At 46.9% G+C, this 71646-nt stretch overlaps 3 protein-coding genes, 1 long non-coding RNA gene and 1 pseudogene across 7 annotated transcripts; 4 read left to right on the forward strand and 1 right to left on the reverse strand.

Moving 5' to 3' along the window:
* The first annotated feature begins 13920 nt into the window (after positions 1–13920).
* On the forward strand, positions 13921–15641 carry LOC123100531 (purple acid phosphatase 2). The gene is made up of 2 exons (XM_044522447.1): positions 13921–14498; positions 14607–15641. The coding sequence occupies exons 1-2, from the start codon at positions 14021–14023 to the stop codon at positions 15494–15496; spliced, it is 1368 nt and encodes a 455-aa protein (XP_044378382.1). The 5' UTR covers positions 13921–14020; the 3' UTR covers positions 15497–15641.
* Positions 15642–20148: 4507 nt separating this feature from the next.
* On the forward strand, positions 20149–21252 carry LOC123097134 (uncharacterized). Its single transcript, XM_044518888.1, has 5 exons — positions 20149–20154; positions 20238–20371; positions 20608–20683; positions 20759–21063; positions 21145–21252. The coding sequence occupies exons 1-5, from the start codon at positions 20149–20151 to the stop codon at positions 21176–21178; spliced, it is 555 nt and encodes a 184-aa protein (XP_044374823.1). The 3' UTR covers positions 21179–21252.
* A 413-nt stretch (positions 21253–21665) lies between these two features.
* On the forward strand, positions 21666–22143 carry LOC123100532 (uncharacterized). The gene is made up of 3 exons (XR_006448420.1): positions 21666–21837; positions 21921–21996; positions 22073–22143. It is a non-coding gene; the product is annotated as an uncharacterized lncRNA (long non-coding RNA).
* A 6157-nt stretch (positions 22144–28300) lies between these two features.
* On the forward strand, positions 28301–32169 carry LOC123100533 (DNA-dependent metalloprotease WSS1). 4 transcript variants are annotated; one of them, XR_006448422.1, is made up of 6 exons: positions 28301–28842; positions 28944–29139; positions 29858–30032; positions 30754–30899; positions 31189–31301; positions 31786–32169. XR_006448422.1 is itself a non-coding variant. In XM_044522448.1 (3 exons), exons 1-3 carry the CDS (start codon positions 28520–28522, stop codon positions 29930–29932), a joined length of 594 nt encoding a protein of 197 aa, XP_044378383.1. In that variant the 5' UTR covers positions 28301–28519; the 3' UTR covers positions 29933–30716. The 4 variants fall into 4 exon arrangements, 1 of the variants encoding a protein (XP_044378383.1); XR_006448423.1 differs by having other exon boundaries at positions 31852–32169; XR_006448421.1 differs by having other exon boundaries at positions 31189–32169.
* Positions 32170–39738: 7569 nt separating this feature from the next.
* Positions 39739–41801, reverse strand: LOC123097135 (probable L-gulonolactone oxidase 4; annotated as a pseudogene).
* Positions 41802–71646: the final 29845 nt, after the last annotated feature.

The following is a 71646-nucleotide window of genomic DNA, read 5'->3' on the forward strand; positions in this document are numbered from 1 at the left end:
TGAGCCCGCCTACCGTCTTCTTCCTCTCCAACGGCAAAGGACGGATATCCACCTTTGTTATGTTTCATGCTGCCCATCACGCCCTAGGTTTGCCATCCTAGACTCCTGTTCAATACTTCATAATGTTAGTACTCAGATTGCATCTTTAACTTTTACTCCAACTACATTAGCACTTATTCCGCAAAGTTACAAAATCTAATGAGTTATGCCACCTGTTCTGTTCGCACGGTTAAGTTCATATATTGGAGACCCTGTTCCGTAAAGAATATTGCCCTGTTCTGTAAAGGATATTGCTAAAGTCCTATAGTATGTCATATCATTTTTGTAATGCAAAAAGACTGTTGAAACTGTCAAAAAAATCTAGGAAATTCTGAAATTGCAGTATAAGATTAGGTAACCTCAGACCATGTTCAAACATGCCTTGCGACAGGAATAGTGATAGAAGGAAATACTTTCATTTAAGCTCACCTCCAGAATCCTTTATATTCCAGATTGTTTTAACGCGACATAATACAGAATCCTGTAGTCTTTTTCGCACCACGTGGAGACAGACATCTTTCTCTCCACTCCTTCCCCTCCACCTTCATTCTTGTCGCCATGCCTGAGCCCTCTTTTTAAAAAATTGAACTTCTACAAAATCTTGCACTTTATAAACTGAAATAGACAAACTTCAGCCGTCAACATATAATAGCACAATCATTTTAAAACCATATGCGCAGAACATGTCTATGAAAATGAACAAGTGAGTCCAAAAAGCCTGTTAAATGAGTCACCAGAGGTCATATCATTTTTGTAATTCAATTCATATCATTTTTTAATGCAAAAAGACCGCAGGTTCATTTTAGTAAGAAGAACATGTGTTGAAACTGTCAAAAAAAATCTAGGAAATTCTGAAATTGCAGTATAAGATTAGGTAACCTCAGACCATGTTTACTTTTACATCATGGGAACAAACATGCCTCGCGACAGGAATAGTGATAGAAGGAAATACTTTCATTTAAGCTCACCTCCAGAATCCTTTATATTCCAGATTGTTTTAACGCGACATAATACAGAATCCTGTATAGTCTTTTTCGCGCCACGTGGAGACAGACATCTTTCTCTCCACTCCTTCCCCTCCACCTTCATTCTTGTCGCCATGTCTGAGCCCTCTTTTAAAAAAATTGAACTTCTACAAAATCTTGCACTTTATAAACTGAAATATACAAACTTCAGCCGTCAACATATAATAGCACAATCATTTTAAAACCATATGCGAAGAACATGTCTATGAAAATGAACAAGTGAGTCCAAAAAGCCTGTTAAATGAGTCACCAGAGGTCATATCATTTTTGTAATTCAATTCATATCATTTTTTAATGCAAAAAGACTGCAGGTTTATTTAAGCTTCTATAGGACAGAAAGATGTCACAGGACAAAGAGCATCTCTATGATAAAGGAAAAAAAGGTATGTGTATGCCAATCACATGTCTGCACATAAGGTATTCAATAAGCTTCACAACTTAACTTACATTAATCTTATCAGTTGTCGAATATGAGAGGACACCCAGATCACAACTCACCAATACACACCGACCACCATCTGGTTTTTTCATACGCGAACAAACAGGCACTACTAACTATAGTGTTTCGTCTTCCGATGATGATGACAATGTGCCCATGCAACTGCCTATGATGATTCCTATAGCCGGCAATCTCAAGGCCTTTCAGCCAGTGCCGCATGTGGAAACATCAATCGGTATCGCCCTTACACACGACTTTTTTTCAGTTTGCATTTATACATTTGTTAAAACAAAATGGTTCTTCAGGAAATCATTCTCGTGAAGGCACTTACTATGATCACCATGCATCACTTCGAGGAACAGAGAGAAGCATTGATCATAATATTGGTTCAGACATAGCACTTGGACTCGACACTGAAGACACTGTCCCCGAGCACATTGCTTCAAATGATATCATTAAATCAGATAGAAAACAGAAAAGGCGAGACCAATATATGGCACGGCGAAATAGATTAACACCTGAACAGAGGGAGGAAATCAATGCACGTCGCAGAGAAGCTAGGAAAAAAACAGAGGAGGAGAGGAGTGCCCGTCAAAGAGAAGCCAAGCAACGAATGACACCAGAGGAGAAGCAACAGAGTAACACCCTTAGAAGGGTGGCCTACCAAAATATGTCAGTCCATGACAACCAAGAGACAAACACCCGCCGAAGAACACGTCTGCAAAACAAATCACCTAAGGAGAAGCAGAACATGCTAGCTCAGCGCAAGAAGAGACTCGCGGCTAGGCGCAACACCCCTTGCGCTGAATCCATCGCAATGCCGCGCCCTGATGCAGGTACCTTAGCTACACCCAACCTGATGTCGAGCACTCATGCGTTGGCATTCAGAGAATCCAAAGCTTCAGCTCCCGCCCCTACCCCCCGGTTTGCGAGTAAGGCTGGGAACAACTTCGAATCAGACGGTAATCCTTCCATCTTTACTCTACTTGTTCTGTCCATGTGCATTGAACCAGTATTTAACGGCTCCACAACGGTGCAGGCGAGTACCTTAGTCATGCCCTGGATGATAATGATGCCCCCAGCGAACTCATAAATCCCTCGCAGCAAACCAATGATCACCAAATAGACGACCAGCAGAATCAAGCCCGGGAGCAGAGCACAGCGTAGGGCTCGGGAGCGAGCTCACAAACAAAGTATTACAACAAAGAACATTCAAGGGAGTGCCTTAAAACGAAGAGCGTGCGGGAAAAGCATACCAGAAGGTGAGAAGTCAGCTTTGCTAGATCGTCGTAATGCAAGCTTTCAAAAAAAGCGGAGGCCTCCAGGCCCAGATGCAAGTACCTTAGATGTGAACAGAGCAGCAACAAGCTCAGAAGCACCGCCCACAGGAGTTGCTTCACCGGCTTCCTCCCCTTCATCAAGCATGCCATCGTACACCATCGGAACCAATGGTAACCCTCTCATGTTTACTCCCCTCCTGGTGTGCACTCACAATAAAAACCATTACTTACCGGCTCAACAATGTTACAGCTGACATGGAGGCCTTCCTTAGCGGCATCATGGACGAGAATGCACTCTCCGGTGACCTCATGGATGATGAGTACTACTATTTGCCGGTGAAGGTACTCCGAGGCGCCTTTCGCTGCTCATCCCTCTATATTATTGGTTTATGATGTGCATCCCATCGTGACTTGTTATATCTCCACAATGCTTGCAGCATCCGACACTGATAGCACGGACCTCGATGAGCCCGTAGAATCCTCCAACACGGGATCTATCGACCTAGATCCTTTCGACTATGTCTACTCGAACATCCCAGACAGCACACACATCCTGAAGCACGCGGCAAACTGCGAGCATTGCAAGGCCAAGAAGTTCCAGTACGAGACTGACGGCTTCTGCTGTCGGAACGGGGAGATTGAGCTAGCTGAACCCGAGCCTATCCCAGAGCTGATGAGGTTATGGTCTAGCGCGGATGCAGACTCTCGGCATTTCCGGGAGAGCATTCGGTTCTTCAACGGGCACTTTGCCTTCACTACCCTTGGCGTCAGCCTAGACAACAACTACACAAACATGAAGTCCGGGGTGTACACGTTTCGGGCACATGGCACTATGTACCACAGGGTGCACTCGTTCGGTCCAAGATCTCGCCCTGAACATCTGCAGTTGTACTTCTACGATGACGATCCCAGCTTAAGCCATCGCAAGGAGGCCACCAAGCAATTGGACCAGCACGTTGTCAGCAAGTTAGTGGACGTCCTCAGGGAAAACCCCTACTCCCAACAGTTTAGGAGTTTGGGTGCCCACAAGGAAAACCTCGAGGAGTACCGGATAGACCTCAACATTGACCAGAAGCTAGACCAACGAAGATATAATAGACCCGTGTCATCCGAGGTGGCTGCGATTTGGGTCGAGGGAAGCGATCTAGCAAACAGGTTCAACCGCAGCATTACACTCTATGGGGACAACAACGAGAAGTATAGTATACATGCCACAGATGGCTGTTATGACCCGCTCTCGTATCCCCTCTTTTTTCCAAGGGGGGAGCTTGGTTGGCATCCAAATATCCCTAAGCACAATGTCCCTTGGGAGGTTGCACAACAACCAAGAGGAAACCGTGATAACGATTCAGGTGCGCCTGGTTGGTATGCTTATATGCCAGAAAAAGTTCTCTATCCTTCCATATGGTACCTAACCTTCTTCTTTCACGTCTTTCCACAGAGGGGAACAGCCGGTTGTGTGTCTCTGTCAGGGACTACTACTGTTACCGGCTACAGACGCGCCCTGCGATATTCAACCCCATACTACACGGAGCACGCCTGTTTCAGCAGTGGGGTGTCGACATGTTCATCAAGATTGAGGGATGTAGGCTGAAGTGGATCAGGGACCACCAGAGAGAGATACGTGCCGATCTATACCAAGGCCTTGTGGATAGCATCGCGGTTGGGGAGATGCGAGCGAGCGCTGTTGGGAAGAGGATCGTGCTGCCAGGGACGCATCAAGGAAGCAACCGAGACATGAAGCGGAGGCAGATGGACGCCATGGCACTGGCACAGACATATGGGAAGCCTGACATCTTTTTGACTATGACATGCAATCCTAGCTGGGAGGAGATACTGAATGAGCTGCTTCCTGGCCAGACACCCCAGGACCGACCAGATCTTGTCGCACGCGTGTTCAGGGCCAAGCTGGAGACCATGAAAGAGATGTTGTTCAAAAAGCACATCCTTGGTGTTGTGGTAGCGCATGTGTATGTCGTCGAGTTCCAGAAGAGGGGCCTCCCCCATGCACACTTCCTGCTGATCATGAATTCAAATTATAAACTCATGGTGCCAGAGCAGTATGACCGCGTCATATCTGCAGAGCTCCCGGACAGGCATAAGTATCCAGAGCTCTATGCCATGGTCGTGAAGCATATGATGCATGGCCCATGTGGCAATCTTAATCCCAAAAATGTGTGCATGCAAGACTTGAAGTGCAAGAGCAAGTACCCACGACCGTTCAACCAGAACACCTTACAGGGGAAGGATTCATACCCGGTTTATCGACGGCGGGACGATGGTCGTCAGGCTAAGGTCCATCATCAAATGCTGGATAACAGATGGGTCGTGCCTTACAACCCTTATCTGTTGCGGATGTTCAACTGCCAGTTAAATGTCGAGGTGTGCTCCAACATCAAGGCCGTCAAGTACCTTTACAAATATGTATACAAGGGTCACGATCAAGCTTCATTCAGCATTGACCAGCCTGACAGCAACGGGGTTGTAGACGAGATTAAAAGGTACGTTGATGCGAGATGGGTTACTCCACCGGAGGCGATGTGGAGGATATTCGGCTTCAACCTTTCTGAGAGTTTCCCGTCGGTCCTACAGTTGCCGCTTCATCTCCCTAATATGAATAGTGTCACGTTCAAAGCAGGAGAGGACCTGACCGATGTCGTCGCCCGTGATACTACATCTAAGTCAATGCTGACAGAGTATTTCCTCGCTAATCAGCAGCACGTGTGGGCTCGGGATATCCTGTACAAGGACTTTCCGGGAAGTTTCACATGGCAGAGACAGAAATACTGGAAGCGGAGAGAAAAGCAGCACCAAGTAGGTCGAATCGTGTCAGCCCATCCAGCCGAGGGGGAGCGGTACTTTCTGCGAGTGCTGCTTAACCACGTACCAGGCAAGACATCCTTCGAGGACCTGCGGACCGTGGACGGAGTGCTATGTGCTAGCTTCCGTGAGGCTGCCGAGAGATTGGGCCTCATTGAGGCCGACAACACACTTGACGAGTGTCTTACAGAGTCAACACAGTTTGCAATGCCAGCCTCACTCAGGAGGCTCTTTGCAACTATCTTGGTATTCTGCGAGCCAGGTGACGTGCGCGGTCTATGGGATAGGCACCTAGACGCGATGTCTGATGGCTACCGTCGAACTCACGCGTGCTCAAAGGCAGTGGAGCAGATGGTGTTGCTTGACATCAGGGGCATGCTACAGTCCATGGGCAAAGACATAGCATTGTTCCCTCTTCCGGGCATCGACGAGACCTATGACACTACTGGAGGTGAGGCCAGAGAAGTCACCGAGGAGTCCGCCATCAAGGTTGACGCGAACGACGCTGATTTGGCGTCCTCGCTAAACCCTGAGCAGAGGCTTGCATATGATGAGATACTGGCAGCAGTTGATGCTGGTGATGGTGGTGTATTCTTTGTCGATGGCCCGGGAGGCACCGGGAAGACCTTCCTATACAGGTCACTTCTCGCAAAGGTTCAAGGCGAGGGCAAGATCGCGCTAGCTACAGCGACGTCAGGCGTCGCGGCTTCCATCATGCCTGGAGGAAGGACAGCCCACTCGAGGTTCAAGATCCCACTCAACATTGAAGATAGGGGGTCGTGCAGCTTCACGAAGCAAAGTGGGACGGCCAAGCTCCTGCACATGTCTTCACTCATCCTATGGGACGAGGCCACCATGACGAAGCGGCAAGCGGTTGAGGCACTAGACAATAGCATGCGGGACATCATGGGACGACGGGACCGACCATTCGGGGGAAAGACAGTCGTGTTCGGTGGGGACTTCAGGCAGGTGCTTCCGGTCGTCAGGAAGGGGTCACGGGGTCAGATAATCGATGCGACCCTGCGGAGTTCGTACCTTTGGAACGGCATGCGCCAGCTAAGGCTCGTCACCAACATGAGGGCGCATAACGACCCGTGGTTCGCAGATTACTTGCTACGGGTAGGTAACGGGACCGAGGAAACTGACGAGGAAGGCAACATAAGGCTCCCCGAAGATATTTGTGTGCCGCCAACAGGAGACGGCACTGACCTAGAGAAGCTAATCGACCATGTATTTCCTGCTCTGGACGACAACATGGCTGATCCAAATTACATGACATCTCGAGCGATCCTCTCCACCAAGAACGACAACGTTGATAAGATAAATACGCGCATGATAGAGTGCTTCCAGGGCGAAGAGAAGATCTACCACAGTTTTGATAGTGCAGAGGATGATCCACACGGCTACTATGCCCCCGAATTCCTTAATAACCTGACTCCCAACGGGCTGCCTCCGTATGCACTCAAACTAAAGATAAATTGCCCTGTTATACTGTTGAGAAACATTGATCCAGCTAATGGGTTGTGTAACGGCACAAGGCTTGTGGTCCGGGGTTTTCAGAGGAACGCCATTGATGCAGAAATCGTGCTAGGACAACATGCTGGTAGGAGGGTGTTCCTTCCTCGGATACCTCTCTGCCCATCCGATGCCGATATATTCCCTTTCAAGTTCAAGAGGAAGCAGTTCCCTATTAGGCTCAGCTTTGCCATGACAATCAACAAGGCGCAAGGGCAGACCATCCCAATTGTGGGGGTGTACCTACCGGACCCGGTTTTCTCTCACTGTCAGCTCTACGTCGCATTGTCTAGAGCCACAACGAAGAGGAACATTAAGATTCTCGCCATCAAGGACAATGGCAAGGGTAAGGGCAAGGGTAAGGAAGAAAGCAAGAATTCAAAGAAGCGAAAAAGATCTGAGCCCTTATTAACGACCATGAAGAACATAGTGTACAAGGAAGTCCTTAGCACATGAAGTCACCGGATCAAATTATAGCAAGTCAAGGTGTATGTTCATTTCTGCATTACAACCACATAACTATTGTAGATTTTAATGCACACTAACCTGAGTTTGTTGCTGTGTAGTACTCAGGCATAGTCAGTCTTCAGAAACCATGAGTATTCCTTTCGCGACATCTACCCGTCCTGTACCTGTTTAAGCTGGAAATAACAAGAGACAGCGTGAAATTTCAAACAGATGCAGGAGGAAGATGTTTGGATAGTGACTTGCTAAAGAAGAACAAAAATACTAAGGTGTCGTATTTCTTTCTAATGCATATGTTCTTTAATATGGTCAAAACCTGTGGCATCTAATTTCATATATAGCAATATAAAAACTGGCTTGAATTTCAATTGCATAGAATCTCTTGTTAGAAATACATGGACAAGGAACTATGTATCTGATAATTAATGAAGAACCCAAGCTGAGTGAAGCCATCAGTGATCTCCTCATATCTCTACTATCTCAACTATTAAAGGATGAGTTTTTCTAGGCGACAGATACTTCGATATGAAGAAAAGGAACATAATATGTTGATCTGCTTTTTTCTATACCTCTGTGATAAGATTTAGCACGCAGCTGTCCTTAATTTCTAACACGTTCTTAAACATCAATTTCAGGCCTCAAAATTCAATGAAGAAGGTGATTCCAAAGTACCATGTACAGGAGTAGAAACATCAACCTTAAGCTATTTGCCAAAAGATGCAGACCAAGCTTTGCATTCGATTTTTACAAATGGTACATTAGTATGACTGTCACCATTGTAGAGTACTGACTTTTATGTCAGGTTACCTTGCATAAATCTGTATGATTCTGACATTGTGTTTGGCTTTGTTGAAATGCATTGTGGGTCTGTACAATTCGAAATTTGGTCAGGATTGGCAGATCGAATCTCCAGGAAGAGGAAGCTAGCCTCCTTGACCACAGTTCTTTGCCTGTTCTACTAAAACCAAGTTTTACTAATTCTGTCCCTAAAAAAACTATAATTTTGGGTACGCTAACAAATTTCATGTGGTTAGCCCTTTAAACGAGTTTATGGGAAACGGAATTGGCAGAAAGTCCGTATCCAATCCAAACAACCCCAAGAAAGGTTTAATCCTCATCTCACTAAATAAACAACCTTATCCTAACCGTATACCGATACTACACATCTAGCTAGCCTTATATATAGGAGAGATTCAATCAACCTTCAGTTTTTTGCTTCACCGGCGGTGCCAATCCAACAGACCTACCAATGCAGAACACGGAGGGAGAGAGGGGAGTCGACCGTGACAAGGTAAGATTCGTGAGCACCTTCATCCTGATGCACAGGGAGGGGAGCAGAGCTCGGTGGCGAAGAGAAGCCGTCGACGTCGTGGTGCACCACGGAATCCACTCCTGCTCGTACTCCGCCCATCCGGGCGAGCACGGCTTGCTGCAGGGTCTCCTCGGGCTGCACGGCGCGCGCCGGTCGCCGGGCGTTGCCAGCAGAAGATTCCGACCGGCGTGTCGGGGCAGGGGGCGCTGCGCGGTGGATGCCGCTGCCCAGACTGCGCGCGCGTCCGCGAGAGCCCTGCCCGGCGGATCTCGCCGGACACCAGGGAGTGATGGGAGTGGGTGTGGGATGCTCGCGAGGGCGCAACCAGGCCGTAAGAATGGTTCGGAGGCGGGGGGATGGGAGGTTGGGCCAGGGATTGGTTCCTCGCCTCGCACCGTCGCACGCCGCGCGGATGCGCCCCATGACGCGCCGGCGGCTGCACAGGGGAGCTGGGTAGGTGGTAGCTGAAGGGAAAAGGGCTAAGAGCATCTCCAGCCGCGCCCCAGCAAGGCCCCTCAGGCCATTTTTCGGCGCCGGCGCCAAAAAATTGGCCCAGTCGCGTCCCCAGGCGCCCTTTTTTCGCCGGCTCGGGCAGAAATTGGCGCCGGCGGACCCAACCCAAACCCGGCGCGCTGGGGGGCGCTCGGGGGCGCCGGGCGAATCGTTTTTGGCGTGAAAGCGCCGCGGGCCAGCCGCGTTAGCGACACCGCCCGCCTCGTCTTCTCCCAACGCCTCGGTTTCCCGCGGGGAATCAATGGCAAGGCTGCCGCCGGTCAGCTTTGCCATTGATTCCTCACGGGCGACGCGTTCACGGGGCGGCGCGCCGATGCCTCCCCTCCCTCGGACGCATACACACGGACGCGGCGCGGCTATTTATGGCCTCGCTCGCCTGTGATGAGTGCCACCTCTCCACCTCTCCCGAGCGCCGCCGCCGAGCTCTTCTCCCCCAGCCCTCCCTCTCCCGAGCGCCGCCGCCGATCTCTTCTCCCCCAGCCACTCCATCTGCCGAGCGCCGCCGCCGATCTCTTCTCCCCAGCCACTCCATCTCCCTGATGGCCGAGCGTTTCCCCGGAGATGAGGCGGCGGCCAACGGCTTCGGCCGCCGTTCGCTCCGCGAACAGGAGTCCTGGCTCCTGTTCCAGGCGAACATCCCGGCGCCGCCGGACATGCGCGCCAGGCCGACGGGCTGGAGGCTCAGCAATGGGGGAGTGCCCATTCCCCCGTTGCCCGACGCCGTGGCCAAACCATCCTACTTCGCCGACGAGGTCGAGATCGTGCGCGCCTCCCTCACCGACGCCGAGCTCTCCCTCCCCCAGTACGCCGCCGACAACCACGCGGCTTGGGCGGCGTACTTCGAGCGCCGCCAGCAGCAGCGGCTGGCGTCCACCAACGGGGCGTCGGTGGTCGGCGGCGTGAAGAACAGCGAGGGGCGCCACCTGTGGTGGGGCACCCCGGCCGCACACTTGAGGGCGTGCTGACGCACCTCGAGGGCGGCAACAACCCGCCGTTGGCGTACCCCCCGGCGAGGGCGGCCGCCCCGGCGCACCGCCGACGCGACGGGCAATGGGCGCCAAGGAGGATCGGCGCGTCCTCCTCCTCTTCCTCCTCCCGCTCCTCCTCCCACTCCTCCGGCACTCCGACGCTGCTTGGCGTCAAGGCCGAGCCCGCGGCGGAGACGCCGCTCGGTCGGCGCACTCGCAGCGCCGGCATCGTCATCAACGAGGGCGGCCGGCGGCCTCCTCGTCGGCTCCTCCTCCGCGCTTCGTCAAGCCAAAGACGGAGCCAGGGCTCGCGCCGGTGAAGACGGGGCCGGGGCTGGCGCCGGTGAAAACGGAGCACGGCGAGGTCGAGCTCGACGACGACGTGGCCCTTGAATGGGCACGCCAGGACTCCATCAAGATGGCGACGGAGCGCCAGCGCGCCGCCCTGCGGTGCTTCGAGCAGCGCCGCCGAGGCCGCGATGAAGGAGGAGTCGTCATCATCGACGACAGCGACGACGCGCCGCTGCCTCCACCAGCCGAAGCGTGCCCAGATGCAAGGTGTGCCGCACCATCAAGGGAGCTCCAACCTGTTTGAGTACGGGGATCACTGGGTATGTGGTTCGAGCCCTTAACGATTCATGCAATTTTCATTCTTATTGCTAGCTTTAATTACTAATTTACCCTGTTCCTCTCTTTCAGGCGCGACACAACAAGAAGGAGGTGCTGCCGCTGTACGACCTCTATGCCATGGCCAATAGTGCCCCGTACAAGAAGGCTAAGGCATTCTCGAAGGATGACCTCGATCATCCAGAGAGCTTCACCAACATCTCCTCCCACGACAAGCTTGTGAGGTACAGAGATAGGGGGAAGAAGATGAAAGGTGAGGAGTTCAACCTGAGCCAGAGTCCTTTTGATCCTGAGCTCGTGATGCTATCTGGTGATCAGAGGAGACATGGCTCAATAGCTATTGGGGATGGACTCATACGTTGTCCTAGAAGTCTCCCGGAGACCAAGAAGCGCCAGACGAAGTCTCTTCCCGAGATGAGGCCTCGACCACGGCCAATGGAGCTCGCTATCGAGGCTAGGGCCAAGGAGCTTGTTGCGGAGGCAAGCAGGAAGGCGGAGGAGAAGGTGAGGGAGATGGAGGAGAGGACGGCTATTCTGTTGGAGGCGGAGAGGAACCGGAACGACGCGGGTCACCGGGCCCTATACGAGCTCCTCGTGGTAAGTTTCTCCCGCATACTAGCCAAATCATGCACGTGATGTTCGTTTCATTACTAACTAATATGACTGACTCATGAAAACAAAATGTGCAGTCCGTGTGCGATAAAACCGGCCAGACCCCTCCGCCGATGCCCCAGATTGCTACAGCGGACACGGTGAGTTTCATTTGAATGGTCAATAGTTACTAGTATTCACATTTCAGTTGCATCATGCTAACTAAACATTGCAAATGATCTTTCGTGCAGCACGCCTCCCACAAAGGATCGACCGATCCTTCCCCGTCTCGCGGTGGCGCAACCCCGACCGGTCCTTCACCTCCCAGATTATGGTAAGTTTTCCCAAGTGTTTTGCTTAACAAATGCTTTGTTAGCTAGAAAATGGCATAACAACCTAGGATAGCTTAATAATGATCTATAGCTAGCTTAGCTAGTTCATTTATGACATAATTAGCTCACTTAGGTAAAAAAATGGCATAACAACCTAGGATAGCTCAATAATGATCTATAATTAGCTTAGCTACTTCATTTATGACATAATTAGCGCACTTAGGTCAAAAATGGCATAACAACCTAGGGTAGCTCAATAATGATCTATAATTAGCTTAGCTACTTTATTTTTGACATGAATAGCGCACTTAGGTAAAAAATGGCATAACAACCTAGGATAGCTCAATAATGATCTATAATTAGCTTAGCTACTTCATTTTTGACATAAATAACGCACTTAGGTAAAAAAGGCATAATAACCCTGGTTTAGCTTCAAACTATCATATAATTAGTTTATTGTCCTACCTTAGCTAAAAAATGGCATTTTTACCTACCTTAGTTAGAAGAAGAAGAAGAAGAAGAAGAAAAAAGATTCTTTTTCTTCTTCCTTCTTCTTCTTTTTCTTCTAGCTAGTCTTCTTCTTCTTCTAACTTCCATCTTTCCTAATTTGCAGATTTGCTTGAGATGAGGAAGCAGCTAGCATTGATGGAAACTTGTTGCAAACTTTTACTTGTGCTTGTGCTTCCTTTTTAATTATGGAAACTTGTTGCAAACTTGTTGGAAACTTGTATATATATGTTCATGTTGTTGGAAACGTGTATATGTTGTTGGAAACGTATTGTTGGTATGATTGTTGAAATTATGTTGAAATGTGTATATATATATGTGTGTGTGTGTGAAATTTTGTCAAATTGAATGAATTTAGGAAACAAGAGCTATACAGGCACTTTGCCGTCTGCTTTGCCGCCTGCCAATAGACGGCAAAGTGGCCACGTGGCAGCTACCTGTGCAACCTGGGGTGTAGGGGGGCTGGCCTATTTCGCAGATTTGCCGTCAGCTAGCGGACCACAAAGGCCTTTACAAAGCAGGCCGTTAACCATTTAACGGACCTGAACTGCCACGTGTGCCGTCCAGACTCTTTACCGTCGGTCAGCGGACGGCAAAGACCTTTGCTGCTTTGCCATCCGCCAGCGGACGGCAAAGAGGCCTTTGTTGTAGCCTATTCAGCCGGACCTTTTGTCGTCTGCTGGCTGACGGCAACGGTCTTTGCCTCCGCCATCCATGCCTTTGCTGTCAACCATGCCTGACGGCAAAGTGCCTGATTCCTGTAGTGCATCTCCCAACGGATAGATCCAGTAACCAAACGCTCCCCAGCCTCCGTCGGAGTGAGTAGCGACCACATATGATTAAAGCAGTGCCCCTAAAGATAACCTGCAAAATGTGGATATTTGTCTTCATGTTAAAAACCAAATCATTCCTGCAATTTCATATAGCCCATAATAAAGCACATACTCCTACACGGATATGTTTCGCTGTCTCTGCCTCTACTCCTTGTGAGTTGGATGATTTGAAACGAGAAACGTCCATGTAAAAATAAAATAAAAATGAGACCAACCCAAGGGCTAACCCTCGTTGGCATTTTTTATAGGAGAAACTCCGCGAACACCATGCGTCCGAGTCAGGACTCGAACTCGAGTGGGCTGGCAGCAACCTCAGCTGCCTAGCCAACGGGTCGACGCCCCATCCTCTGAATATAATTTTAGAAGAGTAATTATTCATGGTTGTAAGGTGTCGTTGTAACAAAAACTCCTTTCCCTCCTTAATTAATCAATAGATGAGACAAAGTTTATGCCTACGTTAAAAAAAAAGATGTTTATTAAAACGTAACAATTTTTCTTTCAAACACAGCAGTATTTCTAACGTGGCGAGCAGATAAGATTTTTTATATGCAGTTATTTTTAAGCTCTTTTTTTTATATGCGGTTGACAAGCTGAAACAAACAAACTGGATTCCACAATAAATCTCAATTAACAACACATATTTGCCGCTCGGGGGAGATCAGGGAGAGCATATTCTACAGGTGCGAATCAGCACGCCTATATATACATTAGGCGTTCGATCGATCCAGCGGTCGATTAGTAGAACGAACCCAACATGGAGCGTGTGCTCGCGGTGCTCTTCCTCCTGGCGGCGCACGCCGCCTCCGCGGCCGCCGGTGTGACGAGCCCGTACCGGCGGAGCCTGCAGATGCTCCCCGTCATGCCGCTCGACGCCGACGTGTTCCGGCAGCCGCCTGGCCACAATGCGCCGGAGCAGGTGCACATCACGCAGGGCGATCTGACCGGCCGCGCCATGACGGTATCCTGGGTCACCCCGGAGCACCCGGGCAGCAACGTCGTCCGCTACGGCCTCGCCGCCGACAACCTCAACCTCACGGCCGAGGGCACCGTCCAGCGCTACACCTGGGGCGGGACCTACCAGTCCCCCTACATCCACCACGCCACGCTCACCGGTCTCGACCACGCCACCGTCTACCACTACGCCGTCGGCTACGGCTACACCGTGAGGTCCTTCTCCTTCAAAACCCCGGCAAAGCCCGGCCCCGACGCGCCCATCAAGTTCGGCCTCATCGGTACGTATCATCATCAAGTTATGGTTCTTTCTTTCTTGGTGCAGTGCAACTAGTAGATCGATTAATGTTTGTGAGTGGTACGTACGTACGTGCAACGCATGCATGCAGGTGACCTCGGCCAGACGTTCCACTCAAACGACACGGTGGCCCACTACGAGGCCAACGGCGGCGACGCCGTGCTCTTCATCGGCGACCTGTGCTACGCCGACAACCACCCGGGCCACGACAACCGCCGTTGGGACACGTGGGCGCGCTTCGTGGAGCGCAGCGTCGCGTACCAGCCCTGGATCTGGACCGCCGGCAACCACGAGATCGACTACGCGCCGGAGATCGGCGAGACGGTGCCGTTCAAGCCGTTCACGCACCGCTACCCCACCCCTTTCCGCGCGTCCAACAGCACCGGGCACCTCTGGTACTCGGTGAAGATGGCGTCGGCGCACGTCATCATGCTCTCCTCCTACTCTGCCTACGGCAAGTACACGCCGCAGTGGACGTGGCTGCAGGACGAGCTCCGCCGCGTCGACCGCAAGACGACCCCCTGGCTCATCGTCTGCGTGCACTCGCCCTGGTACAACACCAACGACTACCACTACATGGAGGGCGAGACGATGCGCGTCCAGTTCGAGCGCTGGCTCGTCGACGCCAAGGCCGACCTCGTCCTCGCCGGCCACGTCCACTCCTACGAGCGCACCCACCGCGTCTCCAACGTCGCCTACGACATCGCCAACGGCAAGGCCACGCCGCAGTTCAACGCCTCCGCGCCCGTCTACGTCAACATCGGCGACGGCGGCAACACCGAGGGGCTCGCCAACAGCTTCCGCTCGCCGCAGCCGGACTACTCCGCCTTCAGGGAGGCCAGCTACGGCCACGCCACGCTGGACATCAAGAACAGGACCCACGCCTACTACGAGTGGCACCGCAACCAGGACGGCGTCAAGGTCGTCGCCGACAAGGCCTGGTTCACAAACAGATACTACATGCCAACCCACACCAACTAGATTTTAGATACCTACCTTAATTGGTCGATTATTAGTAGTGTAGCTGTTGAGAAATTAATTAGCAACAAACGTGTATTCGTCCCTTAGGTTTTTTTATTACTATATGTTACATTAGTTAGGAGAAATTAAAGAGAGGTTCTCAAGATGGTAAGGTATACGTGGATGATCAATTTTGCATACTTAGTATTTTGGTTTTCAATAATCTGTTGACCAAAGCTACCTTGAGTAACCGTAGTGGATGATCAATCTGTTGACCAAAGCTACCTTGAGTAACCGTAATGTATGCATGCATCTATTTCACCGGAAGATCTTCACCAAACACGACCGATAGCTTGGGTAAAGATCATCGGATGGCAAGTTTCAGTTTGTTTTAGGTTTTTTTTTTCTTTTCAGATGACAACTTTAGTTGTAAAAATATTAGGACCGGAGTGCTTCGTGTACACTTGGGATTAGAAAAGTGTCTCTCTGGAACACACCTAAACAGGGATTTGCCGGCGGGCCCTTGGGTGGTGATTGGCGACTTGAACCTACTAAAAGAGCAACAATGCCATCAACCAGCATACTCGCTTCTGTGCAAAGCTGAACGCCCTCGAGCTAAAGGAGATGTACTTGAATGGAATGAGATATACATAGTCGACCGAGCCTGAGCGGCCGACGTTGGAAAAATAGATCATGTGTCCTGCACAAATTCTTGGGAGGAGGCGCACCCCTCTTCCTTCCGGCGGTGCTTGGATCGGCGGTCTCCGACCATTGTCCATTGCTTCTCAACCTAACCTGGATTTGAGCAAAACGAGCGGAGATTCAGATTTGAAGCCTTTTGGACAAAGGCGGATGGCTTCTTTCCCATAGTGGAAGAGGCGTGGAGCTCGGTCCCTCTAAGGGGAACCTGTTCGTGGTTTTGGATCAAAAACTAAGGGATACTGACCGGTGGATAGGAAACGTAAAACTAGAAATTTTGATAGCTCTCAAGGTGATTTCATGTCTGGATAGTGCTATGGACAAAAGTCCATTATCTCGCAAGGAGTTCCAGCTAAGCTGTTGAGATGCAAGCTGCTTGGGTTGTGCTCTCTCGAGCGTTGTGTTGCAAGGCAGAGGTCGCGACTGCTATACCTACGGGATGGGGACGCCAATACAAAGTTTTTAGGCAGCATGCACGGCGCCGATAGAGAAAAAAAAGTGATCACGGCATTGAGGCACAAGGATGAGATTCTCACAGGGCACGAAGAAATTGCTACTAAGCTTTGTGCGGCCAGGCACCGGAGCGTGTTTACACTATGGACTTGGGAGTCTTGGACATCCCCGTCATTGACCTATCTCACCTTGAGATGCCTTTATCGGTGGATGAAGTGGAGAAAGTGATCAAGGCCATGCCGAAAGATAAGGCACAAGGACCGAATGGCTTTACTGGACATTTTGATTCTTCTTGCTAGTACACAATCAAGCCGGATTTCTTGAGAGCCTTGGAGGCGTTCTATCTCGGGGACATAAGTGGGCTGCTGGCAATTGACAAGGCGATAGTTTCACTGCTGCCCAAAATTGATGTTGCATATTTGAAGGATTTTCGACCGGTGAGTTTGGTATATACATGGTGCGATTAGGATCTTCAATGAGATACTATTTGAGAGACTTGGACCAGATCTTCCTAAGCTTATGGGAGTGCACCAAAGAGCATTCGTTATTGGAAGGTCAGTGCATCGCCCGCCATCTACATGCACTATCACTACTAGAAAAAGGGCCTAATGTGAAGCACATTAGTCCCGGTTTGCAACTGAACCGGCACTAATGTGACCGTTAGTGCCGGTTCCAACGGCTAGGCGGTCGGCGCTCATTAGTACCGGTTCGTGGCGAACCTTTAGTACCGGTTCATGCCACCAACCGGTACTAACGAGGCAGTGGTTGGCTGTTGTCAGGCTGTGGCCCGACCACCCCCTTTAGTACCGTCTCGTGGCATGAACCGGTACTAAAGAGGTTGTGGCAGGCTGTTTTTAGTCCCACCTCGCTCCCCTAACAGGGTTTTTACCACCTTAGTGAGAGCGGTGAGGAGGGAACCGGCTCCTCTACCGTGCCCGCTTGGCACGGCAGGGTGCCGTGCCTTCTTACGACCCTAGCAAAGCAATGGTCTAGCCCAGGAAACTACTAAAAGCCCATATCAGCAGCCCAGCAGCTCACCTGATGCCCGTTGATTAACAACATGGTTCTCAATTTTTTTTACTGATTAACAATATTAGTCTTCTATAAAAAAAATTAACAGCATTAGTCCACGGCTGCATGTTCTCATGGCGTTCTTTATTTGTCAAAATTTCGGTCGATTTAAATTTGGTTAAGTATATAAGTCGACTGTTGTCTGCATGTTGTTTCTCAACTTTTTTGTCTTTTCTGGATTTATAGTTTCTAATACATGAATATATTTGCTAAATTTTCAAAATATGTAAATGTAGGAAATGGTACTGTTGCCCGCTCGAAGCAAAATACAAATATATTTTTAAAAAAAATTGCTCTCCGTAATGGTAAGTTAGTTTTTCTATGGGGGAAATCGTTTCTTTTTGGGTTTGGGAAATAGTTAATTAGGTGACATGTGCAGGCGTGTGATGCATCAGATTTTTTTAGTTTTTTTTGAGAAATCTCGCCAGTCTTTTTATTCAAGCAAAATGTTCATGGGCCGGTACAATGTTCAGGTCATGAGGCATGCCTAACCAGACATGTCGACCTACTGAAAGACCGCTAGCAAACTGCGAGATCATGGGCCTCGAAGTTAAAATTCATACGTTCGAAAACAAAATTACAAGAAAGAAAGAGGCTCTTCCGAGCTGTTATTTCATGTAGCATCGCTGCATGTGGCCCTCTGCTTCCTCTGCTGATATCCTGCACCACGGCTTGACAGTCATTTGCAATGTGCACCCGCTGAATGTTCAGGTCTTCAGCCAACGCCATCGCCTCCCGGCATGCATATGCTTCAAGGATTGTAGGGTCAGACATACCTCGAAAAACGACGGCCAAAGAACCCAGGTATTCTCCAGCATGGTCACGACATATCGCAGCGGCCATAGATTTTTTTTAGTTGAACGTGATGCATCCGGTGAACAGTTGGGCTGGTTAGATAAACTTTCACCAAGGAGTCTGGCCTTTCTGGCCCATATCAATGTGTAAGGTGCGGGGTAAGAAGGCACGGCACCCTGCCGTGCCCAGCAGGCACGGTAGAGGAGCCGGTTCCGGTGAGGAGAGAGTGAGACTGAGAGTCACAGCTGCACTTCCTTGGTTCCTAAATACGAAGTATATATATATTTTTTAGAGATTTTAATAAAAGACTACATACAGATATATAAGACATACTTTAGAGTGTAGAATCACTCATTTCGCTTCGTATGTAGTCGATGTTTGAACCGAGGTATTTAAGAACGGAAGGAGTAGAACCAAGGTATTTAGACAGTCTGTCACTGCTATCAAATTTCTTAGATGTCTGTCTTTTTAATCTTTTATTTTGCATGTTGCATATGAATTATTATACTATTCCTGAAAAAAATATGGCAGAACTATATTTAATTCATATATTTCTATATATATTTCACTTTGCAGAATGTGCCACTGACAGATATGGATATTGTTAACCATGAAAAAGAACCTATCAACAAGATCGATGTGCAGATAGAAATAATAGCAAATTCGCGTCATAACAAACCAAGAAGAGCAAATACAAATATTACACCACAAGGTATTTACTTTCACAGTGATTATCAACCTTGTCATTTCATTGGCCTTTTTTATATGTAACTAATTTGGCTTCATGTTGTCCCATGACAGATTATATTTGCACAGCGAACGATATTTCCATTATTAAATCAATCATGTCCTTACATGAAAAAACGAAGTTGGTGCACATCAATGATGCATTATTAACGAACGCTGAGATGAGATGCCTTACGCATGATGATGTGTTTTTGCATGATGATGTAAGTCAAACCACACAAACTCTCGTAATTAAACATCAGTGTCTCAAAATTTAAATGTATTACTCCCTCCATTCCACAATGTAGTGCTTCCTCTATCTCCGTGCTTCAACTTTGACCGTAAATTTAACTACCAAGACCGATTGCGGCGGGAGCAAAAATTATATCAGTGAATTCGTATTCGAAAGAAGTTTTTAATTATGTAATTTTTTCACCCGCCGCAGTCGGTCTCGTTCGTTAAATTTATGGTCAAAGTTCGACCTCGAGAAGCGCGGGCGCACTATATTTTGGAATGGATGGAGTATATCTTTGAAATTATAGGTAATAAATGCATACATATACTGCATAAGTGCCCGGGAGCATCTGCAAAATAGAGCGGATGGAAAGGTACACATAGCAAGCACGTTTGTGTCTTCCCTGTTTAAGAAAGATAAGATAGACCCGGCAACACATCGCCACATTGTAAAACGAGTGAATACTTTTCTGGAGCATGACATGGTCAGTCTTAACTCACTACACTTATAATATAATGAAGCACATCTTTTTACCTGAAAGTGGTTACGTGTTATATAATATTTATTACTTCAGGTATTCCTTCCAATTAACATCAGAAAATGCCACTGGTATCTATCAGTAATCAATGCGAAGAAACGAGAGATACAGGTACTGGACTCGCTTGGAGTTGGAATGGGCCGCAGTGACCTCACTATGACGGTAAATGTCTGCTTATTGTGTTTTCCTCTATACATTACATTCTCTTTGCTCTAATATGTAGTGACAATTTTTCCATTTAATAGTTACAAGGACTTGACAAGCATCTAAAAATCGCATGTGATATGCCGGAGTTTAAGAGAGGTGATAGGTGGCAGGACCTCGATATTATGAATTGGACAGTCATAGACAAGTTCCAAGAGCCAATCCAAACAGATAGGTATGATGAACACATCTCATAATCTGAACTGAATTATAGAGAAATTTATGATAGAATAGTAAGTCTTGTGAAAACATTATTGATGCAAAAATATGGTCTTATTTGTTAGCCGAAACATTGAGGTAATAGATATACATTGGACAATAAATGGAGACATGTACAATGAACATTATTACTTGTTTAAATACTTTATTTATATTGAGATGAAAGCCTAAAGAAATATTTTGATATTGTAGCGCGTCATGTGGATTGTTTATGTTAAATTGTATGGAGTATTGGACTGGAGATATTTTGTCTGATAATTTCACTCAGGTATCTCTTTTTTCTTAATAGCAGATTTCATCTCAATGGCGCTTTTTAACAAAAATTTTTAATTACTATATGTAGGAGGACATGAAAGAATTTCGACGAAAATTAGCTGTCATATTGTTGGAGACAGAACTTAATAAGTTAAAAGGAAGTCCAATATATTATCGGACTGACAATGAAGAAAATGTATCTGACAATGAAGAAAATGTATCTGATTCTGATGTTGAGTTTCTGGAGGACCGAAAGCGTAAGCGGCAAGATTCACATGATGGAGCCGAAGACAAAAGCCCCCTTCGGAACCCCATCATGGCCGCGGACCCGCAAGATTTAGTTGATGAACTATGCAACCACATCATGTCAATTAATGATGCTACTTCCTTGGAGTAAGGAGCATGTCTAAGAAGTATAAAGTTTCAATATACACTATTACAATGTTACAATTATTAACTGTTATCTACAGGAAGGAGTGGGTGCGAAGTTCTAAACCCCATCCGATAGGATTAAGTCTTAGAAGGATCCAAGGTATACTCCGCAGGGACCAGCCGTTGGACATTGATTGTTTCAACATGGCTATACGTATACTTGCAAGTGACGAGGCCTTACTGACAAGAGATCCTCCCGTGCGCTTTATGGATCTACAATTTTGTGTAAGTTACTGCACATCACAAATTATTATTATCATTGTCACCATCATGTTCCTTAACCATTTTTACCCAGACGGCCGTGATTGAAGCTGCCCTCGCTTCCGCACGAAATTTAGATTCGCGGGTACAGCCAGATATTCAGGCGCTAGCATCATTGCTTCGTAGCTCGACTGAGATAGACCACACCATCTCATCATGCAATTGGGTAAGTTTGGTCTATTTTATATGGTAGTCGTGATTAACATTTATTCTAAATGAGTGTTACTTGTAGATATTGCTTCCTCATGCATTCCTCGGCCACTTCATCTTGTTCGCAATCGACAAACATGCCTGTCAAGTATCTATTTTGGACCCACTTATTCCGTCCTTATCTTCAGAGAGATATGCATTAAAATTTCAGAGGGTTGCATTCTACCTGAATGATGCACTCGAATTAGCACAACCGGGTTGGAAGTCTGATACATTTTTCTGGCCACGTAAATCACCAATTGATGTTCCGACGAGCGTAGACCGGTAAGTTACTCTGAAAATCAATATGCACATTTTATATTTATTGTCATAACCTCCCAAGATAATGATAGTGTATTCATCTACAGGGATGAATCTGGTTATTTTGTTTTCAATTTTATGCTCTCATGGCATGGTAACAAATTTGTTCGTCCAATTTGCACGGTGGGTATTCTATATTACACGTTCATAAAAAGTTTGAAGCGAAATTGCATGCTAACATCATACATTGCACATGCAGGATGGTTATCAGTTGAGAAAGAATTTGTTGATACACTTGCTCGAGTATCATGCGAATGAAGCTGAAGACAACATCCCGTATGATGTACGAGAAATTCTCAAGTGCCTCAAGTAGGAAGTTAATAAGAGATAATAAACTGGACTTGATCTCTACGCATCGGTAGTCAGACTATAGTTTCTTTTTATCAGAATTTATTTGTTCATCTCCATGGATTTGTTTTCCGTATTTGCCATATGTTGTGGCTATTTATTTATAAGCTTTTGCGATGCAATATGTATTGGAGGGGGAAAAAGTTAAGCTTCGTCTGAAATAGATGCACTCATTATCTTATTTTCAATTTTATGCTCTCTGGGATGGTAACAAATATATGCAAAGGCATGTAAATTTTTTTCCCTCTGTTATAAAATCTCGGTCGGTATCTACCGACACAATATTTACTCTTTGAAAAAAAAAGTCTTGGGCAATATGCACTTAGCCTACGAATCGCCCGCAAAATGCAAAGGAAAAACGAAACAGCTTCACGCACGATACTTGTGCCCGACCTGTGCACGACAAGCATATCCAGTGACTACTGCTGTTCTCAGTCGTGTAAGCATGTGCGGCTGGATTCCATCGTCGTCTAGTTATCGTGTAATTTTTGTCGTGTGTATAGCACCTCTCAAGGAAAAAAAGACTCGGCCTGCGAACCGATTAAAAAAAGTGGAACTGTTTCCTCCCCCGGACGAGAGACCAAGCCCGTCCGCCGCCGCATGGCGATACGCGTCCCGGTCCGCCGCGGCACCTCTTTCCCCGCCCACCCCCTCTAACCCCCCCCCCCCCCCCCCCCCCCCCCCCCGAGCTCGTCGATGGTGGAGCTATGGCAGTTATCTCCCCACCCCGCATGATAAAAAGGTGCAAACCTCCCTTGTCTTGAGTTCTCCCTCATTCTCTCTTCCTTTTTACTCATCGGGCCACCGCTGCCGTCTTCACCTCGCGCCGGCATCAGCAGCGGCAGTGAAGCGGACGACGGCTTCGTGCCTGCCCTCGGTGCGTGGTGAAGGGGCGGTGGCGGTCGACGTGATTCGGCTGGGTGCGCACGACACCGCGTGTGGCGCTGCTCCAACTCGCGGTGCGTGGACCAGGCCAGACTCGCCGCATTCCGGTCACGACGCGCATCCAGCTCTGCTGCAACTGTCGCTTTTTATCATCCGCGGTCACCTGCGACATTCCACATACAGGTCAGGTCTGAACAGAGAAGTTACCTGCCACACAACAAGGTAACATACATTCCCGCCAATCAGTTTCTTTGGATGTAATGGAAACAAATAATGCATGAGAGAGATATGGAGCTCAGCTCTTTCCTTTAGCAATCTATGCTTCTCCCAGTAAATCCTTGCATCTTAGAGGCTTGAACCAACGTTGCTTCATTTCTTGATAGCAGTTTTCTTTTAAATATTGTACTACCTGAATGCCCGTGGTTTAGTCGTTATATTCATACTATGCATACATAAATTCAGCCATTAAAAAAATTAATCTGAGAGCCAGCATGTGCATACCTTAACAATTATTCATTGATTCTTCCCGCTAAGCTTTATTAGCTGCAAGTGAAATGGTGGGAGAGCACTCGTCGCCATGGCCGAATCTAGCGACAAAAGAACAATTTTCACTTCTCAAAGAGCAATTTTCACTTCTCAAAGATGTTCTTTTACTTTGGCAGCTGCAGGCCACATATATATTAGTAGTCCTGTTGTACAACTTTGATGAATTTTCCTTTTCCAAGTTATTGTTGGTCCAGTTATTGGCCTCTCTAAAAACATTTGTTTTCACATGTCCTTTGCTCCCAGGAAATCTGGTTCAAGCTCTACTGTTGTTTTATAGAAGGAAGTTGGAGGCGACATTCGAAAATCCAGCAGGTTCTTCTTCTGGGTATGAAAAAAAATGACTATAGATTTCGTGGTCTGCCATTGCTTTTCTATTTCTTTGTGTTCTTATTGTATCGGATGGCATGATTGACATCTATTTCAAAAAGTCCATATACTTCAGCAATTGACAGATTTTGCTATCATACAAGTCAATAACAATAGGCATCGATTGCAAACTTTAGAGGTACTATGCATGTGTGTTAGAATTTTATTGATTTGTATCTATCCTTATTGCCACTCTGTTGCTTCCAAATTTAAATGTGACATATTTTGTTAAACTGTATTAGATGGCGCCAATTAATCTTAGACGTCAGCGGACATTTGCAAACTTCACAAAAAACCAGTTGAGCCTAGGTAAGTTTAACATGCTTTCTCATATTTGAAAGAAAAGGAAAACCCTGTTAGCTAATTTAAGCTATTTGTTATAGATTCATAGACTTCGACGACATCGAATATTCTGATACATTCAGAACTTGTAGCATCTGCGTGAGGGTAGATGTCAAATTCCCGGTTAATCCGAGTGGTGATAAGCTTCACTTCATTCTTATGGAAAAAACTCTAAGTCTCAAGCATGTTAGATTGCTAAAATAGACATTTGTTTTATCATCATCTAACATTTCCTAAAACAATTCTAAGGGTGCCAAAATCGAGGCTATAGTTGCCGGAAAAGATTTAGTGAATAGATTCAATATTACATTGCACATGGGTCGTAAGTACATCATTCATGGTGTTACTATGCGGCCTAACTTTGAAGAACTGGAGTGTAGATACATTCAACACACATATGAGTGTTCCTTCAGCGCAAGGACATTTGTTGAGTCTCTCTCACTTCAATTTCCAACATATCCCAAGCATTTGATGCCGTTCCAAGAAGTTCAGAGGTGTCCAAGAAACACTTTCGTAGGTATGCATTCAAGCATATAATACTTACTAACATAGAGATAATCTTGGTATATAATTTTGACTAATGATAATTGACACAGACATAATTGGCATAGTCGTTCATTATGATGGACATGAACGCATTGGGGATACCCAGGTGCTGAAATATATAGAGAGGTCACCTTCATGGATATGTGGTATGTGTAGTTGGTACATAATAGTTCCAACTCTTTTATACCGAATAATCGAAATTAGTTCAAAAAGTCCTTGACATGGTTACCATTTAAAAAAATTCCACATTGTAGGGGCAAACTTATAGTTGTTGGGATTTGGGGTGGCAACTTGATTCAGAACTCATATAGGTGGTCAACAACTGAAGGCAATAAATCTATTGTCCTTGCCACTATGCTTCGTAAGGATTGCAAATACGGTAATTGAAGCATCTATACCAATACATGTATTGCATATTCTAAGGAAGTGTATTGTTATGTCAACCTAAATATTTTTTTATCTTGGCAATAGGAAATCTGGAAACTTCAAATTACACCACCCTTGCATTCAACCCGGATCATACTGCAGCACGTGCACTTGATGGTGAGTAGTTATGACTTAATATCAACTAAAAATCAATTACTTATGATTGTTATTAACATATGTAGACAAATTTTAAATATTATTAAATGCAACATTTATAATATATATTTTTGCAGATATTCGCCAGAAAATAATAGGTGGGTTGATTGATATGAAGTTTGTTCAGCAATTTATTGAGTGGAGGTGGGCTTTCCTAGCACGCGAGTTGTCTACAAAGGATCCCCGAGACAGGATGTATACAAAGAAAGCTCGGCGCATGTAGTAGAGATAGTAGACATTGGTTATGCCTATTACGCATGATTGTGTGTTTCAATTTGTGAGTGTAGTTATCACGTACTTGGTTTGTATGTACTATGTAGGTGACTGTTTCGTCATATTTGTTTGTGTCTATGGTGTTTTAAGGGATGTGCTAATTTCACGGATGATTTAGTTATTATCTACATTTAAATACAAGTTTGTCCATGTTCATAGATTTTGAATTACCTATGACATTGTTTTTTTGTCAAAATATATTCTATAAAAAGCACTCATTTAAAATATCCAAGTCCATGCTATCACTTTGTCGAGTAATCTTTTCACATCATATACTTCATATTTTGTGTGTCTATGGCAACGCACGGGCATTCAACTAGTGACGTATACATGGTGGATCTGCCCAAAAAGAATAACGGCGATGACAAGGAAAGCCCAGCGAAGGAGGACCCTCCTAAGGCACAACCAAAGCACCGGCGTCAGCGGCGCCGCTCTAAATCGCGCCGCAGCAGAGATAGCAACACCGGCACAGGAAATGACAACACTCCGGATGGTGCTGAAGACACAGAGGAACTCGATGAACAAGCTGTCGGACGAGACAATCGGGAAGATGGGCAAGTCAGCCCCGACGAACAGACATGGAAGAAGACTCGTAGGACGGTAGTTACCATCCGCTCTCCGAGGAGGAGGCGAGCCTCGGCAACGAAGACTTCATCGTGCCTGAGGAACCTCTCGAGCAGGAGCGCTTCAAGCTTCAGCTAATAGCCACTGCGAGGAGCTTGAAAAAGAAGCAACAACAGCTTCAAGCTGATCAAGACCTGCTCAATGACAGATGGACCGATGTCCTGGGAGCCGAGGAATACGGCCTTAAACGCCCAGCCAAGAGTTACCCGAAACGCAGACTGCTACCTCAGTTCGACGAGGAGGCGCCGAAGCCCATACCTCCCTCGCGCAACGCGGTCGGGACAGCGCGGCGGACCGACCACCACGCAGTCGGGATAAAGCGGCAACTCATGCCGAACAGCAGCCTGCCCTACCGCCATGAAGAAGCAGAGACAAAGCAGCTCGGGGTTATACATACGACCTTCGGCAGGACCTGGACAGTAGAGCAGGACACACAAGATCGATCTACAGATCGCGAAGACGTGCCTTGACACGCGAAGACAGCTATCCATTCGGACGTGACAAACCTAGTCACGCCCGGGCCAAAAAACACAGACGGACTCCATCGGAGCTGCGTCGCGATGCGGCCCGATATAAAGGTGCCGCACACCCTCTTTGCTTCACTGACGAAGTAATGGATCATGAATTCCCAGAAGGATTCAAACCCGTAAACATCAAATCATACGATGGAACAACCGATCCTGCGGTATGGATCGAGGATTTCATTCTCCACATCCACATGGCCCGCGGGGATGATCTTCACGCCATCAAATACCTCCCACTAAAACTCAAAGGGCCAGCTCGGCACTGGCTAAACAGTCTGCCTGAAAATTCCATTGGCAGCTGGGAGGACTTGGAAGAAGCTTTCCTTGACAACTTTCAAGGTACTTATGTCCGGCCACTAGATGCCGATGACTTAAGTCACATAGTCCAGCAACCTGGAGAGTCAGCCAGGAAATTCTGGACTAGGTTCCTAACTAAAAAGAACCGGATCGTCGACTGTCCGGATGCCGAAGCCCTAGCGGCCTTTAAACATAGCATATGTGACGAATGGCTCGCCCGCCACCTCAGCCAGGAAAAGCCAAAATCCATGACAGCCCTCACGGCACTCATGACCCGCTTTTGCGCGGGTGAGGATAGTTGGCTTGCTCGCAGCAAAAACACAGCCAGCGAGGCAGGCCCCTCCGAGGTCAAAAACAACAACGGCAAGCTCCGACGCAACAGAAACAAATGCCGAAGCAACGGCGATAATACTGATGACACTACGGTTAACGCCGGATTTAGCGGCTCCAAGTCCAGTCAGCGAAAGAAGCCGTACGAAAGAAACAACCAGGGACCATCCAGCCTGGACCGCATACTTGACCGCCCGTGCCAGATACATGGCACCCCAGACAAGCCAGCCAACCATACCAACAGAGATTGCTGGGTTTTTAAACATGTCGGCAAGTTAAACGCCGAACATAAGGAAAAGGGATCACAAAGCGAGGACGATGACGAGGAGCCCCGGCAACTGAACACAGGGGGACAGAAGAAGTCTCCCCCCCAGGTCAAATCGGTGAATATGATATATGCTACACACATCCCCAAGAGGGAGCGCAAACGCGCGCTCAGGGACGTCTATCGATAGAGCCCACTACTAGGGAAAACCTTATACACAGAAGTTTATCAGCAGCGCGGTCTAAAAACGGGCGCTACTGCTAATTAGTAGCAGCGTGGGGTATAAAACCCGCGCTGATAGTAGTAGCGAGGGGTATAAACCCGCGCTACTACTAAATGATCTTCATCATACCCTAGAACATGCCATAGTAGTAGCAAGGGGTTACTACTAAGTAGGTAGCTATAGTGCAGTAAGACCCCCACGCTGTTACTAACCGTGTCCACTACTGCACCATCCACCCCGGCCCGATCCACTCCCACCCCACCACTCTCTCTCTCTCATCCTAAAAAAACTCTCTCACGAACTCCGCACGATCTCCTCGGTCCACCCCACCCCGGCTCCTCTCCCCACGATCTCCTCGCCGCCGCCCCCACCCACGCCGGCTGGTTCCGGCGAGCACCGGCCGCGCACAACACCCCACCTCCTCCTCCTCCCCCTCCCTTCCCCTTCCTCATCTGCCCGCCCCTTCTCTCTCCTCCTTCCTCCCGGCGGCCGGCGATGGGCGCGGACGAGGAGGAGCACCAGTCCCCCGCGCGGAAGCGCGAGCGCGAGGAGGGAAAACACTATAACTGGAGGCCCCCCTCGTCTCCCGCCCGCCTCGCCGCCAACCCCCAAATCGATTTCAAATTGCGCGCCGCCCGGTCGGCGTCCCTGGCGGCAGCGATGGAGGTGGGCGACCTGCACAAGGTGTGGGAGATCCGGGCGCTCAAGCGGAAGCCCGAGGAGCCGGCGGCCCGCGCGCTCCTCAACCGCGTCGCCAAGCAGGTCCAGCCCATCATGCGCCGCCGCAAGTGGCGCGTCAAGGTCCTCTCCGAGTTCTCGTAAGCAGACCCTAACCCTAGCCTCTGTATCCCTCGTTCCCCCCATCGGCTTCTCCGTCTGACCGATACCGTGCGCCGGGGCGATTTCATTGTGGGAACAGGCCCAAGAACCCGAGGCTGCTGGGGCTCAACGTCAACCGGGGCGTCGAGGTGAAGCTGCGGCTCCGGCGCGACGGCCGGGACCTCGACTTCATCCCCTACGAGGAGGTGCTCGACACCATGCTCCACGAGCTCGCGCACAACGCGCGCGGGCCCCACGACGCGCAGTTCTACAAGCTCTGGGACGAGCTCCGCAAGGTCCGTATCTTCATGTTTCTGCTCTTGTATCGGTGCTTGAAATGTCTACGATTCCACCTGTATAGCGGCTCACTAATGTCAGTGTATGTATATATCCGGTTGCTTGGAATATGTTGCTTGTGTGCACTAGGCTATAAGAATGCAGATGTTGTGCATATTCCCTTGCAACCTAGCCCGTTTACTGAAAGCTTGGTTCAATTGATTTTGGGGTTAACGACATTTAACCTGAAATTTTCGTTGGTTCCTGTCGTCATTAACAATGTGCAGACGGAACTGATCTTATAACTTATGGCTTAGAATTCTTTTGCGGTAGAATCAGAAACATGATTTAAGGTGGTTACGTAAAACATTGGACCAATGGCTTTAGTTATCAATTTTTTTGCTTCTCCTTGAACTGATAAAAATGTATTATGAATTTCATATTATAGCTGGCAATGTTAGAAGAAAGAACATAAAGGTTAACATGTTGTAGAAGAATTCATAGGTGACATGTCCAAGTATTTCCCATTGCAATGAAGTAATGGCTTAGAAGTCATATAACTTGCTTATTAACCGATCCAGTAAAATTCTGTTGATTGTGCATAATTTTACTTATTAGCCGCAGGATGTGTTTATACTTCTAGATAGACAGGTATACATTTTTTTCACTGTTGTTCCACAATTTTTGTTATACTTCTAGATAGATGGCACCATTGATCTTTCATTTTCTTTTCAACAGTTTAACAGTACAACGGATGGGGCTGTTAAATATGAGATTCCAATTGTGGCAGTGCATTGCAAAATAACTATTTGAGGTATATATGGCATGCCATCTATGACTATGATGCATGCAGTTCCTCCCAGAGTGTTCCTCTCCAGCTACCAGGCCTTTCGATGGATGTTACTCTGCGCAGGTAAGTCTGATAGTTAACATACTCTTATTTCATTAAACAAAATTCAGGTCTATTCCTTTATGTATATATGAGGAATTGATAGTGCAGATTAGAAGCTTACAAATTGTCCTCTCATGCTTTGGCTATCATACTTAGAGCTCCAGTAGTTCAGAATATTAACAATATTTGCATATTGAATATTTATCATAGCATTCGTGTTTCTCAAGCTTTTGCCGCTAATTTGTTTCCTCTAAAACTTTAGAGTTCCATATCAGAATATTGAAATTGGGATGTCCTATTTTATCACTGTTTTCCACTTCGCAAACAAGTTAATCTCTTAAAGTAGAATCACAAGTTCGTGAAATATGGCACATAAGTCCACATGTAATTAGGAATGATTAGTTCTTATGGGCAGGGCGATAGGGATTTCACGAGTCTTATTAGATTCTTTGTTACCATGTGTTGTCCAAGTTAATTGAGTATTGGCAGCATGGTCTAACCTCTTTGAGGTTGCTGAGTTTAGCCCTCTGGTACAACAAGGACAAGGAATTTATAAATGTTCAGGTTACATATTTTTAAGCATCCAGCCTGTGTCGGTAGTGAATTCAGTATGCTTAATAATAATAACTTGCCATGTCAAAGACATAATATTTGATAAGTTTTGGTTTAACCTACAAGTAATTGCCAACGGAAATCTGTTGCTTCTTATGCGCTAAACCTACTGTGACTTTCTACAATGCAGGTTAACCAATTAATTGAACCACAAGGATAGAGATCTACACTCTATTCAACAATTTTCTCGAGAAGTTTGATTTGTATTCGATATTTCATGGACTTAAATAATCTCTATCTGTAAACACATTGGTTTCTTTCATCCAGTGAACCCAGGTAATAAGTGAAGATGAATATTACATGTGTATATTACTTTTTCCTCTGTCGTTAGATTATGTTCAGAATATTTCTGATATTTTTTTGGAATGCTAGGACCATCACATATAAAAAAGAACTTTAAATCACAAAAATGTTGATTTCTTTTATTAAAGATCTCGAGGGTGAGACAATTTTCAGCAGATTCAGAGGAATAGCTTAAGTACCATACAGAGGATGACACAAATGGTAATGAACACATCATGGATCTTGCATTAATTTTCTTATTCTAGCAGTACAATTTGTGCAGGGAAGTCATTCATTTGTGATGCCATGGAAGTATTGTTTGAAGTTTCCTTGCTGTCAAGACTTTTTTTTCAACATCTATGAGGTGGCAAGCAAGGTAACTGCAGTTCATATCAGGTATAATGTGAATGTAGGTCCATCATCTCATCATCCTTTACGCCCTTTCTTTCCCTAATATTTTACAGCAAACCAACAGATCAGCTAACCACAAGCTTAGTACGTGGTATACTGCATAAATATCTAGCTTGGTAGAAAGCATGGTCAGTAGAGTGTTTTCTAACCATGCACTAGCAGTGCCCACTCCATGCTACTGTTATGTACACAGACGAGAAGTTTGTTTGAGAAAGAGTATGCTTGCTGCCTTTCATCTAATATCATATGTTTCTGTTTCCTATGTGAAACTGATGGTTCACGTCTCTAACTTCTACTGCTTTATAGCTTTGCACAAAAGTTTTTGTAACCATGATGCTGATATACCTATGATTGTTACTTCATGTGCTACTACATTAGTAGGGAGATTTTTATAAAGGTACCAGAATTTATCTTCTTCCACATTAAGTCAATATTTAGTAATGGAGTTCTATTTTTGTTTGCAAACCAGTTCATTCGTCGCAAGGAAGAAAATCTACTCTGGATAGTTGATTTAGTGTTTCTTGAACATGGCCAGGGCAATGGATAAAATCTACTCTGGATAGTTGACAGAGGGAGTACATGCTAAGTTGACTTTTTTTCCTGTGGATTTGCTTATCGTGAAGATGCTTGCAAGGATGCAGAGGGAGCGGATCATTTGGAGAGATAGGATGCCACTGTTTGGTGTTTTTATGCATTTTGGTTTGCTTGTAACTGTGTTTGCACTAGCTGGGAGTAAGTGACTTCAAGAAGTGTAGGTGTTTTAATTGAAGGCATGAAAAGCCATGACAATATGTATGCTCTTACAGGATGTGCTCTAATGCTGCTGGTTTATTATAAATCTTGGATTAGTAATGATGTGTAATGCTGCTGGTTTATTGCAAATATGTGTTTGTTTTAGTTGGAATTGTATGCATAGAATGGAATTGGTGGATTTTATTTTTTAATTCCTAATTAGTTAGTAGTAGCGTGGGAAAACACCAGATGCGCTACTACTACTTCGTTAGTAGTAGCGTGGGTTTGCATCCAGGCTACTACTAACTTTTTAGTAGTAGCGTGGGAAAAAACCTGAGGCGCTACTACTATTTCATTACCCGCGCTACTATTAAAATATTAGTAGTAGCGTGGGTTTCACCCGCGCTACTACTAACTATTAGCTGTATCGCGATACTATTAGCGCGGGTACCCGCGCTGCTAGTAGCCATTTTACCCGCGCTGCTAGTAGCCTTTTTCATCTGTCTCTTTTTGCATAGGCCTTCTTTGACGGTCTGATTACTGGTCTTGTCAAAGGATAAAATACACCAAGGAAGGAAGGAGCTTTGACGTACAAGGGAATCTCCAGGTGTTCTTTGCTAACGATCGCTATACCTGTTTTACATACCCGCACGCAGCTCGCTCTTGGTCATGGCATGTTAAATAGCATTACTCGCTTATCGCATTACTTGCACAAGTACGCCTCGACGTATTAATCAAATCACAATGGAAATTAATTGGCAGCGTCAGCTTATTACTTGTTTTTTCCTCGCCTTTGTATTTATTACTCATCGCACTCGTACACTCCGGTACGTATTACTTCGCCAGGGACTTCATCAAGCACCGCAATACGACAATAAAATCCGAACACTTTTACAGTACAGTTCGGCACCCCGAACTTATAGCATTATATGCATCGGCTTCGAATCATGTCTTTGGTCAATAGTTGGGTTGCCCGGCTCCTGTGCTTACTACCTTACGTTCCGCTATATCGGCTAGGGTAGTAAAGGAAGAACTACTGCAATTGTGTCCCGGTTCTTCCGGACGAGCACCTCAGTAGAGAAAGCCGAAAACTGACCGTCATGATGCGGCGAGAGCTGGTCAGCTGTTCGAAAGGTCTCAAATCCTTAGAGTTTTTTTCGCTTTACGTGAGGAATCGGGTTTTATCCGATTAGGTGCATATAGCGCCCCTAGTTCGGCCTTCCGAATACCAGGGGCTTCGCCAAAATCCTCATTGTCAAACTCCTATGGCTAAGTGAGGGCGATAAAGGCCGTATAGTCTGATTGCCTTGTTCGTTGCGCTAAACACCTCCTTTAAGGACCAGAATGTGGAGTAAAGAGTGTTTAGATTTATCCCGAACACCCCCGTACTCTCTACGTGGGGCAGAAGCCGACGACTGGCCAACCCTCGGATTTCATAAATGGCCGCACAGGAGGTAAATTTTTAAAGCCAAAAGCATTATATTACACAAGGACCTTGTTTCATATTACAGGACAGGATAACATGAAAGTTTTCATGGGAATATAACATCCTTCGCACATTGCTCCGCCACAAGGCGGGATCCCTCCAGGACACTATCAAAATGTAGCTCGGGTCGGCGGTGCTCCTTGCCCTCAGGCGGCCCCTCGGTCATCAGCTTCTTGGCATCCATCTTCGCCCAGTGCATCTTGGCGCGGGCAAAGGCCATCCGCGCACCTTCAATGCAGACCGAACGCTTTATGACTTCAAGCCGTGGGCAGGCACTCACAAGCCACTTCACAAGTCCGAAGTAACTGCTGGGCACGGGCTCGGCAGGCCATAGCCGGACTATTAGGTCCTTCATTGCTAGTTCGGCCGCCTTGTGCAGCTCGACCAGCTGTTTCAGCTGGTCGCTAAAGGGCACCGGATGTTCTGGTCCAAGGTATTGAGACCAGAATAGTTTCTCCGTAGAACTCCCTTCTTCGTCTCGATAGAACTTGGCAGCATCTGATATGCTGCGCGGCAAATCCGTAAACGGCCCTGGAGAGCTCCAAATTCGGGTAAGTAAAATGAACGTTTCCTTCACAGACTTGCTTTGCATAATGAAAGCCTTACCCGCCGCGATCTCCTTGGCAGCCTGGATTTCCTGGAGGGCGCTCTGGGCTTCGGCCGGGGCATCCTGTGCACTCTGGCGGGCCTTCGCAAGTTCGGACTCTTGCGTCTTAGAATCACGCTCCAAGGACTCGTACTTCTTGACGGCGTCCTGGAGCTCTTGCTCGACCTCGCCGACCCGGTCCTCCTGCTTCTCGCGCGCGGCGCGTTCCTTGGCCGCTTTGTCCTTGGCCTCGGCTAACGCCTTCTTGAGGGCTTCCACGTCGGTCGTGGCCCCTAATAAAGTTCATGACACTTTATTCAGCACGAACCATTCATCCTTCCTAAATATACACGCAGGTTACTGCATACCTTGGCTGTCCTCCAGCTGCTTCTTCACGAGACCGAACTCTTCTTCAGCCCGCTCCAGGTTCCGTTTCAGTCCGGAGGCCTCCGCAGTATGGGCGGTAGCAGCCAGCAGCGACGCCTGCTTATTCACATAGACATCTTATGTTAGACTCCTGCGAAAATTATTTTGATCCTCTCTTCGGCTTCTTCTTTCCGAACATCGAATAGAGCATCAGGGGCTACTGTCTACACTGTGATATTCTTTCTACAATTACATTACTTATCTCAAAGCCTGTTAGAAGGCTAGCGCAGGCTTCAGTCAGTCCGCTTTTGGCGGACTGAACCTTCTCGATCACCGTACCCATAAGGATACGGTGTTCATCCACAATGGAAGCGCCTCGCAGCGCTTCCAGCAGATTATCCGGTGCCTCTGATTGGACAGAGGTCACCAGTGGAACAAGCACACCTCCTCCTTTCGGGGAAGGCTGCTCGCTTGACTCCGGAGCCGCGTAGGTCTCCGGAATGGTATCCGGCTGGGGGCCGAATTGAATTTGTCCCCCATCACCAGTCCCCATGGGGGCTTTTTCCCCCATGTGTTCGGCGACCGAGGAGTTATCTTTTGGCGCAACCTCGACAGCCTCCGGAGCCGGACACCACCTCTTCATCACCCTTGGCCGGGGGAGAGTGAGCGGGCGGCGGTGACACGCTGGCCATCTCCTTTGAATCTAGCGAACCTCCAGTTGAGGATCGCGGGGAGCTGTCACGGGCCGGATTGCAATGGCATAATTTAAACATATTAATATTACAAAGCGGAAAGGCCAGACGTTGGGATGTGCATAGGGTTTTTGGTACTTACGATGCGGCCCGAGGCTTGGTCCGGGGGGGGGGGTCGCTCCGGACTGCTATCGACATCCCACGCGGAGTTACCCGCGAGGGAGCCCTTCCCCCTCTTGGGCGCCTTCGCCTCCAGATTTGTGGAGGCCGCCCTTTTCTTCCTTCCCCCCTCAGGGGGGAGTCGCTTTCTTCCTCCTCCTCGTCGTCGTCTTCGGCGGCCGAAGAGTGAGTCTCGTCTTCGGACGTCATGTCCGAGGCACCTTTTCGGCGAGGGCCACTCCTGGCCCCCTTGGCCGTTTTCTTGGCCTTCTTCTCTGACACCTCATAAGGCGCCGGAAACAACATCTTCGTTAGAAGTGGGGTTTCTTGGTCTTCGGGTAGCAGAGCCGGACAGTTAATCTGCCCCGCTATCTCGATCCAGGCCTGAAGAAATTGGTAGGAAGGCTTAGACTCCTTCCTCAAAATATGCCAGTAAAGGGTACACCTTGAAAACATGAAAGAACTTACCGAATTAGCCTGGCGCTTTAAGCTAAGCCAGCAATCCTTGGTCGTGGGCGGTGGTGTCTCGCCGTCCTTGAAAAGCACTTTCCAGATGTCTTCGTGCGTTGTGCCGAAGAGCTCTAGTAGCGTCTAGTGTTTGGCCAGGTTGAACTCCCACAAATAGCAAGTCCGGCGTTGGCACGGAAGGATCCGGTGGATAAGCATAACCTGGATCACGTTGACAAGCTTGATTCCCTTGGTTATCATGTTCTGGACACACGTCTGGAGCCCAGTCAGCTCGTTCGAGGAACCCCGGGTCAGGCCCCTCTCTTGCCAGGAGGTGAGCCGCATCGGAACTCCGGATCGGAATTCGGGGGCCGCCGCCCAGTTGGTGTCGCGTGGCTCAGTGATGTAGAACCACCCCAACTGCCACCCCTTCACCGTCTCCGCAAAGGTGCCTTCGAGCCAGGTGACATTGGGCATCTTGCCCACCATGGCGCCTCCGCACTCTGCTTGTTGACCGCTCACCACCTTCGGCTTCATATTAAAGGTCTTCAGCCATAGGCCGAAGTGAGGCGGGATGCGGAGAAAGGCCTCGCACACGACAATAAATGTCGAGATATTGAGGATAAAGTTGGGGGCTAGATCATGGTAGTCCAGCCCGTAGTAAAACATCAGTCCGCGGATAAACGGGTGGAGAGGGAATCCCAGCCCGCGGACGAAATGTGTGAGAAACACAACCCTCTCGTGGGGCTCTGGGGTAGGGACGATCTGTCCCTTGGCCGGGAGACGATGAACGATCTCCTTGGCCAGGTATCCGGCCTCCCGGAGCTCCTTAATGTCCTTCTTCCTAACGGAGGAGGCCATCCATTTGCCTCCAGCTCCGGATCCAGACATGATTGGAGTGTTTTCTCGGACGGGGAAAGCTAGAACTTGGGCGCTGGAGCTCAAGGATGGAAGGGCAGAGAGAAAGAGAAGGCGTGGGTGAAGAAGGGGAATCCTTATCCCCATATAAAGGCCACGAATATCAAGCGCCTCCCCACTTGCCTTAAAAAACTCGCTTATTCCCCAGGACTGTGTAAACGACACGGTTGGGTTACCCATGCCCGTATTGATGAGAATCCCGCAATAAGGGGACACGATCTCTGCTTTGACAAGACGTGCCAATGGCAACCGCATCTCGAAACATGGAGCGGCAAACGAAAAACGGTTCGAAAATAATGACCGGGCAGACGTGATGTCATGTTGCAAAAAGTTGTCAGCGGATTGGACTCGTGGAATATTGTACTCTCGGCGGTTGTGTGTACAGGTCTGGATACAATCATTATGTCCGAAGACTATCTTAGAGTTCGGAAAGGGGAACCCGCCTTGCAATGCCGAAGACAAATCTGCGCGCCGGACTCCTCGTCATTGAAGCCAGGTTCAGGGGCTACCGAGGGAGTCCTGGACTAAGGGGTCCTCGGGCGTCCGGTCTGTTAGCCATGGGCCGGACTGATGGGCTGTGAAGATACGAAGACCGAAGACTCTCCCCCGTGTCCGGATGGGACTCTCCTTGGCGTGGAGGGCAAGCTTGGCGACCGACTATGAAGATTCCTTTTCTGTAACCGACCTTGTGTAACCCTAGATCTCTCCGGTGTCTATATAAACCGGAGAGCTTAGTCCGGAGGGGATGGATGATCATAGTCATACAGGCTAGACTTCTAGGGTTTAGCCATTATGATCTCGTGGCAGATCAACTCTTGTAATACTCATATTCATCAAGATCAATCAAGCAGGAAGTAGGGATTACCTCCATAGAGAGGGCCCGAACCTGGGTAAACATTGTGTCCCCTGTCTCCTGTTACCATCGACCTTAGACGCACAGTTCGGGACCCCCTACCCGAGATCTGCCGGTTTTGACACCGACAGGAGCCTCCATCAAGATTGTGGAGTTGAACCAAGGAGTTTGTAAGGGTAAGGAGATCGCCTACTTCCTGAAGATCTACCCAAATGAGGCAAGTCCTTCATGGGCGATGACCATGGTGGGATAGACAAGGTTGCTTCTTCGTGGACCCTTCGTGGGTGGAGCCCTCCGTGGACTCGCGCATCCGTTACCCTTCGTGGGTTGAAGTCTCCATCAATGTGGATGTACGATAGCACCACCTATCGGAACCACGCCAAAAACCTCCGTGTCTACATTGCGTTTGCTCCATACAAACTCCTCCCCTTTATCTTCATATGCAATGATTTACATTCCGTTGGTATACTCTTAGAATTGCATATGTAGGTTGATTGCTTGACTTGTGTTAAGTTGCTAAAATCTACCAAGACTTAAAATTGGGAAAAGGCTAGATTTTTATTTGGTCAAGTAGTCTAATCACCCCCCCTCTAGACATACTTTCGATCCTACACTTCTCAACTCCTCCGTTTTTACACTACGCGGGCAACTGGCTTCTCAATTTCGGACTCCGTGAAGTCAGTGTGTTCGGCTCAGCTCTAATCGCGAAGTTGATGAAGCTGGCTGCCGGAGCGTTACCGAACAGGCCCTGAATGGAGTGCCAAAGTGGACACAACTCGTGGCCGATCTCAGGGCCGGCAAAAAGAGGAATGATGGCTAAAGCTCCCACCAATCAATTGGATTGGACGATGAAGATGAAGATATTGTCGTCGAGAATGGAAGAGCCACCGTGCCAAAGGATAACCGCCAAGTCATGGGAAACAAGTGAGAGAAGGCAAGGGCCTCCTGTGATGCCGCGGCTACAAAAATATCCTCCACATGGACGGGCCTTTTTTCGGCACGGGGGAACAAAAAAGAGGAGAGGTACAAGCTCATGTTGGATGCGCGAAAGGAGAGGATGGATTGGGACCGGAAGAGGGAGGAGAAGAAGCTGCAAATTGAGAGGGAGAAGATCGAGTTGGAGAAGCAAGAGTCGGCGATCAAATGGGAGCTCGAGAAGGCCAAGACATTTGGAGAGATTGAGCTTGAGAAGGAGAGGTTGCAACTCGCACGAGACGCAGAGGATGCCAAGATCATGTTGGCGGACGAACCCTCTTGGATGGCCATGCAAAGAAGTGGCTTGTGGCGAAGAAGAAGGAGATCAACGAGCGTAGGAAGTACGAGGGGGCGAGGGCGGCTGCGCCAACAACGGACCATGCGACCAAAGATGCAAGAGGAGCATGCGGCCGGGATGCAGGTGGAGCAGGACTCAAGGATGGACTCGGAGCAGGCGGCACGGATGGCGTCCGGCCAGTGATCCGGCCAACCAGCGAGGCTTCGGTCACGCTCGGACATTTATTTCATTTTGCTATGTCCGGATTGTTGAACTACTAGTGGTAGCGGCGCCACCCTGTGGCGCCGCTTGAGAGTAAGTTGTGCGCATATTTTAAAAGACATCTCAGAAAAAAATTCTCACCTCCATCTAAAAAAAGAAAAAAATTACCACCGTAGCCTACCGGCGAGTGCCAGTTTGCATAACCCTCCATTTAAAAAATATGTGGGTTCTGACCATCATCTTAAAAAACATTTAAAAAAAAAATCCTTAACTCCATCTAAAAAATATTGTAAAAGCTTTCTCACTGTGGCCAACCAGTTTGCGCCACGTGGCATAGCTAGTTGGCCGCCAATCTGGCGATGCTTAATGGGTTTAATGATTTGCTTTGCTTTGTTTTGAACTGCTGAATTCGGACAATTTATCTCGTATAATCGACATGCATGAATTATATGGATTTGAGTCTCCGCATTTGAGATATATGGATGTGCAGGAGCACATATGAGGGGCCCGGATTTACCAAGTCCGGCTTTAGATGCTCTTAGCACCTACAATGGTCTTCCAGCGCATGTATGGATATAAATCACTTGTCTACGGGAAAATGATTTAGATAACAATGTCGAAGAAAATGAAGTAAATCAACACACCGCTTACAAAAGCATAGTAATTCAACATTAGATCGCACCACTTCTTGACCCATCCATGACTAGATTCATATTTCGTCGTTGTGGTCGCGGCGTGAGGTGGGTCGGAATGAGCATACTCTTGCCTCCGCGTACACCTTTCCAGGCCGACAGTAATAGCCTTGTTCTGGTGCGCAGTGCGAGTCGTGAGAGCATATGCATAGCCCTTCGATGGCGCAACCCTTTTGGACGATGTTGGGGCTACCATCGATGCCGAGCACGTGGTCGCTCCACTCGCTAGAGAAGACCCTGTCTGGGTCGTACCTCTCCTTCACTTTGAGGAACTCGTCGGACTTTGCGTACTTCGCGATGGCGCCGTCGAAGGCGAAGTTGCGGTTCTTGCCCCATTGCGGGACGGCGCCATATTTGCGGGACGACGCCATACTTGCGCAAAGCCATCTGTTCGAGCTCGTCGATCACATCAGAGTGAGCACACGGCCTGCCCTGGGTGTAGCTCCGGTAGTAGGTGAAATCAAAGTTGACCGAGTCCTCCGTCTTGCCGAGGTAGGCGGAGGAGGCCCCGACGTAGCGGATGAGCACGCCCATCTTGGCGTCGAGACTGCATAGGGCGCGCGGGTTGAGGTCGCGGAGTCGTTGCATGTCGGCGACCAACGCCGGGGCTTTGGAGAGCTCGACGTTGAAGCCGGTGTTGTAGAAGAAGAGGCTCCGGTTGCGTGGGTCCCATGGGCATGAGGAGCGGAGCAGGTTCTCCTTGGCATCGATGCACGAGCCGGACGCCTAGATGCGGTGCTGGTACCCGACCACCGGGTATCCCGTGAAGGAGGAACCACCGTTTGTGAAGCCGTACGCCTGCATGGGGAACGATGCAGGCAACACCCCCGCGGCTAGGCACCGTGCCATGTCGTTGCTTTCCTCCACATGCTCCTCTGCGACTCTTGCGATGATGAGCCCGAGCGTCGGGAAGGAGCGGAAGCCGAGGTAGCCGTTGAGGCCATCGCTGGGCGACGAGACATCGACACGATTGTCCTCACGGTAGATGACCTTGCCCAGGCGCGACAGCCATGTCATGTCACCGAACTCGTGCAGGTCGCCCCACAGGGCCACTTGCGCTGCCAGGTCAGAGTCATCGCGCGCCAGGAACGTGACGGACCGCTTGAATATCGGTTGCAACTGCAGAGTAACCTGCGCAAGCATCACACACAACACACATAAGATGGGATTACACACACATAAGATTTGTGTACATCGAAACGATATAAAAAAAAATTGTAAGCTGTTCACGGGTGTGTGCATGTATGTATGTACCAAGTCAGCCAAGCTTTCGTAGGCAAGCAAAGTGACACAAGACTCAGTTCAGCACATTGGCATGCATGCGCATTGGCAACTACTCCCTCCGTTCCAAATTACTCGTCGTGGACACGTGTAGGAGTAGCCACGTACGTACCTGCGAGACGACGCCAAGGACGCCGAGCGAGACCTTGGCCGCGTCGAGGTCGGGGTGGTCGGCACCGGGCTCCCTGACCACGGCGAACCCCTGGCTCACCGGCGCCGGCGTGACGATCCTCATCCCGACCACGTACTCGTGCACAGCGCTGCCCTTCCCCCACAGGGAGCTGCCGTGCGCGCCCGTGGCCAGCAGGCCACCGACGCTGACGCCGTACCAGTAGGGCGAGTGCGGCAGCGCGAGCCCCGCGACGGCGGCGTCGCAGATCAGGTCCCGGAGCACCATGCCGCCCTCCACAGTCATCAGCCCTGTGGCGGCGTCCACGCTCACCGTCCGGTTGAGCCGCGCCGTGCTGATGATGGTGCCGTCGCGGCCGCCCGGGCAGGCCAGCTTGGGGAAGCTGTGGGAGTGCCTGGGGACCGCCTTCACCTTGCGCTTGGCCGCGGCGGCGGCCGCCACTGCGGCCAACAGCTCGGCCTCGGTGCGCGGGAACGCGGCGTTGGCGGCGCGGCAGGCGGTGCGGTCCGGGAAGGAGCCGTAGACGTTGGCGAGGGTGCAGTCGGACGTGCCCCGGGCGCAGGACACCGAGTCCGGCGGAGGGCTGGAGCCGGCGGGGCGGCTCAGGAGGAGGCCCAGGGCTAGGAGGAGAGCCGCCGGAAGCAACGACGACGACCTGCTAGCCTCCATCTACGTACCGCGCTGGTGGCTGGCAGGCATGGACGTGCTTGAATGCGAGGGAAGGGGTAGCTCTACTTGCATATACGCAAGGCCTTGGGTAGCTCTACTTGGACGTACTCCTTCAAATCCGTTCCAAAATAGATGACCCAACTTTATACTAACTTTATATTAAAGTTAATATAAAATTGGGCAAAGTTAGTATAAAGTCCGTTTAAATCCGTTCTAAAATAGATGACCCAACTTTATACTAACTTTGTATTAAAGTTAATATAAAATTAGACAAAGTTAGTATAAAGTTAGATCATCTATTTTGAAACTGAGGGAGTACTTACATAGAGCTAATAAATGGAGAAGATCCTGCTTATATGGCCACGTACGGTCGATATGATATATCCACATTAATTGTGCAAGCGGCCCATGCATGCATACATTAAAACCGCCGTCTTTAGTTCGCCCTCATTCAACAAGTTAGTTCACTACAATTACTCTGTTTTACTCCTTCGGTCTAAATATTTGATTTTCTAAAGATTTCAACAAGTGAGTATATACCGAGCAAAATGAGTGAATCTACATTTTAAAATATGTCTATATATATCCGTATGTGATAGTCCATTTGAAATCTTAAAAAGACAAATATTTAGAAACGGAGGGAGTAGAAGACTGAATGGTGAAGAGGAACTTCAGTTAGCTGGTTTAGGGCATTTCTAATCGGTTAGAGGAGTAAAAATTGGGTTGCCCATCGGATTTGGTGCAACAGCTCGTCGGCTCCCCGTTGCCGGTCATAAAGTGCGACAACTGCCGGCGGTAGGTGGTGCGCCGAGTTTCGACCATGCCGAAACACCCCGGATGGGTGTTCTTCAAGTGCCAAAATGATGGGATGAGTGCGAGTTTTGATCAGTTGTTCATCAGATTCAGTGCAATTTGTAGCTCATTGTTTACTCAAATTTGTGTGTAGGATGGATGCATGATGTGGTTTGAGGAAGAATATTACATCGATCAATTGATAGCACAAAATTTGATAGATGTTCGTGCACTCCTTGCTAGAGTAGGGACTAGAGATGAGATTAGATGCGACGCAATATCGAATTCATCGGGTGCAAGCTTGAGAAGTCAGTAGAGAGAATCAACAATTAAGACATAGAAAGATATATTAACCCAACTAGTGGGGGTAATTATGAAAGTTGGATATATGTGAAGCAATGAATTATGTAGTCCAATGTATATATTGGTTCTTGTTTTCTTTGATTTCATTCTCGTAGCGAAGAATGTGTGAATTATGTAGTCCAATGTATTAAAATGTCGTTTAATGAAATAAAGAAGCAATGAATTTTTTCGGTAGCCAAAAAATGCAAAAAGAATACTCCATTATATTTGCCAAAAATGAAATGCAAATGAAAAGAATATTCCATTATATTTAGGGGATCGGCTAGGTCTGGCCCAAACTTAGTTGAGTAAAAATACTTTTTTGCGGGGTAAAGGGAGATTTCATTACTCAAGGAGGCATATCCGCCTTCGAAAGGTTTACAACAAAGTCCAGCCCCGAGCACAGCCAAACTGCAGTGCGGGGTGTAGCACGTCCATACGCGGCAAGCGCATGACTAACCTTATTCTGCGAGCGACTAATAAGAGTAAAAGAAATCTCCCTACGAGCATCTTGTGCTAGTCTTCGAATCTCCTCAATGAGCACATGGTACTGCGATCTATCTCCAGTACGTGCTAGCAGCATAGACACCGCTTCTGCACAGTCGAGCTCAACCATAATGGGCAGGTTCGCACGGTAAAGCGCAAGCTCCAGGCCCTCTCTGCACGCAGCCAGCTCTGCCTCAAGGCCATTATTGCATGTAAGGAGCTGTCTACAGCAGTATAGATGATGTTGCCTCTATCATCACGAAGAATCATACCACCCCCTGCCTCTCCGGTTGGAGGGACATGGCTGCCATCTGTATTGAGCTTAGCCCACCCCGGTGGAGGAGGGGTCCAGTGCAACTCCGGCTTGGGCACTTCCTTTGTGTGTATATCCAGGAGGCTATCATGCACCACCATTTTCCCTTTCTCCAAGTCGCCATGAGGGTGTTGATGGATACAAAGCAGAGAGGTGATGTACCCAGGTCACACCAGAGAGGCCACCATTGTACTAGAAGCGGTGGCATCACATGACTTATGGATTTGGCATGCTTTCTTTGGAATGTCCGGTTCTCACAACGACATCAACGTGCTTCAACGATCTTCGGTGTTCAGGAGGCTTTGCAATGGGGAATCACTGCCGTGCAACTACAGCATCAACTGCCGGGACTACCGTCGGTGTCAAAACCGGCAGATCTCGGGTAGGGGGGCCCAAGCTGTGTGTCTAAGGATCGATGGTAACAATGGACAAAGGGACACAATGTTTACCCAGGTCCGGGCCCTCTTAAAGGAGGTAAAACCCTACATCTTGCTTGATTGTATTCGATGAGTATAGGGGTTACAAGAGTTGATCTACCTCGAGATAGTAATGGCTAAACCCTAGATTGTCTAGCCTATGAATATTATGATCATAGCCTCTACGGACTAAATCCTCCGGTTTATATACACACCGGAGGGGCCTAGGGTTTGTACAAAGTCGGTTCACAAGGGAAGGAAACAACACATCCGGACTCTAATCTTGCCGTCCATGCACATAGTGTCCTACCCGAACACGGAGTGATGGCCCTAAGCTTTATCCTCACGGCCCATTCAGTCCGGCCCGCATCCTCGAGCCGGACACCCGAGGACCCCAGAAACCAGGACTCCCTCAGTAGCCCCCGAACTTGCCTTCAATGACGATGTAGTATGCGGACTTATGTCTTCGGCTTTGCAAGGCAGATTCTTCACCATACTCCGGATTGATGATAGTCCGGCATCGGCTTCTGGGCCCGGACTTTATGATTCCTCCATGTCGTCGCCTCGATTTCCACGCGTTGAGCGAATGCGAATGGTCCATGCTTTTTTACAATTTAACCCTTTACCAGGTGCGGGTGGCGTCTATATAACGAGGTTAGATCCCCAAATGCCACCTCACATCGCCCAAAGAGCACCAGAGCGAACCACGAAAAAGTTTGAACCATGGCAAGCGCCCCTGGCTCCTCCTCGCGCCCTCATGGCCCTTAAGAGGGGGATTGGCGAAGCTGCTCAATATCCCACCTTCAGCTGAGTCGACTTCAGACACAAGGATACCCCCCCCCCCCGCGGATCTAGTCCCCGTGCGGGCGGGATTAGCTTCCACGGGTGATGATGTGCTAGCCGAGAACTTCCCCAACCCCAGCCAAGAGGAGAGGGTGTGCTTCATTTCGTTCCTTCTAAGAGGCGTAGGATTCCCAATCCACCCCTTCCTTAGAGGTCTATTGGAATTTTATGGGATCAAACTGCACAATCTCACACCAGGTTCTATTATGCACATCTCTGGTTTTGTCGCTCTCTGCAAATTATTTTTAGGCTGCGAGGCTCATTTCGAACTATGGAGAAAGTTCTTTTGCCTCGTCCCCCACCATCAAGGTGGAGGGTCTATATTTGAAGTGGGTGGCGCTGAAGTATGGCGCATAGCCGGATCCGGCTACCCTGTTGGGACTCCGAAAAGGGGATCCGAAGAGTGGTCTTCGGAATGGTTTTACATCGAGTATGTTCTCCTTCCGGACCCAGTTCGGCGCAGTCTTCCCGAATTCTCCAGTGCTCCTCTGAAGAAGCTGCTTAACTGGCACCCCAAGTCCCCTAAGCAAGAGGACAGTGCGGAGGTAATGAGACTGGCTAGCAAGGTCAGACTCCTTGCCAATTCTGGACTCTCCATTGTTGAAGTCATGGCCATCGCGATAAAACGATGCATCCAGCCTCTCCAATCCAGAGTAGCCCCTTTATGGTGCTATAACGGGGAGGACGACGCATCTCATTATAGGCGAGAGGGTCCGGATAACCAAGCCGCTCTGGCTGCCATGCTAGCCGACCCGTATAAGGGGGAGGAAGAAGAATTCGCCCACTTGAATTGTCGGGAAGGCTTTTCTATGTACAACCCCATCGAATGGGTAAGTTGATCCTTTGTCAGCATTTTTTCCCTTATCGTTGGGACTCACTAATCCAACTACTCTGGTTGCCTTTAAGCAGTCATGGAGGAAGGTAGTCGAAAACATCCATTGCCCCCCTCCTCAGCCAGAGGACAATGCTCGCAACGAAGACTCCGAATTCCATGGGGATCCGGATATATTTGTAGAATTTGAAGTTGGAATCTATTACCAGGCGAGCCTTGATGGCTCGGAGGTAGCTGCTACCTCTTAAGCATGCGCTGGTTTTCCCTTGAAGAGGAAAGGGTGATGCAGCAAAGTACCGTAAGTATTTCCCTCAGTTTTTGAGAACCAAGGTATCAATCCAGTAGGAGACTACACGCAAGTTGCCTAGTACCTGCACAAACAATCAAGAACCTTGCAACCAACGCGATAAAGGGGTTGTCAATCCCTTCACGGCCACTTGCAAAAGTGAGATCTGACAAAGATAATAAGATAAATATTTTTGGTATTTTTGTGGTATAGATTGGAAAATAAAGATTGCAAAATAAACGGCGACAGAAATAGCTAGTTGACGGGAAAATAATATGATGTAAAGTAGACCCGGGGGCCATAGGTTTCACTAGTGGCTTCTCTCAAGATTGCATATATTACGGTGGGTGAACAAATTACTGTCGAGCAATTGATAGAAAAGCGCATAGTTATGAGAATATCTAGGCATGATCATGAACATAGGCATCACGTCCGTGTCAAGTAGACTGAAATGATTCTGCATCTACTACTATTACTCCACACATCGACCACTATCCAACATGCATCTAGAGTATTAAGTTCATAAGAACGGAGTAACGCATTAAGCAAGATGACATGATGTAGAGGGATAAACTCAAGCAATATGATATAAACCCCATCTTTTTATCCTCGATGGCAACAATACAATACGTGCCTTGCTGCCCCTGCTGTCACTGGGAAAGGACACCGCAAGATTGAAGCCAAAGCTACGCACTTCTCCCATTGCAAGAAAGATCAATCTAGTAGGCCAAACTAAACCGATAATTCGAAGAGACTTGCAAATATATTAAATCATGAATAAAAGAATTCAGAGAAGAATCAAATATTGTTCATAGATAATCTTGATCATAAATCCACAATTCATCGGATCTCGACAAACACACCGCAAAAAGAATTACATCGAATAGATCTCCAAGAAGATCGAGGTGAACTTTGTATTGAGATCCATAGAGAGAGAAGAAGCCATCTAGCTAATAACTATGGACCCGAAGGTCTATGGTAAACTACTCACACATCATCAGAGAGGCTATGGTGTTGATGTAGAAGCCCTCCGTGATCGATTCCCCCTCCGGCGGAGCGCCGGAAAAGACCCCAAGATGTGACCTCACGGGTACAGAAGGTTGCGGTGGTGGAAAAGTGGTTTTGTGGCTCCCCTGGATGTTTTCAGGGGATAAGAGTATATATAGGCGAAGGGAGTAGGTCGGTGGAGCTATGAGGGGCCCACGAGGGTGGGGGCGCGCCCACCCCCCTGGGGCGCACCCTCCTGCCTCGTGGCTTCCTCGTTGCTTCCTTGACGTCCACTCCAAGTCTCCTGGATTGTGTTTGTTCCAAAAATGATCCTCACGAAGGTTTAATTCCATTTGATATTCCTTTTATGCGAAACACTGAAATAGGCAAAAAAGCAGCAATTTGCACTGGGCCTTCGGTTAATAGGTTAGTCCCAAAAATAATATAAAAGAGCATATTAAAGCCCATTAAAGATCCAAAACATATAATATAATAGCATGGAACAATAAAAAATTATAGATACGTTGGATACGTGTCAGTAGCCATTATGGCCGACTACCCCGACCTCTATCCTTTCGTTAAGGTAAGTGTTCAGAAAGAATTTTTAAAAGAGAGATACCTGCACTCACATCCCACCCGTTGTACTGAGCCACGTTTTACAGGATCGGCGCTCAGCGAGCCATACCCAAGGACGGGCGGCCAAAAGAAAGAAAACACCTTCACGGGGCGAGTGTGCGAAATGAAAGAAGACCGGGAGCTCCACTGAGCCTCCTCCGTCACCAAAGAGGTATATTCCTCACTTCATGCCTGGGTATTGATGACCCACAAGTATAGGGGATCAATTGTAGCTCTTTTCGATAAGTAAGAGAGTCGAACTCAACGAGGAGTAGAAGGAAATGACAAGTGGCTTTCAGCAAGGTAATGTCTACAAGTGCTGAAATTGTAAGTAGCTGAGTAGTTTGGTAGCAAGATAATTTGTAACGAGCAAGTAACGATAGTAGTAACAAATATGCAGCAAGGTAGCCCAATCCTTTTGAGGCAAAGGACATGCCAAAACGGTCTCTTATGATAAGCAAAGCGTTCTTGAGGCTACATGGGAATTTCATCTAGTCACTTTCATCATGTTGGTTCGATTTGTGTTCGCTACTTTGATAATTTGATATGTGGGTGGACCGATGCTTAGGTGATGTTCTTACTTGAACAAACCTCCTACTTATGATTAACCCTCCCGCTAGAATCCGCAACTACGAGAAAAGTATTAAGAATAAATTCTAACCATAACATTAAACTTTAGGATCCAATCGGTCCCTTATGGAATAGCGCATAAACTGGTGTTTAAGTTTCTGTCACTCTCGCAACCCATCATCTAATTGCTACTCCACAATGCATTCCCTTAGGCCCAAATATGGTGAAGTGTCATGTAGTCAACGTTCACATGACACCACTAAGGGAATCACAACATACATACTATCAAAATATCGAACACATATCAAGTTCACATGATTACTTGCAACATGATTTCTCCCGTGACCTCAAGAACAAAAGTAACTACTTACAAATGAGAAACATGTTCATGATCAGAGGAGTATTAAATAGCATAATGGGTCTGAACATATAATCTTCCACCAAATAAACCATATAGTAATCAACTACAAGATGTAATCGACACTACTAGTCACCCACAAGCACCAATCTATAGTTCCGGTAACAAGATTGAACACAAGAGATGAACTAGGGTTTGAGATGAGATGGTGTTGTTGAAGAAGTTGATGGAGATTGCCATCCCCAAGATGGGAAAGTTGTTGGTGATGATGATGACGATGATTTCCCCCTCCGGGAGGGAACTTCCCTCGGCGGAATCGCTCCACCGGAGGGCAAAAGTGCTCCTGCCCAAGTTCCGCCTCGGGACGGCCGCGCTCTGTCCTGAAAGTCTTCTCCTTATTTTTCTAGGTCAAAATGACTTATATACCAGAAGATGGGCACCGGAGGTGGGCCGAGGAGGGCACAACCCACTAGGGAGCGTCTGGGCTCCCTGGCGCGCCCAGGTGGGTTGTGCCCACCTGGTGGGCCCCCTCTGGTAGCTATTTGCTCCAGTAATTCTTATATATTTCATAAAAAATCCCCGTCAAGTTTCAGCTTGTTTGGAGTTGTGCAGAATAGGTGGCCTGACGTAGCTTTTCCAGGTCCAGATTTCCAGCTGCCGGAATTCTCCCTCTTTGTGTGTACCTTGTAAATTATGAGAGAAAAGGCATTAGAATTACTCCAAAAAGCATTATTATGGATAAAAACATTATAAATAACAGTAAGAAAAAATGATGCAAATGGACGTATCAGCTCCCCCAAGCTTAGACCTCGCCTGTCCTCAAGAGAAAAACCGAAATCGAAAAACATGTCCACATGCTTTGAGAGAGAGGTGTCGATAAAAACAAAATACGGACATAGAAGCATCATGTTGATCATTATAACAGCATCAAAATTAATCACGGGACTTTCATCATAGAACTTTTATCATATACTTCTCATGAATAAGTAATACTTCATCACACAATCGAAGTATAAAGCAAAAACTCTATTAAAACCCAACAAACTATGTTCTCAGTCAACTTTGCAACTACAATTCATCATCTTTTCAGGAAGGGCCACGTATCGGAGCCTTTGGGCAAGTCCACATACTCAACCATCATATAGTCTTCTATGATTGCTAGCACTCACCTCGTACCCATGAGCAAAACGTTTCTACCGGACACATAGAAAGATAGGGGCTTATAGTTTCGCCTCCCAACGTAATCTCCTCAAGGGTGATGTCAACAATAATAATTCATGCTATCTATATTCAACTAGACATATGTGCCTAGATCTTTCCTCACCACATGATGCTTGCCAAAGGAGAAAAATAAAAAGGAATAGAAGGAAAACTTTGACTCTTTGCATAAAAGTAAATACATAAAAGTAAAAGATAGGCCCTTCGCGGAGGGAAGCAGAGGTTGCCATGCGCTTATTTGTTTGTATGCTCAATCCATTAGTGCAAGAAAATGTCATGTTGTATATCCCCTTAAGATGACAACCTTTATTATGCATTCTGCCGCTTTTATTCTTTGTCATCCAAGTTCGTACAACGCTCAATTTTCCCTTACACTAAATGATCTCACACATTTAGAAGAAAATTTTATTGCCTTTTTGCACCGATGACAACTTACTTGAGGGATCTTGCTCAATCCCTAGGTAGGTATGGTGGACACTTGAAAATAAGATTTGGGTTTAAGGGTTTTTGGATGCACAAGTAGTATCTCTACTTAGTGCGGAATTTTTGGCAAGCAAAGATAGGGGGCAAGCACCACATGTTGAAGGATCTATGACAATATGACTTCTATGTGAATATAAACAAACATAAGCCATTAAGTTGGCTTCCTTGTCCAACGTCAACAATTTTGGCATATAATATTTTGATGAGGGCTCACAATCACAAAAGATTTCTAGGATAGTATATTTATATGTGAATCTTCTCTTCCCTTATTAATTCCTTCATGAGTTGCATCATTGACTAATGCTATGTTTGTCAATCTCTAATAAAATTTTCTACTTATACTTTTCCTTATGTGGTGCTATCACCTACCAAAGGATTAGTATATGATCTTATTGATTTATTTCCTTTCTTCTATTTATTTCCTTTCTCTTTTTCTTTCTTATTTCTTTTCTTTATTTGCAACATGAAAGTAAAGAAAGCAAAAACTCAAACTAAACTTTATTATATAACTTGCACACGATTACAATGATAGATCACTAAGCAAACTCTCAAATAAGAAAGGATCGAACTAACTTTATTTCATAAAGCAAAAGATCAAACTAAGATAAGTAAAAGCAAAAAGATAGTGGGATGATATGATACCGGGGCACCTCCCCCAAGCTTGGCGGAAGCCAAGGAGAGTGCCCATACCCGATACTCAGTTCTCCTTTGGTGGTGAAGAAGATGGAGGTAATGGTGGTGGTGAGAAGGTAGAAGGATTGCCCTTCGCTTCCTCCAGCTTCTTATGGAGAATAAAATTATCCATCATCAACTCGCAATTATCTATCTTGAGTTTTATTATCCTCTTGCATAACGCCTCCATGCTTTCGTTTTTGAACCGGGGAGGGACCAATTCATTTTCGTCTTCCTCGGAGGTACAGCTATAGTGCTTCTCATCCCCATAGGACTTGGGGTTTGCAATGAGATAAGCAACATAGCTCTCACCTTCAGAGTCTTGAGATGACATAATTTTAGATCTAACAGGAAAACAACAAGGAAAGAGAACACAGGATTTCTACGCAATACAGTGATTAACAGGTTCGGGAAGTATATATAGATTTTTTATCTTGGGGGACAAGCATACGGGAGAAAAACAGAGTACGGAAGGTGTCCGAGGTGGGCACAACCCACCTGGGCGCGCCAGGCAAGGCTGGCACACCCTGGTGTATTGTGCCCACCAGGGACACTTCCTGGGAGTTTCTTTATTTCCAAAATTGATAAAAAATATTTTTGCGGATTTTTCGGAGTCCGTTTACTTACCGTATCACGTACCTCCTTATTTTCACGATTCTGGAGTGTTCCGGAAGGACTCTTTTATGTGTTCTTCTGGTGTCAAAGTTTGGATAATATTACTTTCAACATTAATGGGCGTAACTGAAATATAATGCTTTATTCGTTGCCCATTGACAACCTTCGGGTTAGTACCTTCGGGATTATTTATTTTGATGGCTCCAGACCGGTAAACCTCCTCGATGACATATGGGCCTTCCCATTTTGAGACGAGTTTTCCTGCAAAAAATCTAAAACGAGAGTAGTACAAAAGAACATATTCTCCAACTTTAAACTCACGCTTTTGGATTCTTTTGTCATGCCATATTTTAACTTTTTCCTTGAATAATTTTGCATTTTCATAAGCTTGGGTTCTCCATTCATCTAATGAGCTTATATCAAATAACCTCTTTTCGCTGGCAAGTTTGAAATCATAATTGAGTTCTTTAACTGCCCAAAATGCTTTAAGTTCTAACTCAAGAGGAAAATGACAAGCTTTTCCATAAACCATTTTATAAGGAGACATACCCATAGGATTTTTATATGCTGTTCTATAAGCCCAAAGTGCAACATCTAATTTCTTAGACCAATTCTTCCTGGACCTATTAACAGTCTTTTGCAAAATTAATCTAATTTCTCTATTGCTAAGTTCAACTTGACCACTAGACTGAGGATAATAGGGTGATGTTTCTATGGTTAACATCATACTTGGCAAGCATTTTACGGAAAGCACGATGAATAAAGTGTGAACCACCATCAGTCATTAAATATCCAGGGACTCCAAACCTTGGGAAAATAACTTCCTTAAGCATTTTAATAGAGGTGTTGTGATCATCACTGGAATAACTTCTACCCATTTAGTAACATAATCGACAGCAACCAAAATATGTGTATACCCATTGGGAGAAGGAAAAAGTCCCATGTAATCAAATCCCCAAACATCAAATGGTTCAACAACAAGTGAATAACTCATAGGCATTTCTTGACGCTTACCGATATTACCTATTCTTTGGCATTCATCACAAGATGAGACAAACTTACGGGCATCCTTGAAGAGAGTAGGCCAATAAAATCCAGACTGCAATACCTTGTGAGCAGTTCTATCTCTAGCATGATGCCCTCCATAAGCCTCGGAGTGAAATTTCTGTAGGATTTTTCCCTGTTCATGCTCAGGTACACAACGTCTAATAATACCATCTACTCCTTCTTTATAAAGATGTGGGTCATCCCAAAAGTAATGTCTTAAATCATAGAATAATTTTTCCTTTTGTTGGTAAGTAAAACTAGGACGCAAATATTTAGCAACAATGTAATTAGCATAGTCAACATACCAAGGAGTACTATGAGAAACAGTTATTGCAGCCAACTGCTCATCAGGAAAACTATCATCAATAGGTAGTGGGTCATCAAGCACATTTTCAAGCCTAGACAAATTATCAGCTACTGGGTTCTCAGCTCCTTTTCTATCAATGATATGTAAATCAAATTCTTGTAACAAGAGAACCCAACGAATAAGTCTAGGTTTAGCATCTTTCTTTTCCATAAGATATTTAATAGCAGCATGGTCTGTGTGAACAGTTACTTTGGAATCAACAATATAAGGTCTAAATTTATCACAAGCAAACACCACTGCTAAGAATTCTTTTTCAGTAGTAGCATAATTTCTTTGAGCACTATCTAGGGTTTTACTAGAATAATGAATAACATTCAATTTCTTATCAACTCTTTGTCCTACAACAACACTGTCGGTGTCAAAACCGGCTGATCTCGGGTAGGGGGTACCGAACTGTGCGTCTAGGATCGATGGTAACAGGAGACGGGGGACACGATGTTTACCCAGGTTCAGGCCCTCTCTATGGAGGTAATACCCTACTTCCTGCTTGATTGATCTTGATGAATATGAGTATTACAAGAGTTGATCTACCATGAGATCATAATGGCTAAACCCTAGAAGCCTAGCCTGTATGACTATGATAATGAATATATCCTTTCCGGACTAACCCCTCCGGTTTATATAGACACCGGGGGGGGGGGGAATCTAGGGTTACATAGAGTCGGTTACATAAGAAGGAATCTTCATAGTCGGTCGCCAAGCTTGCCTTCCATTCCAAGAAGAGTCCAATCAGGACACGGGTATAGTCTTCGGCCTTCATGTCTTCACAGCCCATCAGTCCGGCCCATGGATAACAGGCCGTACGCCCGAGGACCCCTTAGTCCAGGATTCCCTCAGTAGCCCCTGAACCTGGCTTCAATGACGAGGAGTCCGGCGCGCAAATTGTCTTCAAGGCGGGTTCCCTTCTATATGAACTTCAAGATAGTCTTCGGATGCGATGATAGTTTCCGGACCTGTCACACACACCATACACAACCGCAGAGAGAATATATTTTTACACGAGTCTAATCTGCTGACAGCTTTTTACAACATGACATCACGTCTGTCCGGTCATAATTTCGAACCATTTTTCGTCTGTCGCTCCATGTTTCGAGACGCGGTTGCCATTGGCACGTCTTGTTGAAGCAGAGATCGTGTCCCCTTATTACGGGATTCTCATCAATACGGGTGTGGGTGACCCAACCGTGCCGTTTGCAGGGTCTTTGGGAATAGGCGAGTTTAAGGCGAGTGGGGAGACGTTTGATATTCATGGCCTTTAGAAGGGGATAAGGATTCCCTTTCTTCACCCACACCTCGGCTCCTCCTCAGTCCTTCCGTCCCTGAGCTCCAGCGCCCAAGATTTTAGCTTTTCCCTTGTCCAAGAAAGCACTCCAAAGATGTCCGGATCCGGAGCTGGGGGTAAGTGGATGGCCTCCTCCGTCAAGAAGAGGGATATCAAGGAGCTCCGGGAGGCCGGATATCTGGCCAAGGAGATCGCTCACCGACTCCCGGCCAAGGGACAGATCGTCCCTACTCCAGAGCCCCACGAGAGGGTTGTGTTTCTTACACATTTCGTCCGTGGGCTGGGCTTCCCTCTTCACCCCTTCGTCCGTGGACTGATGTTTTACTACGGGCCAGACTTCCATGACCTAGCCCCCAACTTCATCCTCAACATCACGACATTCATTGTCGTGTGTGAGGCCTTTCTCCGCATCCCACCTCATTTCGGCCTATGGCTGAAGACCTTCAATGTGAAGCCGAAGGTGGTGAGCGGCCAACAAGTAGAGTGCGGAGGCGCCATGGTGGGCAAGATGCCCAACGTTACCTGGCCCGAAGGCTCATTCGCAGAGACGGTTAAAGGGTGGCAATCGGGGTGGTTCTATATCACCGAGCCGTGTGACGCCAACTGGGTGGCGGCCCTCGAATTCCGATCCGAAATCCCAATGCGGCTCACCTCCTGGCAAGAGAGGGGCCTAACCTGGGGTCCCTCGGACAAGCTGACTGGGGTCCAGACGTGCGTCCAGAACATGACAGATAGGAAGATCAAGCTCGTCAACGTGGTCCAGGTCATGCTCATTCGTCGGGTCCTTCCGTGCCAACGCCGGACTTGCTATCTGTGGGAGTACGATCCGGCCAAGCACCAGACGCTACTAGAGCTCTTCGGCATGACGCACGAAGAAATCTGGAAAGTGCTCTTCAAGGCCGGCGAGACGCCACCACCCACGACCGAAGATCGCGGGCTTAGCTTAAAACGCCAGGCTAACCTGGTAAGTTCTTTTAATGTTTTCTAGGCGCACCCTTTACTAGCATATTTTGAGAAAATCCTAAGCTTTCCTACCCATGTTTTCAGGCCTGGATCAAGGTAGCAGAGGGGATTAACTGTCCGGCTCCGCTGCCCGAAGACCAAGAATTCCCATTACTGACAAAAATGCTTTTTCCAGCACCTTATGAGGTGCCAGAGAAGACGGCCAAGAAAGCGGCCAAAGGGGCCAAGAAGGGCCCTCGCCAAAAAGGCGCTCCGGACGTGATGTCCGAAGACGAGACTTCCTCTTCGTCCGCTGACGACGACGACGAAGAGGAAGAAGAAAACGACTCCCCACCTGAAGTGGGAAGGAAGAAGAGAGTGGCCCCCACAAATCCGGAGGCGAAAGCGCCTAAGAGGGTTAGAGGCTCCCTCGCGGATAACTCCGTGTGGGATGTTGATAGCAGTCCGGAGCGACCTCGCCGGACCAAGCCTCGGGCCGCCTCGTAAGTACCAGAATCCGAAAACGTCTGGCCTTCCCAGTTTGTAATATTGATATACCTTAAACCTTGTTATTGCAGTCCGGCACGCGATGGCTCCCCGCGATCCTCGACAGAGGGATCGCTAGACTCAAAGGAGATGGCTAGCATGTCTCCGCCACCTGCTCGTTCCATCTCTCCCAAGGGTGACGAGGAGGTGGTGTCGCAAAAGACCTTCCCTGACCGGGGGAGCTTCCGGATATCGTCGGGATGGGGCCCTAGGACGATTCTTCAGTCGCCGGACACATGGGGGAAAAAGCCCCTATGGGGACTGGTGACGGGGGCCGAGTTCCCTTCGGACCTGAGCCGGATACCATTCCGGAGATCTACACGGCTCCGGAGTCCAGCGAACGGCATTCCCCAAAAGGAGGGAATGTGCCTGTTCCGCCGGTGAGCTCTGTCCAACCAGAGGCACCGGATAATCTGCTGGAGACGCTACGAGGCGCCTCTATTGTGGATGAACACCGCGCCCTTATGGGCACGGTAATAGAGAAGGTTCAGTTCGTCAAAAGTGGACTGACCGAAGCCTGCACTAGCCTTCTATCGGGCTTTGAGGTAAGTAATGTGGTTGTAGGAAGAATATCACAGTATAGACAGTAGCTTGATGACCCACAAATATAGGGGATCTATCGTAGTCCTTTCGATAAGTAAGAGTGTCGAACCCAACGAGGAGCAGAAGGAAATGATAAGCGGTTTTCAGCAAGGTATTCTCTGCAAGTACTGAAATAAGTGGTAACAGATAGTTTTGTGATAAGATAATTTGTAATGAGCAACAAGTAACAAAAGTAAATAAAGTGCATCAAGGTGGCCCAATCCTTTTTGTAGCAAAGGACAAGCCTGGACAAACTCTTATATGGAGAAAAGCGCTCCCGAGGACACATGGGAATATCGTCAAGCTAGTTTTCATCACGTTCATATGATTCGCGTTCGGTACTTTGATAATTTGATATGTGGGTGGACCGGTGCTTGGGTGCTGTTCTTACTTGAACAAGCATCCCACTTATGATTAACCTCTATTGAAAGCATCCGCAACTACAACAAAAGTATTAAGGTAAACCTAACCATAGCACGAAACATATGGATCCAAATCAGCCCCTTACGAAGCAACGCATAAACTAGGGTTTAAGCTTCTGTCACTCTAGCAACCCATCATCTACTTATTACTTCCCAATGCCTTCCTCTAGGCCAAAATAATGGTGAAGTGACATGTAGTCGACGTTCACATAACACCACTAGAGGATAGACAACATACATCTCAACATAATATCGAACGAATACAAATTCACATGACTACTAATAGCAAGACTTCTCCCATGTCCTCAGGAACAAACGTAAGTACTCACAAAGCATATTCATGTTCATAATCAGAGGGGTATTAATATGCATAAAGGATCTGAACATATGATCTTTCACCAAGTAAACCAACTAGCATCAACTACAAGGAGTAATCAACACTACTAGCAACCTACTAGTACCAATCCCAGACTTGGAGACAAGAATTGGATACAAGAGATGAACTAGGGTTTTGAGAGGAGATGGTGCTGGTGAAGATGTTGATGGAGATTGACCTCTCCCGATGAGAGGAGCGTTGGTGATGACGATGGCGATGATTTCCCCCTCCCGGAGGGAAGTGTCCCCGGCAGAACAGCTCTACCGGAGCCCTAGATTGGTTCCGCCTCGTGGCGGCGGAGTCTCGTCCCGAAAGGTTGCTTCTGATTTTTTCCTCGACGAAAGACCTCATATAGCAGAAGATGGCCACCGGAGAGCCAACAGGGGGCCCACGAGGCAGGGGCGCGCGCTCCCACCCTCGTGGCTAGGTGGGTCCCCCTCTGGCGTACTTCTTCCGCTCAATATTTTTTATTATTTCCAAAAATGACTTTCGTGGAGTTTCAGGACTTTTGGAGTTGTGCAGAATAGGTCTCTATTTGCTCCTTTTCTAGCCCAGAATTCCAGCTGCCGGCATTCTCCCTCCTTGTGTAAACCTTGTAAAATAAGAGAGAATAGGCATAAGTATTGTAACATAATGTGTAATAACAGCTCATAATGCAATAAATATCGATATAAAAGCATGATGCAAAATGGACGTATCAACTCCCCCAAGCTTAGACCTCGCTTGTCCTCAAGCGGAAGCCGATAACGATAAATATGTCCACATGTTTAGAGGTAGAGGTGTCGATAAAATAAAATACGGACATGAGGGCATCATGATTATTCTCATAATAGCAACATATATAGATATTGTCATATGATTTCTTATGCTCAAGTAATAATCTAATCACAATACAAAAGTACGAATCAGAAACTTTATTGAGAACTAACAAACTATAATCTCAGTCATTGAAGCAATTGCAATTTATCATAACATCAGAAAGGGTCTATGTCAGAGCTTTCTAGCAAGTCCACATACTCACTATCATTTAGACTTTCATAATTGCTAACACTCATGCAATACTTGTGGTTACGGAGTTTTAATCGGACATAGAGAAAGATAGGGGCTTATAGTTTCGCTTCCCAACCTTTTAGCTCAAGGGTAATGTCAACAATAATAACTCATGCTCCCCTACATCTAATTGGATATATCTGCCAGGATCTTTCCAACACCCTGTGCTTGCCAAAGGATAAAATGTAAAAAGGAAAGGTGAAGATCATCATGACTCTTGCATAAGGTAGAAGGTAATGGTAACAGATAGGCCCTTCGCAGGGGGAAGCAGAGGTTGCCATGCGCTTTCAGGGTTGGATGCACAAAATCTTAATGCGAAAGAACGTCACTTTATATTGCCCCTTGTGATATGAACCTTTATTATGCAGTCCGTCGCTTTTATTTCTTCCACATCACAAGATCGTATAAAGCTTATTTTCTCCCACACTAATAAGTCATACATATTTAGAGAACAATTTTTATTGCTTGCACCGATGACAACTTACTTGAAGGATCTTACTCAATCCATAGGTAGGTATGGTGGACTCTCATGGCAAAACTGGTTTGAGGGTTTTTGGAAGCACAAGTAGTATCTCTACTTGGTGCTGAGAATTTGGCTAGCATGAGGGGGAAAGGCAAGCTCAACATGTTGGATGATCCATGACAACATACTTTATCTCAGATATAAGAAAACATAACCCATTACGTTGTCTTCGTTGTCCAACATCAACTCTTTAGCATGTCATATCTTAATGAGTGCTCCCAATCATAAAAGATGTCCATGATAATATATTTATATGTGAAACCTCTCTTTCCTTATTACTTCCTATTAATTGCAACGATGACCAAAGCTATGTTTGCCAACTCCCAACAACTTTTAGTCATCATACTCTTTCTATGTGAAGTCATTACTCTCGATAAGATCAATATGAGCTCTTTGTTTCTTTTTATTCTTTTTCTCTTTTCTTTTATTCACTCAAGATCATAGCAAGATAATCAAGCCCTTGACTCAACACTAATCTTTATTATATAGCTCACGGACTCGATTACATAGAGAGATAATAAAGCAAAAACTCAAAACTAGATCATGCCATAACTTTATTCTACTAGATCAAGATACTACTAAAAGGATCGAACTAATAAAAAGGTAAAGATAGGAGTGTGATGGTGATACGATACCGGGGCACCTCCCCCAAGCTTGGCATTTGCCAAGGGGAGTGCCCATACCCATGTGATTATGTCTCCTTCTTTGTTGATGGTGTAATATTCTTGGCGATGATTCCTCCTAGGATACGATTCTCCTCCTCGAGCTTATTGACTTGCTGCTTGAGGTCCATTATTTCCTTACGAAGCTTTCCTGTGACGGCTAAAGCTCCTTGCACCCAAGGGTGTTGCATAGCTGCGGGGGAACAAGCGATACTCTTCTTCATATTTTCATAAGAAAGAACTCTAACATTCGAAGGGATAACCGAGTTTGGAATGGCTGAGCTCTGTAGTTCTCCCATCGTGAACCCAGCTCAGAAGCGAGAAGTGACTTCTTGATCTTCCATGGCATCTACCCTCATCAAGTCAGCCTCCATCTCTTCCTCCGTTGCTGGCCCAAAGTGGTCAGCGTCGCTGTTTGTCCTTGGTTCCGATGCCGGATGAGACACCCGGCTCTCCCCGACTGACTCTTGAGAAGACATCTTGCTCTAATCTGCAGCAGCAACCGCTCGAAACAAGATCAGAGGTTATTTGCGTGATACTGGAGTCAAAATCTTCGGGAGAATATATAATGAATTTTTACCAACCAAAATACGTATCGTGCAAGAAAACAGAGTCCGGAAGGCACACGAGGTGCCCACGAGGTAGGGGGGCGCGCCCATGGGGGTAGGGCGCGCCCTCCACCCTCGTGGAGCCCTCGTGTCCTTCCCGGACTGCTTCTTATTTTTCTATTTTTCTAAATATTCCAAAACGGAGAAATATTGCCTTAAAAATTGTTTTGGAGTCGGTTTACTTACCGTACCACATACCTATTCCTTTTCGGAGTCTGAAACGTTCCGGAAAGTGTCCCTTATGTATTCCTCCGGGGTTACGGTTTCAATAACAATTGTTTCAACATTTATGGGATTACCTGAGATATAATGTTTGATTCTTTGACCGTTCACCACCTTCGGATTTGTGCCTTCAAAGTTGTTGATTTTTATGGCACCGGAATGATAGACCTCCTCGATAACGTAAGGGCCTTCCCATTTAGAGAGAAGTTTTCCTGCAAAAAATCTTAAACGAGAGTTGTATAGCAATACATAATCACCTACATTGAACTCACGCTTTTGTATCCTTTTGTCATGCCATCTTTTAACTTTTTCTTTAAACAACTTGGCATTTTCATAAGCTTGGGTTCTCCATTCATCAAGTGATCTAATATCAAATAACCTCTTCTCACCGGCAAGTTTGAAATCATAATTGAGCTCTTTAATAGCCCAATAAGCCTTATGTTCTAGTTCGAGAGGTAAGTGACATGCTTTTCCATAAACCATTTTATACGGAGACATACCCATAGGATTTTTGTATGCAGTTCTATAGGCCCATAATGCATCATCAAGTTTCTTGGACCAATTCTTTCTAGACCTATTGAAGTCTTTTGCAAAATTAATTTGAGCTCTCTATTACTCAATTCTACTTGACCACTAGACTGTGGGTGATAAGGAGATGCAATTCTATGATTAACATCATACTTAGCAAGCATTTTACGGAAAGCACCATGAATAAAATGTGAACCACCATCAGTCATTAAATATCTAGGGACTCCAAACCTCGGAAAAATAACTTCTTTAAGCATTTTAATAGAAGTGTTATGATCAACACTACTAGTTGGAATAGCTTCTACCCACTTAGTAACATAATCAACAGCAACTAAAATATGTGTATACCCATTAGAGGCAGGAAAAGGTCCCATATAATCAAAGCCCCAAACATCAAATGGTTCAATAACAAGTGAATAATTCATAGGCATTTCTTGACGTCTACTAATATTACCAATTCTTTGACATTCATCACAAGATAAGACAAACTTACGGGCATCCTTGAAGAGAGTAGGCCAATAAAAATCAGATTGCAATACCTTATGTGCAGTTCTATCTCCAGCGTGGTGTCCTCCATAAGCTTCGGAGTGACACTTGCGTAGGGTCTGTTCCTGTTCATGCTCAGGTACACAACATCTAATAACACCATCTACTCCTTCTTTATAAAGATGTGGGTCATCCCAAAAGTAATGTCTCAAATCATAGAAGAACTTTTTATTTTGTTGGTATGTGAAACTAGGTGGTATAAATTTAGCAACGATGTAATTAGCATAATCAGCATACCACGGAGTACTACGAGAAGTATTTATGACATTTAATTGTTCATCTGGAAAGCTATCATCAATAGGTAGTGGGTCATCAAGAACATTTTGTAACCTAGACAAGTTGTCTGCAACGGGGTTCTCAGCTCCCTTTCTATCAACAATATGCAAATCAAATTCTTGTAGCAAGAGAACCCATCTAATGAGTCTAGGCTTAGCATATTTCTTTTCCATAAGATATTTAATAGCAACATGATCAGTGTGAATAGTTACTTTAGAGTCAACAATATAAGGTCTGAACTTATCACAAGCAAATACAACTGCTAAGAATTCTTTTTCAGTAGTAGCATAATTTCTTTGAGCATTGTCTAGAGTCTTAATAGCATATTGAATAACATTTAATTTCTTATCAACTCTTTGCCCTAGTACAGCACCTACAGCATAATCACTAGCATCACGCATAATTTCAAAGGGTAAATTCCAATCAGGTGGCTGAACAATAGGTGCAGAGATCAATGCTTTCTTAAGTATTTCAAATGCTTCTACACAATCATCATCAAAGACAAATGGTATATCTTTTTGTAATAAATTAGTCAGAGGCCGAGAAATTTTTGAGAAGTCCTTAATGAACCTCCTATAAAATCCGGCATGACCAATGAAACTTCTTATACCTTTGATGTCCTTGGGACATGGCATCTTTTCAATAGCATCAACCTTGGCTTTATCAACTTCAATACCTCTTTCAGAAACTTTATGCCGAAGACAATGCCTTCATTAACCATAAAGTGGCACTTTTCCCAATTCAAGACAAGATTAGTTTCTTCACATCTCTGCGAAACTCGATCAAGGTTGCTCAAGCAATCATCAAAAGAGGATCCATAGACGGAAAAGTCGTCCATGAAAACCTCACAAATATTTTCACAAAAGTCAGAGAATATAGCCATCATGCATCTTTGAAAGGTAGCAGGTGCATTACATAAACCAAAAGGCATACATCTATAAGCAAAAGTACCAAAAGGGCAAGTAAAAGTAGTCTTTGATTAATCATTGGCTGACACAGGTATTTGAGAGAAACCAGAATAACCATCTAGAAAGCAAAAATGTATATGTTTGGATAATCTTTCTAGCATTTGATCGATAAAAGGTAAGGGGTAATGATCTTTCTTAGTAGCTTTATTTAATTTGCGGAAATCAATTACCATCCTATAACCTGTAATAATTCTTTGCGGAATCAATTCATCTTTATCATTAGGAACTACAGTAATACCTCCCTTCTTAGGGACACAATGGACAGGACTTACCCACTGACTTTCAGCAACGGGATAAATTATACCTGCCTCAAGGAGCTTTAGTATTTCCTTTCTTACCACTTCTTTCATTTTAGGACTCACACGTCGTTGGTGATCACGAACTGGTTTGGCATCTCCTTCCAAATTTATTTTATGTTGACATAGAGTGGGACCAATGCCCTTAAGATCATCAAGAGTATATCCAATAGCAGCAAGGTGCTTCTTCAGAGTTTTCAATAATCTTTCTTCTTCCTGCTCTGAAAGGTTAGCACTAATAATAACAGGATATATCTTGTTTTCATCAAGATAAGCATATTTAAGAGTATCAGACAACGGTTTAAGCTCAAACACGGGATCACCCTTGGGTGGAGGAGGATCCCCTAGGATTTCAATAGGCAAATTGTGTTTCAGGATAGGTTCCTGTTTAAAGAATACTTCATCTATTTCCCTTCATTCATTCATAAACATATCATTTTCATGGTCTAGCAAATATTGTTCTAAAGGATCACTAGGAGGCACGGCAATAGAAGCAAGACCAATAATTTCATCCTTACTAGGCAATTCTTCTTCATGGTGTTGTTTACTAAATTTAGAGAAATTAAACTCATGAGACATATCTCCCAAGCCTATAGTAACAACATTCTTTTCGCAGTCTATCTTAGCATTAACTGTGTTCAAGAAGGGTCTACCAAATATAATGGGACAAAAGCTATCTTGTGGGGAACCAAGAACAAGAAAATCAGCAGGATATTTAGTTTTCCCACACAAGACTTCAACATCTCTAACAATTCCCATTGGTGAAATAGTATCTATATTGGCAAGCTTAATTGTAACATCAATATCTTCTAACTCAGCAGGTGCAATTTCATACATAATTTCTTTGTATAAGTCATAAGGTATTGCACTAACACTAGCTCCCATATCACACAAGCCATGATAACAGTGATCTCCTATTTTAACAGAAATAACAGGCACGCCTACCACAGGTCTATGTTTATCTTTAGCACAAGGTTTAGCAATTCTGGCAGTTTCACCGCAGAAATAAATAACATGCCCATCAATATTATCGGCCAAGAGATCTTTAACAATAGCAATATTTGGTTCTACTTTAACTTGCTCAGGAGGTGTATAAGTTCTAATATTGCTTTTACGAACCACAGTTGAAGCTTTAGCATGATCCTTTATTCTAACAGGGAAAGGTGGTTTCTCAACATAAGAAGTAGGAACAACAGGATCATTATAAGTAATAGTCTTTTCTTCAACTTTAGTAGGTGCAACTACTTTTACTTCTATGGGAGGATGAATTTAAACCACTTCTCCTTGGGGAGATCAACATAAGTAGCAAAAGATTCATAGAAAGAAGCTACTATCTCAGAGTCAAGTCCATATTTAGTGCCAAATTTACGGAAAACATCGGTATCCATAAAAGATTTAACACAATCAAACTTAGGTGTCATACCTGACTCCTTACCTTCGTCGAGATCCCAATCTTCAGAGTTGCGTTTAATTCTATCCAATAAACTCCATTTGAATTCAATAGTCTTCATCATAAAAGAGCCAGCACAAGAAGTATCGAGCATGGTGCGATTGTTTTCAGAAAGCCGAGCATAAAAACTTTGAAGAATTATTTCTTTTGAGAGCTCATGATTGGGGCATGAATATAACATTGATTTAAGCCTCCCCCAAGCTTGAGCGATGCTTTCTCCTTCGCGAGGCCAAAAAGTATATATATATAATTGCGATCACGATGAACAAGATGCATAGGACAAAACTTCTGATGAAATTGCAATTTCAACCGCTTGTAGTTCCATGACCCCGTATCATCACATAGCCTATACCATGTCGATGCATCTCCCTTCAAAGATAAAGGGAAGACCTTCTTCTTAACAACATCATCGGGTATACCTGCAAGCTTAAATAATCCACAAACTTCATCCACATAGATTATGTGCTCATCAGGATGCAATAATCCACAAACTACAACAAAAGTATTAAGGTAAACCTAACCATAGCATGAAACATATGGATCCAAATCAGCCCCTTACGAAGCAACACATAAACTAGGGTTTAAGCTTCTGTCACTCTAGCAACCCATCATCTACTTATTACTTCCCAATGCCTTCCTCTAGGCCCAAATAATGGTGAAGTGTTATGTAGTCGACGTTCACATAACACCACTAGAGGATAGACAACATACATCTCATCAAAATATCGAACGAATACCAAATTCACATGACTACTAATAGCAAGACTTCTCCCATGTCCTCAGGAACAAACGTAACTACTCACAAAGCATATTCATGTTCATAATCAGAGGGGTATTAATATGCATAAAGGATCTGAACATATGATCTTTCACCAAGTAAACCAACTAGCATCAACTACAAGGAGTAATCAACACTACTAGCAACCTACTAGTACTAATCCTGGTCTTGGAGACAAGAATTGGATACAAGAGATGAACTAGGGTTTTGAGAGGAGATGGTGCTGGTGAAGATGTTGATGGAGATTGCCCTCACCCGATGAGAGGAGCGTTGGTGATGACGATGGCGATGATTTCCCCCTCCCGGAGGGAAGTGCCCCCGGCAAAACAGCTCTGCCGGAGCCCTAGATTGGTTCCGGCAAGGTTCCGCCTCGTGGCGGCGGAGTCTCGTCCCGAAAGGTTGCTTCTGATTTTTTTCCTCGACGAAAGACCTCATATAGCAGAAGATGGCCACCGGAGAGCCAACAGGGGGCCCACGAGGCAGGGGCGCGCCCTGGGGGGTAGGGCGCGCCCCCACCCTCGTGGCCAGGTGGGTCCCCCTCTGGCGTACTTCTTCCGCTCAATATTTTTTATTATTTCCAAAAATGATTTTCGTGGAGTTTCAGGACTTTTGGAGTTGTGCAGAATAGGTCTCTAATATTTGCTCCTTTTCCAGCCCAGAATTCCAGCTGCCAGCATTCTCCCTCCTTGTGTAAACCTTGTAAAAGAAGAGAGAATAGGCATAAGAATTGTAACATAATGCGTAATACATCCCATAATGCAATATACATATCGATATAAAAGCATGATGCAAAATAGACGTATCATAGCCCCTGATGCTCTGTTTGGTGTTCGGGAAGAAAAAGCCGAACGGAGGATCAAGAAGAAATATCGCAGGAGTCTAACATAAGTTGTCTATGTGAATAAGCAGGTATCGCTGCAGGCTGCCACCGCTCATGCTGCGGAGGTCTCCGGACTGAAGCGGAAACTGGAGCGGGCCGAGGAGGAGCTCTGCCTCGTGAAGAAGCAGCTGGAGGATAGCCAAGGTATGCAGTAACCCGCGGGTACATTTTAAGAAAAAATGAATAGTCCGTCCGGATTAAGGTGTCATAAACTTTATTAGGGGCCACGACCGAGGTGGCAGCCCTCAAGAAGGCGTTAGCCGAGGCCGAGGACAAAGCGGCCAAGGAACGCGCCGCGCGCGAGAAGCACGAGGCCCGGGTTGGCGAGGCGCAACAACAGCTCCAGGGCGCGATCGAGAGATTTGAGTCCTTGGAGCGCGATTGTAAGGCGCAAGAGTCCGAATTGGCGAAGGCCCGCCAGAGCGCATAGGATGCACGAGCCAAAGCCCAGAACGCCCTCCAGGAAATTCAGGCGGCCAAGAAGATTGTGGCGGGTAAGTCTTTCACCATGCAAAGCAAGTATGTAGAAGAAACGTTCCTTGTACTTATCCGAATTTGGGTTTTCCAGGGGCGTTTACGGATCTGCCGCACAGTATATCAGATGCTACCGAGCATTATAGAGCCGAAGAAGGGATGTCTACGGAGAAGCTATTCTGGTCCCAATATCTGGGACCCGAACATCCGTTGCCCTTCAGCGACCAGCTAAAGCAGTTGGTCGAGCTGCACAGGTCGGCAGAGCTAGCCATGAAGGACCTGATAGTCCGGCTGTGGCCTAGCCGAGCCCATACCTAGCAGCTACTTCGGACTTGTTAAGCGGCTTGTAAGTGCCGGTTTGCGGCTCGAAGCCGTGAAGCGGCCGGTCTGTATTGAAGGTGCGCGTATGGCATTTGCCCGCGTCAAGACGCATTGGGCAAAGCTGGATGCCAAGAAGCTGATGACCGAGGGGCCGCCGGAGGGCAAGGAGCATCGTCGACCCGAGCTCTATTTTGATGGTGTCCTGGAGGGGTCCCGCCTTGTGGCGGAGCAATGTTCGAAGGATGTCATATTCCCATGAGAACATTTGTATTATCCTGTCCTGTAATATGGAACAATGATGTTATGTATTATAATGCTTGCGATTTACATTTTACCTCCTGTGCGGCCGTTTATGAAATCTGAGGGTTGACCAGTCGTCGGCTTCTGCCCCCACGTAGATAGTACGGGGGTGTTCGGGATAAATCTAAACACTCTTTACTCCACATTCTGGTCCTTAAAGGAGGTGTTTAGCGCAACGAACAAGGCAATCAGACTATGTGGCCTTTACCGCCCTCACTTAGCCATAGGAGTTTGACAATTAAGAAAGTTGGCGAAGCCCCTGGTATTCGGAAGGCCGAACTAGGGGCGTTGTACATGCCTAATCGGAGGAACGATTCTTCGCAAGAAGCGGAAAAAATCTCTAACGATTTGGAACCTCTCGAACAGCTGACCAGCTCTCGCCGCATCATGACAGTCAGTTTTCGGCTTTCTCTACTGAGGTGCTCGTCCGAAGAACCGGGACACAATCGCAGTAGTTCTCCCTTTACTACCCTAGCCGATATAGCGGAACGTAAGGTAGTAAGCACAGGAGCCGGGCAACCCAACTATTGACCAAAGACATGATTCGGAGCCGATGCATATAATGCTATAAGTTCGGGGTGCCGAACTATACTGGAAAAGTGTTCGGACTTTTATTGCCGTAATGCGGGGTGTAATGAAGCCCCTGGCGCAGTAATACATACCATGGTGTACGTGTGCAATAAGTAATATATACAAAGGTGAGGAAACAGGAAAATTAAGTAATAAGCTGACGCCACCATTTATTCACCATTGTGATGTAATTAGTACGTCGAGGCGTACTTTGTGCAAGTAATGCGATAAGCAAGTAAAGCTATTTAACATGCCGCAACCAAGGGCGAGCTGCGTGTGGGTATGTAAAATAAGTATGGCAATCGTTTAGTAGAGACCACCTGGGGATTCCCTTGTATGCCAGAGCTCCTTGCCTCCTTGGTGTGTTCTGCAAGCGGGTCGTCCGCATAGACCTCGAAAAGAGAAAAAAACCGTAATAAAAAGAAAAAGTAAAGGCGTGCGAATCCCAGGGTCGGTCAAGCCGCACTGTGGATCGCGAGCGAGTTATGCCTCCGTCAGTACCCATGGGGTTTTGAGTGCGTAGTTATGTACGCGCGGTACGAATGCCCTTTCCACATCGGGGCTGGGACGGAGGCCGAATTTACTAATTCAGCTCTTGACGAACCGAGCTGCCCTGTTGCAGTGTAGTCCGGACCTTCTTAACGATGTCCAGGGGCTCGGCGGCCGGATTATGGTGCCGCTTGAGAAGGCCGCTCTGTACTTCTGCTGCTAGGGCTGCGGTATGCTTCTCTGTACGGAGGGAACGTTTCGTGTTTCCATTTACTGTAATGACGCCGCGTGGACCGGGCATCTTGAGCTTGAGATAAGCATAATGTGGCACCGCGTTGAATCTAGCAAACGCGGTTCGTCTGAGCAGTGCATGGTAGCCGCGGCGGAAGGGGACGATATCGAAGATTAGCTCTTCGCTTCGGAAGTTATCTGGGGAACCGAAGACCACCTCTAGCGTGATTGAGCCCGTACAATGGGCCTCTACACCTGGTATAACTCCTTTAAAGGTGGTTATCGTGGGCTTGATTCGTGAGGGATTAATGCCCATTTTGCGTACAGTATCCTGATAGAGCAGGTTGAGGCTGCTACCACCGTCCATTAGGACTCGTGTCATGTGAAATCCGTCGATGATTGGGTCGAGGACTAGTGCGACTGAACCGCCATGGCGAATACTAGTTGGGTGATCTCGACGATCAAAAGTGATCGGGAACGACGACCACGAATTGAATTTTGGGGCGACTGGCTCTACCGTGTAGACGTCCCGGAGTGCTCGCTTGTGCTCCCTTTTGGGGATGTGTGTAGCATATATCATGTTCACTGTTTTGACTTGAGGCGGGAATTTCTTCTGCCCCCAGTGTTCGGCTACCGGGGCTCCTCATCATCGTCCTCGCTCTCCAATTCCCCTTCCTTGTTTCCGATATTTACCTTGCTGGCTTGCTTATAGACCCGGCAATCTCTGTTAGTATGGTTGGCCGGTTTGTTTGGGGTGCCATATATCTGGCACGGACGATCGAGTATGCGGTTCAAGCTGGATGGTCCTCCGCCGTTCCTTTTATAGGGCTTATTTCGTTGCCAGACTTGGAGCCACTGAATCCGGCGTGAACTGTAGTGTCATCAGTGTTATCGCCATTGCTCCGGCGTTTGTGTCTGTTGCGCCGGAGCTTGCCGATGCTGTTTTTGGCCTCGGAGGGGCCTGCTTCGTTGGCTGTGTTTGTACTGCGAGCCAGCCAACTATCCTCTCCCGCGCAAAAGCAGGTCATGTGCCGTAAGGGCTGCCATGGACTTCGGCTTTTCTTGGCCAAGGTGGCGTGCTAGCCATTCATCACGGATGCTGTGTTTAAAGGCCGCTAGGGCTTCGGCACCCGGACAGTCAACGATCTAGTTCTTTTTGGTTAGGAACCTAGTCCAGAATTTTCTGGCTGATTCTCCAGGTTGTTGAACTATGTGGCTTAAGTCATCGGCATCGGGTGGCCGGACATATGTACCTTGGAAGTTGTCAAGGAAGGCTTCTTCCAAGTCCTCCCAGTTGCCGATGAAATTTTCAGGCAGGCTATTTAGCCAGTGTCGAGCTGGCCTTTGAGCTTTAGTGGGAGGTATTTGATGGCGTGGAGGTTGTCTCCACGGGCATGTGGATGTGGAGAATAAAGTCATCAATCCATACTACGGGATCGGTTGTTCCGTCGTATGATTCAATATTGACGGGTTTGAACCCCTTGGGGAATTCGTGATCCAGCACCTCATCTGTGAAGCAGAGAGGGTGTGCGGCGCCTCTATATCGGGCCATGTCACAGCGCACCTCCGATGAAGTCCGTCTGCGGTTATCGGCCCGGGTGTGACTAGGTTTGTCACGTCCGAATAGGTAGCCGTCATCCCGAGTCGGGAAGCGTCCTCGCGATCCGTAGATTGATCTGGTGTGTCCTGCTCTACTGTCCAGATCCTGCGAAGGTCGTATGTACGGTCCCAATCTGTTATGTCCCTATTTTTGCGAGGCGGTGGGGCAGGCTGTTGTTCAGCCTGGGTTTCCGTTTTATCCCGACCGCGGGGTGGTCGGTCCGCCGCACTATCCCGACCACGTGGTGGTCGGTCCGCATTGCGTGAGGGAGGTATGGGATCTGGTGCCTCCTCATCGAACTGAGGTAGCAGTCTGCGCTTTGGGTAACTCTTGACTGGGCGCTTGAGGCCGTTTTCTTCGGCTGCCAGGACATCGGTCCATCTATCAGTGAGTAGGTCTTGATCGACATGGAGTTGTTGCTGCTTTTTCTTCAGGCTTCTTACGGTAGCTATTAGCTGGCGCTTGAAGCGCTCCTGCTCGAGGGGTTCCTGAGGCACGATGAAGTCCTCATTGCCGAGGCTCTCATCATCCTCGGAGACTGGATGATAACTACCATCATCTGGGTTATTGGGCATGGCATGTTTATCAGGGTTATCTTGCCCGTTGTCATGTTCCTCCTGTTCGGATGTAGCCTCGACAGGGTCTTCATTGTTTTCGACGTCGTCCGGAGTACTATTTTCTCCGGTGCCAGTGTTGCCATCTTTTGAGCGACGAGGCTTAGAGCGGCGTTTAGGGCGCCGACGCTTGGACTGTGTCTCAGGAGGTTTATTCACAACTGGATCTCCTTTGTCATTGTCGCTAGCTTTTTTAGGTGTGTCGACCATGTACACATCGTACGAAGAGATGGCCGTCCAACGCCCAGTAAATGGCAGGTCTTGGCCTTGCTCCTTGTCGGCATCGTTGTCCATACCGTCGATGTCCTCGAAGCCGTAATCAAGCACGTTGGTTAAGTCATCGACAGTGGCTATGAAGTGGGTGGCGGGTGGGAAGCAAAATTTCCCGTCATCAGCCTTTGGCTCAAACCGAACATAGTTCGGCTGTGAGTCCTTCTCCAAGGACAAATTCTTTAAAGAGTTTAGCACATCGCCCAAAGGTGAGTGCTTAAAAACGTCTGCGGTGCTGAATTCGAAGATCGATAACCGATCTAGCTCGGTGTCCGCAAGCGTACATGGTCCGGAACTTATAGCCGGAGACGAGTCCGGAGTTCCATTGGAGCAAATATTGCAGGGTGTCGAGTCTACGTGCGGCTCCAGCGCCGCGGACTCTATGGCCTCGAATTGCACGGTCTGTTATGGTTCTAAGGCCATTGCAGCAACAGGAGCCCTCTCCTGAATCTGGTTCGATGATAGATTTAGGTCACATTCATCGGAGTGAAGGGGAGCGATCGCCGCGGTCCCAAATCCATTGAGGATCAAGTCTCCATGGATATCCACGGCGTGGTTCAGGCTCCCAAATCTGACCTGGTGGCCAGGGGCGTAGCTATCGATCTGCTCCAGATGGCCAAGCGAGTTGGCCCGCAATACGAAGCCGCCAAACATGAAGATCTGTCTGGGGAGGAAGGTTTCTCCTTGGACAGCATCACTATAGACGATTGAAGGGGCCACCGAACCTTTCGTTGACAGCATAGTGGAACTCTCAATGAAAGCACCAATGTCGGTGTCAAAACCGGCGGATCTCGGGT

This window comes from Triticum aestivum, chromosome 4D (genome assembly GCF_018294505.1).
Source record: "Triticum aestivum cultivar Chinese Spring chromosome 4D, IWGSC CS RefSeq v2.1, whole genome shotgun sequence".
Lineage (NCBI taxonomy): Eukaryota > Viridiplantae > Streptophyta > Magnoliopsida > Poales > Poaceae > Triticum > Triticum aestivum.

Bases quoted from the DNA above. Each gene is read 5' to 3' on its own strand.
- LOC123100531 (XM_044522447.1), top strand. From the start codon at position 14,021: ATGGAGCGTGTGCTCGCGGTGCTCTTCCTCCTGGCGGCGCACGCCGCC. The intron at 14,499-14,606 runs GTACGTATCATC...GCATGCATGCAG, and splicing joins CATCAAGTTCGGCCTCATCG to GTGACCTCGGCCAGACGTTC.
- LOC123097134 (XM_044518888.1), top strand. The intron at 20,684-20,758 runs GTATCTCTTTTT...TACTATATGTAG, and splicing joins TGTCTGATAATTTCACTCAG to GAGGACATGAAAGAATTTCG. The intron at 21,064-21,144 runs GTAAGGAGCATG...ATCTACAGGAAG, and splicing joins AATGATGCTACTTCCTTGGA to GAGTGGGTGCGAAGTTCTAA.
- LOC123100533 (XM_044522448.1), top strand. From the start codon at position 28,520: ATGGGCGCGGACGAGGAGGAGCACCAGTCCCCCGCGCGGAAGCGCGAG. The intron at 28,843-28,943 runs GTAAGCAGACCC...TTGTGGGAACAG, and splicing joins AAGGTCCTCTCCGAGTTCTC to GCCCAAGAACCCGAGGCTGC. The intron at 29,140-29,857 runs GTCCGTATCTTC...TCTTTTCAACAG, and splicing joins TCTGGGACGAGCTCCGCAAG to TTTAACAGTACAACGGATGG.